This window comes from Fundulus heteroclitus, chromosome 16, assembly GCF_011125445.2.
Source record: "Fundulus heteroclitus isolate FHET01 chromosome 16, MU-UCD_Fhet_4.1, whole genome shotgun sequence".
Lineage (NCBI taxonomy): Eukaryota > Metazoa > Chordata > Actinopteri > Cyprinodontiformes > Fundulidae > Fundulus > Fundulus heteroclitus.
In genome coordinates, this window is record NC_046376.1 from 8,705,560 (window position 1) to 8,775,622 (window position 70,063).

The 70,063-nt window shown below is 42.6% G+C and overlaps 4 protein-coding genes and 1 long non-coding RNA gene across 8 annotated transcripts in view; 2 read left to right on the forward strand and 3 right to left on the reverse strand.

The window, feature by feature from the left end:
- The first annotated feature begins 7,713 nt into the window (after positions 1-7,713).
- On the forward strand, positions 7,714-10,504 carry gh1 (growth hormone 1). Its single transcript, XM_012872083.3, has 6 exons — positions 7,714-7,796; positions 7,932-8,065; positions 8,166-8,282; positions 9,939-10,082; positions 10,163-10,309; positions 10,404-10,504. The coding sequence occupies exons 1-6, from the start codon at positions 7,787-7,789 to the stop codon at positions 10,464-10,466; spliced, it is 615 nt and encodes a 204-aa protein (XP_012727537.1). The 5' UTR covers positions 7,714-7,786; the 3' UTR covers positions 10,467-10,504.
- On the reverse strand, positions 9,423-10,489 carry LOC110369117. The gene is made up of 4 exons (XR_002428720.2): positions 10,416-10,489; positions 10,156-10,287; positions 9,870-10,073; positions 9,423-9,543 (listed from the first exon to the last, which is right to left on the reverse strand). It is a non-coding gene; the product is annotated as an uncharacterized LOC110369117 (long non-coding RNA).
- A 1,660-nt stretch (positions 10,505-12,164) lies between the features above and the next one.
- cdc27 (cell division cycle 27) lies at positions 12,165-32,788 on the forward strand. Of its 3 annotated transcripts, none has more exons than XM_036147922.1 (20): positions 12,165-12,312; positions 19,367-19,442; positions 20,119-20,266; positions 20,349-20,474; positions 20,559-20,656; positions 21,242-21,387; positions 21,476-21,696; positions 21,777-21,876; positions 25,635-25,744; positions 25,833-25,932; positions 26,003-26,183; positions 27,162-27,334; positions 27,427-27,579; positions 27,689-27,769; positions 30,314-30,441; positions 30,538-30,655; positions 30,730-30,858; positions 30,977-31,051; positions 32,174-32,354; positions 32,395-32,788. In XM_036147922.1, exons 1-20 carry the CDS (start codon positions 12,286-12,288, stop codon positions 32,451-32,453), a joined length of 2,430 nt encoding a protein of 809 aa, XP_036003815.1. In that variant the 5' UTR covers positions 12,165-12,285; the 3' UTR covers positions 32,454-32,788. The 3 variants fall into 3 exon arrangements, with proteins under 3 accessions (XP_036003815.1, XP_036003814.1, XP_036003813.1); XM_036147921.1 differs by having other exon boundaries at positions 32,174-32,303; positions 32,415-32,788; XM_036147920.1 differs by having other exon boundaries at positions 32,174-32,788.
- A 3,532-nt stretch (positions 32,789-36,320) lies between these two features.
- maptb (microtubule-associated protein tau b) lies at positions 36,321-44,996 on the reverse strand. Of its 2 annotated transcripts, XM_036148500.1 has the most exons (12): positions 44,861-44,996; positions 43,744-43,815; positions 41,813-42,441; positions 41,434-41,608; positions 41,078-41,118; positions 39,896-39,953; positions 39,729-39,808; positions 38,329-38,478; positions 38,177-38,258; positions 37,841-37,950; positions 36,803-36,970; positions 36,321-36,729 (listed from the first exon to the last, which is right to left on the reverse strand). In XM_036148500.1, the coding sequence occupies exons 2-12, from the start codon at positions 43,808-43,810 to the stop codon at positions 36,697-36,699; spliced, it is 1,593 nt and encodes a 530-aa protein (XP_036004393.1). In that variant the 5' UTR covers positions 43,811-43,815; positions 44,861-44,996; the 3' UTR covers positions 36,321-36,696. The 2 variants fall into 2 exon arrangements, with proteins under 2 accessions (XP_036004393.1, XP_036004394.1); XM_036148501.1 differs by lacking the exons at positions 41,434-41,608; positions 41,813-42,441 and having other exon boundaries at positions 44,861-44,970.
- Positions 44,997-49,336: 4,340 nt separating this feature from the next.
- crhr1 (corticotropin releasing hormone receptor 1) overlaps positions 49,337-70,063 on the reverse strand; it is a 38,548-nt gene continuing 17,821 nt past the window's right edge. Inside the window, exons 5-14 of the mRNA XM_012872112.3 lie at positions 63,031-63,113; positions 56,439-56,545; positions 55,736-55,856; positions 55,124-55,277; positions 54,816-54,876; positions 54,221-54,293; positions 52,305-52,390; positions 51,975-52,113; positions 51,593-51,634; positions 49,337-51,271 (exon numbers count right to left, since the gene is read on the reverse strand). Of these exons, the coding sequence (XP_012727566.2) occupies positions 51,131-51,271; positions 51,593-51,634; positions 51,975-52,113; positions 52,305-52,390; positions 54,221-54,293; positions 54,816-54,876; positions 55,124-55,277; positions 55,736-55,856; positions 56,439-56,545; positions 63,031-63,113 (1,007 nt within the window). The 3' untranslated portion in view covers positions 49,337-51,130. The remainder of the gene's footprint in view (positions 51,272-51,592; positions 51,635-51,974; positions 52,114-52,304; positions 52,391-54,220; positions 54,294-54,815; positions 54,877-55,123; positions 55,278-55,735; positions 55,857-56,438; positions 56,546-63,030; positions 63,114-70,063) is intronic.

Genomic DNA, 70,063 nt, shown 5'->3' on the forward strand with positions numbered 1-70,063 from the left:
AATGATCTCGCTCAACAAACAGGAGTTATAAAAGCCATGATGTCAGCGCTCATCTGGAACCGAGAGCACACACAAAACCACACCCTAACAAACAAACTCACAAAAAGGCACACATGGAGAAAAACATGACACACAGGAAGGGGGATTGCCTTGCAGATAAATTGCCCCACATCCCCAAATTCTTTGCTCCGGAGGAGGGATTGCTGCAAAGTTGAGGCAGTTTGCTTGGATAATTTTCCACCAACTGGCTCAGTGAGCTGAATTTATCTGGTTGTAGAATTCAATTAAAATCCATTGAAATGTATTTCTATAGCGCCAATTCATGAAACATGTCATCTCAAGGCAATTTTCCAAAGTCAAATTCAATCAGATTATACAGATTGGTCAAAAAAATTCCTTTCTAAGGACAGTCGTCTGCATTGTTGATGGTTTTGCAGCAATCCCTCATACTGAGCATGGATGAAGCGACAGTGGATAACTTCGTCTGATTTGGAGTGCGTGTAACTGGATTGGGATTTTATATAATTGGATTGTAATGGATTAGGTTGAACATGTATGCATATATCTGTTGATTTTATAAAGTAATTTGATGCGACATTTGTTGTGAATTGGCAGAGGGGTATGTGGGTAAGGGGTTAGGGAGGGGCGCTATTTAGATCAGCTGAATCTAGCTTAATTGTTTAAGAACAGCTTTTAAGTTGATGTCGTTGAAGAAGCAGTTTAGAAATGTGTTTGTATTTTGAGTGAAAATGGGTTCTTTGTGTGGCACTACCGTTCTTAGTAGTTCTTCTATTTCAACAAAGTGTAAAAAGTGCAGCTACATGTCTAAGCTTGAGTTTTAGTTGAGTTGAGGTTCTAAAGGTCTTGCTCCCATTCTAAATCTCCAAGCTGCCTCAGCGTTTACTGTGGACAGATGATGCAGTCAACTTTCATGCTGCTCCCCCTTGACCATACAGGGACGTATGCAGGATCCTGAAATGACTGACCAGCCGCAGCAGGTGAGGCTGTGGAGCATTTCCTCCTGAACAAGAACCGTCAGCACACTGCAAAAACGGATCTAAAAACAAGTAAAATGTTTTTTAAAGTTAGTCTATTTGTCCTTGATTTGAGCCAGTAAATAAAATTATCTGTCAATGGAATGAGTATCTTTACCCCTAAAATAAGATAATTAGACATCCTGCACTTGAAATGAGATGATGGAGATGAATTGTTGCTATTTTAAGTGGAAAAATCTTATTATATTGGCAAATAGTCTTACTTACCTGCTCAAATCAAGGACAAATACATTAACTTCAAGAAAATGTTACCTATTTTTAGTTCCGTTTTTGCAGTGCACCGGCATCCCCCAGGGGTGTGTCCTCTCCCCTCTCCTCTTCTCTCTATTCTCTAATGACTGCAGACCCGTCTGTGAAACTCCTGAAGTTTGCAGACGACACCACCGTCATTTGTCTGATCCAGGATGGTGACGATTCTGCACACGGATAGGAGGGAGATCGGCAGGTCCACTGGTGAAGTTAGAACCACCTGGAGCTTAACCTGCTCAGGACAGTGGAGATGATGGTGGACTTCTAGACAAAAGCCCCCACACCCCCTTCCCTCGTAGGTGTAGGGTAGCTAACTTCTCTGCAGACCCCACTAATCCTGGACATAAACTGTTTAGACTTCCAGTTTAAACCAGCCGCCATACAGTTTCTTACCCCAGGCTGTTTCTCTGATGAACACTGACGTCCCAGATCGAATCTACATCAAATATTTGCACGACTTCAACCATGTGCTGCTTTCCAGTAGAACAACTCTATAGATATATATTTATAAAAAATGATTACCCCTTTCATGTATTTATATAGAAAATGTCTTCATCATGAGCAAAGTGGAACCAAATTAAGATTCCTTGCTCGTGTCAGGCATCAACTTGACGAGCAAAGCTAATCCTGATTCTGTTACCTCAGACCAGTAGATCAGTTTCTTCTCACCTTACCTGATATCAAATGTAAATTTAAGGGCTGCTTTTTTTTGTCTTGCAGCCCTTGAAATGGGGAATGACACACTGTTGTATCAATCATCATCAATCAATCAATCATTGACTCTTATTTTTGCCACATAATTTAACATAATATCAAAGAGCCTTTGATAATATGTGAAATGTTCTTTGACTTGATTAAAATTTTGTTTTATTCCCACCAGCCGCCATATTGGTACTCCCTATTTCCCTCCAGTAACTAGGGAATATGTGCGCTACAGCATCGAAAAACGAGGATTTTCTCATGTTCAGGGGGGGGCTTAAGACTTTTAAAATGTCAAATGCCATATAGTTTTATGTTATGTTCTAAAACTATCAAGTACTGAGAAAGTCATGTGCTGAAATATTTTGCATTTTATTCATTTAAATATATATATTTAACATTTATAAATATATAAATAACAATATACAAAAACATATATTTACATATGTGTATACATATACATATACACATACTTATATATACATATATATATACATATATATATATTTAATATGAATAACATGTAAAATATTTCAGTACCTAATTTCCTAGTAGTTGATAGTGTTAGTACATCCACTGACTGTAGAATTACCTGTGAAACGTTTTCACACAGCCAGAAAACTGCTTGTTGTTGCAACCAAATCCTATGGGATTCTGTGAGAGTAGGGAGTAGCAAGATGGCGGCCAGTGACTTCAGTTTTTCGGCAAAATCAGCACTCCAGTGTATTATATAGCTCAGTGGATACACCTGTCTGATGCCGGGTCATGTGACCCAGCTGGGTCATCACACCTGCCTGAGGACAGACAATGTGACCAATCTTGGTCATGTGATCATTATTTTGAACAAGTTTGGACCCGTAAATCTCTGTCCCAGCTTGATCCACACCAGGGGTGTCCAAAGTGTGGCCCCTGTACTGATTTTGTGCGGCCCTCCACCTGCATTGCAAAATATTTTGGCCAAACCAGCGCTGGTGGCTTTTTTGCAGATGGAAACTTTTTTTTTATTTTTAATTAGGGTAAATTTATTATAGACAAATGAAAATCTTCCAATTGAACGTTTAATTGAATGTTCGGTACAACACCAAACATTTGTCTTGTCTTAAAATTATCAAATTTTGTTGCGCAGGGTTAGTATTTTTGGTTATGTTATTTATTTTTATTCTTTTTTTTTTTGGCCCTCAAGCGCTTTCGATTTGACAATTTTGGCCCAATAGCCAAAAAGTTTGGACAGTGCTGGTCTACACTGACTGAGATTTGCGTAGAGCCGTAGACCATATTTCATCCACCCTAAAATATAGTAATATAGTAATATCATCTTTATTGTCATTGAAACATACATTACAACGAAATTTGTTCTATGCTTTTAACCCATCCCCTTGGGGAGCAGTGGGCTGCCATGTGCGGCGCCCGGGGAGGAATCTGGGGTTAAGGGTCTTGCTCAGGGACCCAGAGTGCAGGCAGTGGGGATCGAACCGGTACTTGCATCCTCCTCTGAGTGCAAGCGCGCTGCTCTAACCACTCGGCCAAGTGTTGGCCTTATAAAATAATCCTGAAGGTGAGAATAAACCCAATTTCCTGCGGTACAAAGTGCACAGCTGACCTGATGAAATAACCGGGCCTAAAGCTGTAGGACTTGGTTCCTTTGGGCGCATTAAAAGCAGATCATGGTTTTAGTGGCACAACATCCCCGTGTTTCTGCCAGGAGCTGACAGAAACGTGTTTGGGTCGGTCCAGTTAGACCCGTTTCTGCTTGATCCTCTCCATTTCCTGCGGCGCTGAATAAATTCAGAACCACGTGTGTTGTAACTCTGATCAACCGAACATCTGTGAATAAATTCACATCTATGAGGACAAAAACATCAAACATCCGAGATTAACGTTGTTATTTTTGACCTCATGTTTCCCCGATTTAATTCTGGAGCCCAGTGAGGCAGTCACTGTTTCCTGTTTTTAACCAATGACGATTCTCGGGTTTATTCGCAACTCAGGAGACATTTTAACATTTATATCTACATAGTATCAATGTTGTGGAGTTACAGGTTGTTATAGCATGGAAACACTGGGTTGATAGACTGATGATGAGGGTTTTATGTTATAAATAATATCAAACCGACGGCCAGGTGATGACCTGGCAGTTTAACATCAGAGTAAAGGTTTTTTCTGAATGCTAGATCTCGGCCCATCTCGGTCATTTATAGATGAGCTACAACACAGAGTACGTCTCAAACTCACGGCCCGCGGGCCGAATCCGGCCTGTCAAGGCAATTTGTCTGTCCTTCAAGAGCCAAAAAGGCATATCATGCATAAAGTACAGCATATATACTTTTAAAGTGTATAAAGTGGCTAAAACTGTGCTTCCTGTAGCGAATGTTCTTGCCACTGGATGCCAGTTTTCCCACAACACATTAAAACAACCCAGAAATTTCCAAAAAGAGAAAAAGTGATGCAGCATGACGGGAGTTTAAGGTGTAACTCACCACAATATAATTTTTTTTTGCAGATAAACTGTATAAACTGGACCTAAAGGTGCTACTTTTATGTTGCTGTGCATTTTCTTTATCTTTTTATGTGAACTGGAATGAAATTATGAAATCAAAAGTATTATCTATACACGTGCAACCGGCCCTTTTAATGACTTCATGATGTCACAGTGGCCCATTGGAGAAATGAATACGCCATATTCTAATTTTATTGAGGGATGAAGGAAATCACTTTGGTATAAATTACTAAGAAAAAAATAGAATCATGTGTCTTTCTTATTGTGCGTTGGTCTGTTTTTTGTTTGTTTTTTTGACATCTCTGGGTGTGAAACTGTGTGAAAACTCTCCATCACTTTTTATTTGCTTTGTACTGTAATTATTTAAAGGGAATATTCATTTCTGGGTGCCAATACATTCAGCATGAGGAGATGGAAACGGAAGGCTCCCTGATGATACAGATGATACAAAAATCTTTGATTTAATGAAGGGTTTGCAAAATTTAAACTGAGTCTTTAGTTGAAAAATAAAAACTAGAAATGAAAATGGGATAAAACCAAAACCTACACATTCAGGCGTAGAAAAACGAGTATAAAATTGTTCTGAAACCTAAAATTGTTCATCGCTTCAAATCTTTTCATATTTTACTTTACTTTATGATGACAAGAGATCTGTATAAACATGCAATTAAGTCTGGAGTTGAATAATTTGATGTCTGTTAGGATGTACGTGTGTAAATTACAGAGAACAGAAAGTTATGTAAGTCTGTATAGTCTGTTGCTATAAAAGACAGAGCCATTGAGCCACTGTGCAGCTCTTTGAATTTGTGTACTGTGTGATAACGGGTGTGTTTGGGATGAGTATCCCTTATTTTAAGGAAAACACAAACATTATTGTTATCCCCCATTAATTATCAAAGGTGTTGGTGTTATTCTAAAATACTAAATATTTTTACATGGACTTGGACTGCCCTTGAATGTTGCTCCTACATTATTTGGACCATTGCTGTTACAGCTGTTGTTATTTAGTTTGTTTACTTTAGATGTTCAGATCAGACCAGAATTTATTTGTATCATCTGACAATTATAAACTGAATATGGAGGATTACTTCGTCTCATACTACTGTATATCAATGCTGATGACGCAGGGCTTTATATTTCTGTGTCACAGTGAGAACATGGCCCACTACATTCACTGACCTCCATGATAAAAAAAAAAGTGTTTTTGGTTCAAAACTGGGAAGCTGAGAAACCAAAACTGAAGCAGACTCAGTTGGGTTTAAGAAGAAAAACTTTCTGTTCTGATGAAATCAGACCTGGTTTAAAAACATGTCTACAATAAAGGGACATAGAAAGCGTGGTGCATGCTTTTACTTTTAGTAGGTCAGATTGTCGCTTCATGCATGCTCAGTATGAAGGATTGCTGCAAAGCCATCAACAATGCAGACGAATGCTGCCTGGAGAGACTTGATGCAAGCGTTCACACTGAGCCTGGTTCTGGTTCTGCTGGAGGTTCTCCTCCCAGTTAAAGGGGAGTTTTCCTCTCCACTGTCGCTTCATGCATGCTCAGTATGAGGGATTGCTGCAAAGCCATCAACAATGCAGACGACTGTCCACTGTGGCTCTACGCTCTTTCAGGAGGAGTGAATGCTGCTTGGAGAGACTTGATGCAACCTGCTGGATTTCCTTAGAGAGGAAACTTTATGACCAGTCTGTATAATCTGGTTGAATTTGACTTTAGAAAGAGCCTTGAGATGACATGTTCCATGAATTGGCGCTATATAGATAAAATTGAATTGAATTGAATTAATATAAAGGCATCAACAGGTGGCTGTGGCTCATTCACAATGCTGCTTCCAGAGTCCTGACCAACACCAACTAAAAGAGTGTTTTAAATCTTGTTACAGCTCTTTAAAGTGCTGGTTGGTTTTGGGCCTAAATACATTTCAGAGACCCTGCTTGGGCCTAAACCATGTAGGCCCCTCTGGCCACCAGAGACCTCATCACTGTCACCGGCCGAAATAAGGTGAGGAACTATTTAGTTTCAACGCTCCTCAGCGCTGGAACCACCTGCCTAAAAACCTGAGACGTGAACAAACTGTTGGCTCTTTTAAATCAGGACTAAAAACATCATTTACAGCAGCTTCAATCGTTACTTTATCAGTTATACTCTGTTTTAGTTTATTATTATTATTATTTCATTAAATTTAGTCGTTTTATAGTAAGTAAGTAAGTACAGTAAGTAAAATTTATCTATATAGCACTTTTCTAAGATAAAAATCACAAAGTGCTTCACAGTAAAATACAAATACAAAACACAGTATACAGCAATACTTAAACAGCATAATAAAACAAAATAGAAAACATACAAACGAAACCATAAAACCACATGTCTAATTAAAAGCCTGCTTGAGTTTCATATGTGTGATTATGGCTCATGAGTCTATGCTTTTATATGCCTTAATGGTCTTTTTCATGTATCATTTTAATTTTTTTCTGTTCCCTCACTGCACAAAGGGAGCTAAAAGTAAGTAAAAGTAGAATTTTCTTGAAACGAGAGTATTTGTCCTTGATTTAAACAGGTAAGTAAGATTATCTGCCAATGGAATAAGATTTTTGCACTTAAAATAGGAACAACTCATCTCCATATTTTTTTTTCCATGTGCAGTAAATCTAATTACCTTATTTTATTGGGTAAAATTACTCATTCCATTGGTAAATAATCTTATTTACCTGCTCAAATCAAGGATGAACACAGTAATTTCAAGAAAATGTTATTTACTTTTAGTTCCCTTTTTGCAGTGTTGTTGTTGTTTTTACCCCATGAATGAATGTTGCTACACAAACAAGCGCTGCTTCTTCAGAGGTTTATGTTCTGTACCATAGGATATGGTCAGAAAACTTAAAAGAGTAAATGATCTTTTTGTTCCTGTGTCAGTTTTTTTTTTATTATGATTGAAGTTATAAGAGAACTTTACCATCTGGGAGAAAAGTTTGCCGGTTTGTTTTCCTGCCACGGTAAAGCTGCCGCTCTGAGCGATCGGGACATGATGTCTGCGGCAGAGTTTTTTCAGCGCCGACCCGGCGGCGTTTTAATGCTGCATGAGGATCACTGGAAGGTGTTCATGTTAATGAGACGAACGCGGGCCTGTTTGTTCGTTTCATGTTTCTGCTCATGAATTAAAGCATCAAACTTTCAGCTATAAAACATGAAAACTCTGAGCTGGAGCGTCACAACACCCAGCAGCTCAACTGAGATCAGATCAGATCATCCTGAACCAGAGCCAGAACTCATCCCACGGCAGCCATGGACAGAGGTAAGACCTGAAGATCTCAGGTGTTTCTGGTGGACTTTAAACGCGACATGTGTCAGGTTTACCACGAAAAATTCAGATGTTTGTTAGAGTGAGGCTGCTGATGCTCACCTGTAAGCGCTCACCTGTGTCTCCCAGCCATCCTCCTGCTGTCAGTCATGTGCCTGGGCATCTCCTGCCAGCCAATCACAGACAACCAGCGCCTGTTCTCCATCGCCGTCAGCCGAGTCCAGCACCTCCACCTGCTCGCTCAGAGGCTCTTCTCTGAATTTGTGAGTCTCGGGGAGCTCCTCAACCGTAGCTACGGTATCAGTGTTTAACCCGAGTACTGACCGTCACTTCTGTGTACTTCTGTGTACTTCTGCGTATCAGGAGAGTTCTCTGCAGACGGAGGAGCAGCGGCAGCTCAACAAGATCTTCCTGCAGGATTTCTGCAACTCGGATTACATCATCAGCCCCATCGACAAGCACGAGACTCAACGCAGCTCTGTCAGTACACACCACAGTACTACAGAGTACTACACACTACTACACAGTTCCACAGAGTCCGGCAGAGAGATAAACTGTCTTACACAGCAGAATCACGCAGTACTACACACTGCTATAGAGATTACACAGTTGACGGCTCTTCTTCTACTACTCTTTGTAGAGCTAACAGCAGTGTGACCAGGACTCTTGTTGGGCAACTTTTTCTAAAAATGCGTGAAATTGGACTACCTGCCGAGGACAGGTAGACCAAAATGGGGACGTCTGGTTATAGTGGCGGTTCTAGACCAAATTTACCAGGGGGGCCAAGGTGGGGTCAGTGTTTTTTCACAGGGGCACAGAACAAAAACATAAAAAAACAACAATAAAATGGCAATATTTAACTGTGGAATAATATTAAGTGAGCCACTTGTGGCTCTGGAACTGCAGGTTTCAGACCCCTGATCTAGCAGTTGAAAACTTTGCCCCCAGCTCAATACAGCTAAAGCTAAACGTGAAACATCTTAAGTTTTAAATTCTTTTTAAGTAGAGTAAAACTAAATAGGTAAAAAAATTATAATAATATTGGTCAAAGTGACCAATCAGTTATGGTTTCTTTGCCATTGCAAATAATTATGAGAAGTGTATTTAATATCATGTCTTTAGTACAGGGGCCATAACAGGGGCCAGGACCATTTCTATTGGGGCATGGGCCCCTGTTTGGGCCCTGTCTAGAACCGCCCCTGTCTGGTCACCCTATTCCACAGGAGAGGAGCCTGATAGCTAAAGGATCTGCCTCCCATTCTACTTTTAGAGACTCTAGGAACCACCAGCAGACCTGCAGTCTGAGAGCGAAGTGCTCTGTTAGGAACATACGGGGTAATCAGAGCTCTGATATATGATGGAGCTTGATTATTAAGGGCTTTTTGTTCACTCTGGATCTAACTGGGAGCCACTGAAGAGATTATAAAATTGGAGAATCACGATTGCTCTTCTTAAGTCTCATCAGAACTATTCTGACTCACTTGCTGCATTTTGGGATCAGCTGGAGGCTTTTCACAGATTTATTTGGTTATACTGAAAACAAAGAATTAGATTTGGTCTAGGTCTCTGGAACCCAAAACAGGAACAATAAGACAAAGACCAACAATGACGAGAAGCAATCAAATCAACTTTATTTAAAAGGCACTTTCAGAACATCAACATCGGACCATTGCTGCTGGACACGGACTAAGAATAAGGTTCTGAAGCTGGTGTCCTCATGTAGGTCCTTTGGTTCTAGGGTCTGGAGCAGAAAAGGGAACAAAAATTAGGTAAAATGTTCTTGACATGAGTGTTTTTGTCCTTGATGTGAACAGATAAATAAGATGATCCGCCAATAGAATGAGAATTCTTACCCCTAAAATAAGATAATTAGATATATTGGACTTGAGATGAGATGACAGAGGTGAGTTATTTCTTATTTTAAGTGCAAAAATCTCATTCCATTTGCAGATTATCTTATTCACATGCTAAAGTCAAGGATTAATACACACATTTCAAGTGAAATGTACTGACTTTTAGTTCCTGTTTTGCACTTTTTTGGTTCTAGGTTCTGAGGCAGCTGTTTACCCTGCTGTTAGTGGAGCGGTTCTAGGTCCTGAACCTTTTACTGATCTCGTTTGCACTGATTGGTTCTAGGTTCTGAAGCTGCTATCGATCTCCTATCGTTTGGTGGAATCCTGGGAGTTTCCGAGCCGTTCTCTGTCCGGAGGCTCTTCGCCGAGGAACCAGATCTCCCCCAAACTGTCAGAACTGAAGACGGGAATCCTGCTGCTGATCAGGGTAAGGAGACACAATGATCAGATTAAAATTGTTCCTCTAGGGGGCGTGTTACCTGTGAAACTGACCACCTGACCTTGCAGGCCAATCAGGATGCACCAGAGATCTTTACGGACACCTCCACCCTCCAGTTGGCGCCTTATGGAAACTACTACCAGAGTCTGGAAGCTGACGAGTCGCTGCGCAGAACCTACGAACTGCTGGCTTGCTTCAAAAAGGACATGCACAAGGTGAGGAAGGGGATGTGACGTCACGATGATGTCACAATGACCTAAAGATGATAGAGTGACGACAGCAAGGAGGAAATGATGTCTGTCTTTGCAGGTGGAGACTTACCTGACCGTGGCAAAGTGTCGACTCTCTCCAGAGGCAAACTGCACTCTGTAGCTCCGCCCCTCCCGTGTGTAGCCCCGCCCCTCCCGTCTGTAGCCCCGCCCCTTCTATTAGCGTAGATTCTGCTTGACGGTGTGCCGGTCCAGTCGAGATCAGGAGTTCTGACCTCAGTGTGATGAACGCTGCCAACAGGAAGTAATGTCAAAGCGGGTGTATGTAAAATAAAAGTGTTTTCTGTGTTGCATTGAACTCTTGTTGTTTTCTGAGAACCTGAGTGGATGTGTGGAAAATGGTCTTTATGGGGAAACTATGGAAACTTTCACATAGAACAAGTATTAATGCTCCTCATCTGGTTTAAACAGAACTCACTCCCTAAGTCCAGGTGAATTATTATTCTCTAGTTAGTAACTGAACCTTTTTACCCGCATTAAATCCAGAGCTACCATATTTCCAGTCTGAATCCGTCTATCTAAAAACCTAAACCATATCGTCTGGACAAAAAGGCCTCCAGTGTGATCTTAGAGTTGGAGCATCTCGTCTCCACATGCATCTGCATCTCCAACCTCTCAGAATGACCCACCCAGAGCAACATTAAAACCGAACTTTAAAACTACGCCGCATCAGCACCACATATCCGGCCTCTGTGTGCAGGGTAAAAATCCCAAAAGGCAACACATGTCCCAATCTAAGGACATTTAAGAACAAATGAGAATCAAGGTCATAGACATCAGTCTGGAAAGGGTTACAAATCAAAGTCTTTGGGACTTTGGAGAACCAGAGAACCACACAGAGTTCACAATTCAACTATTAGAAAGAAAGGTTGGGCAAAAATGGCCTTCAATGGGGGGGTTGGGGGGGTTCCAAGGCCAAACCCTCTGCTGAACACAAAGGCCCGTCTGTGAAGTGCCTCCTGTAGATTAAAGAGAATGCACCAAAAGAAGCTGCTCACACCTCAGAACAGGTGGAACAGTAAAAAAAAAAAAACAGTAAAAAGGAGGAATGTGGGGGGTAGATTAACAAGCAATTAAGAAAGCATTGCAGTTCCACTTTACATAGTTCATAACTGAATGATATAAATGTGAAAAGAACTGAAAAACATGATATATCCCCTTTAAAATCAACCACTGACAAAAAGTAAAAGACCCTGTGCGGACCCTGTCCTTCTGAAGCTGGTAAGAGACTCATCATCGTCTAAGCAAATGAGTCGTGTACCAACAGAGGATGAAAAGCTACTCAGAGAAGAAGAAGCCATCACTCATAAAAGAAACGTAAAAAGTTGAAGTTTGCAAATGCATTCAAGGAAAAAGGCCTTATCTTTTGGTGACATGTCCTCTCATCTGAAGATATTAAAACTGAAGCGTTTAGTCTTGAAGACTATTGTTACATTTGGAGGAAGAAGTGGTAAGTTTTCCAACTTGAGAACGCCATCTCAAGTGTGGAGTACTGGGGAGGCAAGGTCGTGTTGTGTGGGCTTGTATCTACCCAAAGGAAAAGGAAAATATATTAATTTCCTGATGAAAATCGGTAAGGAAAAGGACAAAGAAAAAATATATATATTTCTGCCTTTATTCTTAGTAATGTCAGTTCCTCACCATCAAAACCAGGGTGGGAGAGATTATTAAAAAGCCTGGATTGAGTAAACGGGAACAACCGCCAGGGGGCGACAACACAGATTTAAATCCCATGTTACCCTATTTTCCAGTAGGGGGCGCTTGAGACGCTAACTGCTTGTCTTCGGGACGCCTCGGAACTCTTCGGCTGTACTCGGCAGGTAACGGTCGGTGCATTCAAATGTTCGTCCGGAGCTCCTCCAGAGAGTGAAGTGAAGAAAGACACGGACAAACGGAGCCGATAGACGGCGTGTGGAAGCGGGATGACGGTGCTGCAGGAACCTGTCCAGGTAGGAACACCGTGTACCAGTGCTGTCATGACCCGGGAGGGCAGAGTTGTGGAGCCGGCCTCGGCGGCTGCTTCAGTCCGCGCTCGGAGAGCTTCTCCCCGCACCAGGCCGCGGCTTGGCCCGGAGCTTTCCTGGTTGTTTCGCCTGTTCGTGTCCACATAGTTCGGCTTCACCAGCGGTCCGGCAGCCTCCATTCCTGGGTTCAACCCGAACGGATGTTATAAGTCCCTTATCTGAGTGTTAACTGACCCAGAGGATACAGCCAGACTCTTTTAAAAAAAACATTCGGATAAAGATGTTCTTTGCGGCCAGGAAATAAATCCACGGACTAGTGTGGATCCTTTGATCTTTCCAGGCATGGATGGTTCTGTGTTTATATTCGGTGCCGATCTTAGTTGTGCTGTGGGTTTTTTTTTTCTTTTTCTTTTAAAATGTCAGGGATGTTCTGAACACATTGGTTCTGCGAAGGAAGCGTCAAACCGGCTGAGGTTGAACGTTTCTGTTCTGGACGCCTGAGACTCAGAAGCCACTTTTAAGTCCAGTTTTTACACCAGAATCACATTGTTTGGTTGAATGCTCCTTTGCCGAACCCGTCAGCAGACCGAGTTTCATTTATAAATACGATAATATTATTGATACCATTTGATTTATAGGCCTAATTTACATAATATGTCATATTTTAAACAGAGTTCTGAGCCACAGCCTGGCTAGCCCCGCGGGGCTAACCTTTAGCTTGCTGCTACCGGGTACTGGCGTCCCCCTGCCGGCTTCAGGTCGCAGGATACAGCCGAGAACCCTGCCACATGCCCGGTTCTGTTCCTCTGAGGCAGATCCCCCTGTTCCTTGGGTCCAGGCTGAGGCCAGATCCTCCGGACAGGACCGAATTAGCCCGCAGCTGGTTAGCCGCTGCGGCTAACGTCAGCTAGCCGACGCTGTTGACGCTCACCTGGAGAGGTGTGCAGGTGACAGGGCAGTCGTTCGTCTGAGTGTCCCTGCAGAACAGGCTGTTTATGGTGGACACACAAAGGAGAGTTTAATCAGAGTAGAACGAAAAGAGATCGGTGAAACCTGGGTTTTTGGTTGGGTCAAGGTCTGGAGAATCCCCCCTTTTGTTGTTTATAGTAAACAGACGAGACCACAGGAATTCAATAAAACTCTTTCTGGCCAGGGACAGGAGAAGCAGTTGAGCTCACTTCTGGTGTGGGTTTCAGCAGGTTGTTCTGTCCAGAAACCAGCTAATAATAAATCAGCGGCGTAACTGGGCTTACTTGGATTGATTGCGTTTATTTTAACAGAGCCACCACTGTCTGGGCTGACACCAGCAAGGAGGGGATCCTTTCATGGTGAACATGAGCCCGTTTAAGAACCTTCTGATGGAATGGGTTTGAATGCAGTTGCAGATCCAAAAATGGTTAAAAAAATAAATAAAACAAATGGACTTCAGAATAGAATTAATTTAAATTTTATTTATACAGCGCCAATTCATGAAACATGTCATCTCAAGGCACTTTCCAAAGTCAAATTCAATCATATTATACAAATTGGTCAGAAAGTTTCCTCTCTAAGGAAACCCAGCAGGTTGCATCAAGTCTCTCCAAGCAGCATTCACTCCTCCTGAAAGAGCGTAGAGCCACAGTGGACAGTCGTCTGCATTGTTGATGGCTTTGCAGCAATCCCTCATACTGAGCATGCTTGAAGCGACAGTGGAGAGGAAAACTCCCCTTTAACAGGGAGGAGAACCTCCAGCAGAACCAGAACCAGGCTCAGTGTGAACGCTCATCTGCCTCGACCCACTGGGGCTTAGAGAAGACAGAGCAGAGACACAGAAAGCACAGAAGCTCACGTTGACCCAGGAGTACTTTCTATGTTAGATGGTAATAGAGGATGATCTATCTTCACTGGATGATGTCACAGCTAACAGAACGCCAGACCAGGTGTACCTTCTCTAAAGAGAAAAATGACAGAGAACAAAAAGTTAAAAGTTGAAATAAAAACAAACAATGCAAATTGGAGAATAGTAGGAGAACTCGGCAGAGTGAGAAAAATAGACCCTGATGTCCTCCAGCAGCCTAAGCCTATAGCAACATAAGTATAGAGGTAGCTCAGGGTAACACAAGCCACTCTAACTAGATGCTTTGTCAAAAAGGAAAGTTTTAAGATTAGTCTTAAAAGTAGACGGGGTGTCTGCCTCACGGACCAAAACTGGGAGTTGGTTCCACAGGAGAGGAGCCTCTGATAATAAAAAGGTCTGCCTTTAAAGACTCTAGGAAGTCCAGCTTTATTTTTTAACCTTTTTTTTTTTTTTTTTTTTTGGATTAATCATGACCTGGATGACTGAGAATCTTCACCAACATGCAGTTGGGCTACAGGCCATCATGGTTTTATGTGCTGCTGTGGGTTCATCAGACCTGAAGGTTCTGCTGCTGTGTGGTTCAGAGATGAAACAAAAATGTATGATGGTGATTGTGTCTCAATGCTCCGGCCAGGTTATTGTTCAGGTTCTGTTGACTTATCCCGCTAGAGTCCACTTAATATCACAGAATATGACCAGCCATTGTCTGTCTCTGTTTTTAAGCCAGATCTGTCAGTTTAGAATGGTTTTGAACGTAACTTCATTAAATGTTAATTTTAATACATTTGGGATCTGTTTTTGATCCATTCTGGGGTCTATCAGGCAACAAAAATGTGTTTTCAAGAATAAAGAAGTCATCTTATTTCAGGGATGGACCCAGCAAGGTGGATTTTTGTTTCCAACAGACAGACTTTTGGTGATTTGCACCAATTAGAGCAAATGGTATTTTTTTTAGGACATCTGAAAATGACCATAGAGGTGTTTTAGTTGTTGAACGTGCTCCATTGAGCGTTAATGTCTATAATAAACAAGTTTAAACAGCGTGATCTACCTCATATTTTGTATCAGGCAAATGTTCTCCGTTTATTGTAAGTAATCAGGGCCGGCACGTGAAATAAACAGAAGCTTCCTTTTTCAGTCGCAACACATCAGAAGAACGCATTTATTGCATTTATCCCGCTGGATCCCGCGCTGCCGACACAAGCGACACTGATTCAGGGAGAATTCTGGGTAATTTCTAAACGTTTCTCTTTAATGAATGCCTCATGTTACCCCATCAGAACAGACGCCGCTGGGAGACGCTCAGCGCTCCCGACTTGGTGGGAATTTTTAAGTGCAGCCATCCTCAGAAACTAAGTTTTAAAAAAAAACGCAGAAACATTTACCAAGGCAGGTAAATTATGTTTACCTGCGTGTGAACCCAGGTGACTCTGAGCTGAAAGTAAAGGACTGATAACTCGGCTTAGGAGAAACGTTAAAGGCTGCTGCACACCTGGTTGCACCACGCTGACTCTCTGGACGTTTTAAACGTCATAGTTGGGCGCACTTATCGTCTTTTTCTTGTGACAAATTCCTACATTTCCCACCGCACACCCGTCAGTGTGTGGTGCAGAGAGGCTGCAGGAGTCGCAGCTGCCTCGGAGACGTCGCTAAACTGAGCTCTGCAGGTTCCTAATTTCTACCCTGTTCTGTGGAGCCAAGAGACAGAAATAGCTCAGGATACGATATGGGGCTATTTAGAAAGGCTAATTAAAAAAAAAAATTAACTGTGAACGTGCACAGATGTATAATAATTTAGATAACGCGTTCCCTGACCTTCTTGTGGGGGGGGGCACACACTCTGAACCAAAGTAGTCCGGACCGTACCTCTAGGTTTGACAGGAATATACGTGATTGTTGATGGAGAGGACCGATTGTTTCTAGTTCTTACAGGCCTGCAGCTCCATAGACATCATATACGTAGACGCGTCATAGGGCGCAGGTTTGCACTTCAACATCACCGCCATATTGTATGTGGCAGAAAAAAATTTGAGTTCTGTTATTGTGAACGTGAATCAGAGAAGAATACACACACACATATATATATATATATATATATATATATATATATATAAAGGATCAATTTGTTAAATATAAACATTGTGGTCTTCATTATTTCATAATACCATGTCACATGTGAACCTTTAGGAACAGGCTTTTTGGGGGAGTATTAAAGAGGTAAAATTAATAATATGAGAAAAAAAAAAGTCCTAGGTCAATAAAGAACAAAAAACAAACAAACAAGCGATAATGTTATGAGAAAAACGTCATATTATGAGAATTAACCGGGAACATTTCCAGAATAGTCACAGTTTGCAGAATTATTTCACTCCTGGAGTAATAGGGTCAGGTTAGATTATTTTAAATATTTTTATTCTTTAGGAGAATACATGCAGGAGAATGAAGCTAAAGGGATACAAAAATAAACTTGTAATATTACAAAAACAAAAATACTACCAATACAAAGTATATTCAGAGAATAAAGTCCCTCTGATACTGTTTAAGTGACTGAGTAACTGCAGATTTGCCACATTTAAGATGGCGGACGCTCTGACGCATCGCAGCATAGGAAGAACCCGCCTAATGACGCGTCTACTCTTTTATTATGACTATGTGCAGCTCCACACATCTACATTTTTAACCTCCTTTTTGTGAAAACATAATGTATTTACTGCTGTCAGGATGGAAGGACCATTTCAGCCGCTGTGACAAAAAGTGTTTCTGAACAGGATTACCAAGTATAGCTTCAACCAAGTGTCACTGTGAAACGATATTCATCAATATTAACGGTGATTGAGGCAGCCTGAGCCACTTTGTTTTGCGGTTACTATGATGACATGATTAAAGGTTATTTGGTTGCCTGATGGAACATTTTGTGGCGAGCTGGTTTGCGTTTAACTATGTGTGTGAATCACCATACAATGTTATATCCACGTTTTTGATGACGATGCAATGTTTGTCGACTTCACATTCTGCCACGATATTTCTGTTAAATTAAATTCTCAAGTTTGCGATTTATACAAAGCCATATCTGTCCATCTAACACAGTTACTCACATTGATATCAACTTACACAAAAAAATAAAAATAAAATTATGATTTGAAGAGGGCTGCGGGTAGCGATTATTTTAATAATCGATTAATCGGGCAGTTATTTTTCTGACGAATTGGACAAAACGATATTTTAAATCCACACCTATTTATTCTAAAATAAAACATTTGGACTTGCAGAGCAAATAAGCGCACAAAATCAATCAGTCGCATCTGATCAGACAGTAGTTTAGCTTCTCAGGAGTGTTGCCGGTGCGTTCCACTGTTACGTCTGAATCTGTGTGAGATTTGGTTCTTGATGAAACAGGTTGCTACTTAGGATTTCTGTCAGAATAATATTAAATAGTAAAACATTTAGCTTCAAATGCAAAACTTTATGTTGACCAGATTGGAAGTAATTATAATTTTTCTTCAAAGAGTCAAAAAGGGTGTTTAATACTTTTTCGTCTGACACTTTTTCGTCTTTGGTGTCCTCTAAAGATGCTTGTTTTTAGTTTCTCTAAAATTGTTTGTCTGCGTCTTATGTGGGTCTCACCAAAACTTCACTCTGGATACTTAAAGATTATTGATGTTAGTTTAGAGCCCTGCTCCTCTCTCCCTTCAGTGTCTTCACTCAGGCTTTGCCAACAAATGAAAACCTGAAGCTTAATCGGCAAATTATTCTTATCGATCGGAACCAAATTGCGTTCTGATTGATGGAGTTGGTTTATGCGGGTCCGTAATCTGATCAGCGCCAATCTAAACGCTGATTATGTCAGTCGGATCAGGACAAAGCGAACAGCTACATTGAAGGATGATCATTTCCACCCTCATCCTGTGATGTAGGAACTGCATTAGCATGTGTTGCTAAACCTGTAGCCTAGTTATTGAAAGCAATACCGCCTCAGTCACTCTCAGAACCTGAAGTGGGTCCATTCTATGCACTCAGCACCAACACACCTCTGCGTTTGTAGTTTTCACGCGTGGACAGAAGTAAAAAAAAGGTTGTTTTTTGTGAAAGTCGGACTTTCGGTGCTGTAATCACACGTCATGATTGAGTCCATATAAACGATGCATTAGGAATACTTTCTTTGCTTTTAATCCAAACACATTTCAATCCGATCAGGGTATTTAGTGTTTGTGTTCCCTTCATCCTCATCCATGACTCCGTGTTGTTTCAGGCGTTGCATCGTCATGTAAAATCATTTTTGCAAAGCTTATAAAGGACTTTTTCATGATAAGAACAGTTTACCTTACTTTTGCATTCTAGCCAATGATGTAGGTTAATATTACAGTTATTACTTCCAACCAATCACAACGCAGACCCAGGAACACTCCGTCATTAAACTCCGCCCCCTTCAGAGTTCAGCAAGCACCCGTTTTTTTTTTTTTACTTTTTTCAAAACTTTCTGTTTTGGTAAAAAGTTGGTTGAATAATATGGAGCTAAACCAGTGACAGCTTTGTAATGATATTGAAAAAATAAAACATTGTAAAATCAAACATTGTTAGAAAGTGAAAACCTTTGATGATATTCTCATTATATGCTGCAGCTTTTTCTATATCTATAGCACGAGTAGAGTGGCTTAATTGATTTCCAAACGAAATGCAAACTTTACTTTGAACCACAGGAGGATTTTGGACCTCTGGACAATGGTCTGGTTCTTTTTAGCCTCAGCCTAAGCTTGTAGCCCGTGTGAGGATCCGTTTGTTTGGTGGTTCTGGAGGCACTGACTCCAGCCTCGGTTCACTACTGATAAAGCTTGTTAAGAAAAGCACATTCAGGCTGTGGTTGTCCCAGTTTTTTCACACTTTTCCTCCCTATGAATGTGCTTTGGGTCCTGTGAACAACACGCTTCTGTAGCAAAGAAGTCTTGTATCTTACCTTGTGGAGGGAGTCAAGTTGTCTTCTGGTAGTCCAGTCAGCTGCATCATACAGCAACAAAAGGAACCGCTATACGACACAACTTTAAGTATTTATTAGGTGTTAATGTTTAGATTCTTAAACTACGTCTTTTTTTGTGACTGGTCTTCCATGTTGGTGAAACAAAGACGATTCACCTCTCAGTTGGACAAAAAAAGACTTATTCTGTTTTATCTGATGGGCGTTCTGGTTCTGGTTCTGTCTCCATTCAGGCTGCAGTGTGGCAGGCGCTCAACCACTATGCCTATGTGGATGCTGTGTTCCTTGCTGAGAGACTCTACGCTGAAGGTAAAACCCGTCTGTCTCTTTTTCTGGTTACCTGTCTGTCTGGTTACCCGTCTGTCTGGTTACTCGTCTGTCTGTCTGGTTACCCGTCTGTGTGTCTGTCTGGTTACCCGTCTGTGTCTCTGTCTGGTTACCCGTCTGTGTGTCTGTCTGGTTACCCGTCTGTGTGTCTGTCTGGTTACCTGTCTGTCTGTTTGGCTGGTTACTCGTCTGTCTGTTTGGCTGGTTACCAGTCTGTCTGGCTGGTTACCGGTCTGTCTGTTTGGCTGGCTGGTTACCTGTCTGTCTGTTTGGCTGGCTACCCGCCTGTCTGTTTGGCTGGCTACCCGTCTGTCTGTTTGGCTGGTTACCAGTCTGTCTGTTTGGCTGGTTACCAGTCTGTCTGTTTGGCTGGTTACCGGTCTGTCTGTCTGTCTGGTTACCCGTCTCTCTGTTTGGCTGGCTACCCGTCTGTCTGTCTGTTTGGCTGGCTACCCGTCTGTCTGTCTGTTTGGCTGGTTACCAGTCTGTCTGGCTGGCTGGTTACCTGTCTGTCTGTTTGGCTGGCTGGTTACCTGTCTGTCTGTTTGGCTGGCTAACCGTCTGTCTGTCTGTTTGGCTGGTTACCCGTCTGTCTATTTGGCTGGCTACCAGTCTGTCTGGTTACCCGTCTGTCTGATTACCCGTCTCTCTTTCTCAGTGCGTTCAGAGGAGGCCCTCTACCTGTTGGCTACGTGTTATTACCGCTCGGGGAAACCTTACAAAGCGTACCGACTGCTGAAGGCGCACACCTGCTCCACGCCGCAGGTTCGATTCCTGTTGGCCAAGTGCTGCGTGGAACTCAGCAAGTAAGACGGGCTTAGGTCGTGTTTTATAGTCCAACTAGAAAACAGGATCTGTCTCTCAACCCCCTCTACCTGTCTGTCTCAGGCTCGCTGAGGGAGAGCAGGTTCTGATTGGCGGGGTCCTGAACAAGCAGAAGAGTCAGGATGACATCATCACAGAGTTTGGAGACTCCGCCTCCTACACGCTGTCGTTACTGGGACACATTTACTGGTGAGCCGCCGGTTCCGCCGCCGCGTTTCTGCCCCCTGTGAGACGTTCCTGCTGCTTGATTCCTGTCCCGTGTTTTCTGCGCAGTAAGACGGACCGCGCTGCTAAAGGTGCCGAGTGCTTCCAGAGAAGTTTAACTCTCAACCCTTTCCTCTGGTCGCCGTTTCAGAACCTCTGTCACCTAGGTAAGGGAAACGCACCCCCACCCACACGCCGCGCGATCATGTGACTTCACACAGGGTGCTTGCGCAAGTCTTGAAAGTCTTAATAAGTATGGAATTTTGAAACGCTGTTTTCCAGACCTTGAAAAGTCTTGAATTTTGTTTTAAAGTCTTAATAAAGTATGGGGAAAAAAAATGTATGGTAGAATTTTACAGTATGCTCAAAGGCATTGTGAAATGAGAAATAGGAAGGTAGGCTATAAAACTATAATTTTACTAACTGGTCACGTACTGTATTAGCCTAATGGAATCAAATACTTGTTTGATGTGAAATTCATGTACTTGTGATTTTCATGTTTTCACGTTTTCATCAGTAAAAGCATAATTTACTGTGAATAATGCATTTGTTCATTGAATACTAGCCTATAAAAATTAACATTTCTAATAAACAGTTTGTACAATGTCAACCAATGAAGTAGGCAGTAGGCACACAAGTATACAAGTACATAAAGTTAAGGTCTTGGGGAAAAAAAATATCAGTTTTAAAAAATTTAAATTTGGAAAAAGAGCAAGCACCCTGTTCACAAAACGCTGTGGCCTTTATTCCAGGAGAGAAGCCCGATCCGGACCAGGTGTTCAGGTTGTCGGCTCTGCAGAACTCGTCTTTAGCCCCGCCCCCTCCGCACATAAGCCCCGCCCAGAACCCATCTCACCGCCTCGACACTGCACTGATGGAGACGCCGCAGGACACTCTGGTACGGGAACCCCCGCGGTGACGACCATGATGGGTAACCCTCACTGGAGTATCTGCAGCTTTTCCTCACGCCAGTTCCTCTCCTTCAGGAGTTGAATCGTCTGAACCTGGAGTCGTCGAGCGGAAAGCTGGCGTCTGATTTGTCGGTTTCATACATCGATTCCTCGCTCATCTCCCCGGACGCTGCCTCCCTGTTGGGCAACACCGTTTCCATGGCGTCGGCTGCCACGCTGCTCGCTAAACAGAACAAACCCAAGAGTGGGCGGAGTTTACTGGGCGGTCCTACAGCCCTCACCCCCCTGACGCCCAGGTGAGTGCGCTGACCCAGCTCGCTGCTCAGGTGTTGTTGGCTCCTCCCCTTTTTTTATCTCTGCTGTGCTTCCTCTGCAGCTTCGGCATCCTGCCCCTGGAGTCCAGCCCTAGTGATCCCACATATCTGCAGAACTACTCGGCTACAATGGAAACACAAACAACAGCTTCCAGCAAGAAGGTACGCACTCTTGTTTTCTCTTTCAATACCTGCATTAAAGCCTACGGAACCGTTTGGGTCCGGGCTTCTGGCTGGTCGTAAAGGCCGGATGTTTGGAGAAGAAGCGTGTTGTCTGGACAGTTTGTCTTCAGGCGTCGCTGCCGTGCAGCTCCGCTCACACGCGTCTAACGAAGGTGTCGGAGTGTTTCCAGACAATCTTTCACCTGCGGAGATGGTCGCATATAAAAGTTTGCTCTCGCCTCACACTTCAACGTTTGAACGTTTCAACCAGGCTACAAAGAGCAACTAGACCAGGGGTGTCAAACATATGGCCCTGTGGCTAAATGCATTATCATTATAAAAAAAGTGTCCTGTCTGGCAATGTGGCAATAAGATGCCACAAAGAGCTCATCAGATTTGACTTTCACAAGATAAAAGGAAGAGAATTATAAAACAATTATTGAAAAAAAAACATGTACTTTGTTTAATTGTAAATATGCAGTTCCTATATTGTCCACGAGGGGCGCTGTGTTTTAATTAGCAGATTAAGCTTCAGGTGTGGAAAAATTCAAATAATTTCTTAATTTTTATCTGTTTGATGTATTTTGTCATGCAGGACAGTGTTTTTAAGTTCCAATAAATGTGAATAAATGTTTTTCAACATTGTACAATCACTGTGATCAGTTCTTATGCATAATGCACAAGTAAATGTTTAACTGAGTAAAAGTATTGTTGAAATTGCACATACTTTTCCTAAAAACGCTGAGGTTATTCATAATATATTGTGTAAAAGTGAAATTAACTTAATATAAAAATCAACAACAAGTCCACATTTATTATTTCTATTTAATATTGCAATGAGTTTACTCGTGTGGCCCTCTTGAGATCAGATTAAGCTGAATGCGGCCCCTAAACCAAAATGAGTTTGACACCCCTGAACTACATGCATGTCCTCAGGTTTTGGGAGGCTGGGTTCCAGTCAGAGATGAAAACGAGAGCCGCAGATCAGGCTGAAAACTGGTCTGCCACACTTATGATCCGAATGACGATAATCTTAAGCCCTATTCGCCAGAATGAGTTTTACCAAGGGACCTCATGTAATAAACCGGTTACCCCTCTACGTCATCTTTTTCACACAGGGTAACCAAAGCCTGAGATTTGCAGAAATTTACGGACATCTCTGCTGCTTATTGCGCATATGAGCGACTGTGTAACAGCAGTGCAGCCAGCAGTCCACTTATAAACGTCTCTGGGCTCTTTTTTTTACTTACTGGTTACTTACTGGGCTGGTTTTCCGATAGGGACCCAGGGTTTTCTAAACACTCCAATGTAGCCTCCATTGTTTACCAAGACGCAAATAAAAATGTGTCCAGGAAACAAGAAAACTGCCTAATTCTGTCCCAATCACAGAGATGCCTGTTCACGTTGGATTAATGTACTGATGCTGCGATCAGTTTTTATGCTGCCGGTTACCAGTAAAGGCCGATCACATAGATTGGCTGTTCATTTTAATTGATAAGTACTATAGGCTATGCAACCTGGAAGAATGAGCCATAAAAATCACATTTATTTAGACAAAACATTTTTACCTACTTTTTCCAAGAGAAAAAATATATAAATAGTTTGCAGAGATAATAAAGTCAAAAAGAAAACAACAACAAAAAAAACTGCCACCACAAATGCATTTGCGTTTTCAATCTTTAAAGGTATACTATGCTAGCCTCGTGAGACCATCCTGATCTCGCGAGCTTTCAAGGTTTCACTCGCAGATCAGTCTGGCTACTCTCCGTTAAAGAAAATTTGGAGCCGTTCACCAAACGAACGTCCAATCAGCGATGGCTTTGAGGCGAGTTGAGGTGTGACGCAACGAGAAGATCGTCAGTTCAGTCTAAAGAACATGGCGGCTTCAGCCAATGAAACTAGCGTTAGCGCGGCTATCGAGCAAGTTTTATCGGAATTACAGAGTATTTCTTTGCTGAGCTAACGAGCCTTTACCTGCAGCAGCAAGAGTAGCTTGGCTTGTGGTTGTGTTTTCGTCGTCGCTCGTAACAGAGCGAGGACGAATCTGATTGGTTCATTTGGCCCGTCTATCACCAACATAGGCCAATCAGCTAACCAGTATTTTCGCCCCTTCCCAAAGTTACTTCAACGGAAGGTTTCCAGATGGATATGCGAAGCAAATCTATCTGGCAGAGTCAGGTAAATACTATGCAACCGGGGTTGATTTTCCAGTGAGGCTCCCCCCAGAGGGCGAAAGTAAAAGTGCACTGTCGTAAAGATGCTCAGCTGTTCTGGTTTCTCCGTCAAGCCAGGCGCGGTTGTTTTGAGCTTAGCAGACAGGCGAACGCAACGAAAAGTGGAAAAAACGGCAGTACAAACAATGACTAACACAGTGAAAGTATGAACATCAGGGTTTCCCGCAGCGCTATCTTGGCGAGGCGGCCGCTTCGGCAAACTTACGCTACCGCCTCGCCAACATTCAAAAAAATGAAAAAATAATAATAATAATTTTAAAAAAAATCGATATGCTTGCATGTTTATTTGACGTTAACACGCGGTTCTTTGTTGTTGCTTTCGCGCGTGCATATAGTGAATGGCAGGGCAAAAACACATGGAGTTCTCGCCGTAAAGCAAGACCGACTCTCGCGGTCTTACACGAGACTTCTGAGCCTGTGTGTGCGGGCAGAGGTCTCCTGCAATTGCAAGTACGGTATTTCCCCCACAGACCACCAGGGCGGCCGAGAAAACCTTTGTTCGACCTGAAATGACTCATTTAATCCTCCAAAACGGTATGGAACACATTAATTAACTGAAAAATGTTGCATAGTATGCCTTTAACAGATTGAAAACATTAGGGCTCTTAACAAGCCAAATAATCCAGAAATTAAAATAAATATCACAGCATTTTGCAAGTCAAAAAGAACCTTCAAAAACAAATGTTTGCATTGATCTAACGACATGATAAAATAGACGTCATGAGAGTACACAGTCTGGTGGAGCTCAGTCAGGGCTGTGAAACAGTGACTGCATCGTTCTCTAATTCTCTGCAATTAACCTCAAAAACTCACCCTGCTCCGCTAAGTGCTTGTTCTTTAAATGCCGTATTAAGTTTATGTGGAAGGACTTCAGCGTTCTTTCCCCGCGAGGTATTTTTTCTTTACAAATGTTGCAGGTCACAAACTTAACATCGCTTTCACAGACGGTGTAAACGTCCCACACGGCAGAAATGCTATATTTTTTGCTGCCTCGCTGTATGGAATAAAGGGCGTAGGTCCACTACGCTGCACACAAATCCTCTGAAGACTCCAAAGCAGGAGGGAAAAGTGATCGGCATTCACCGAACACATAATTTTCATGAAATTGGTAGATAATTATCGGTGGCCGATAATTAACACTAGATTAATATTATCACAGGACCTCAGAGCAAAATATAGTAGGTAATTGTTGGGGGAAGTTTGACTTTACAGATTACTGACATGGCGCATTCGCACGGGATTAAAAACGCAGACAATCTCCGTAATTATTACAAATCACATGTGGTCCCTTGGTAAAACTAATTTGGTGCGAATAGGGCTTAAAACTCTCAAAAAGTTACGATGGATGCAGTGGACTGAAAAATGTTGAGTCAGACCTGGAATCAGAAGCCATCAAACTGAGGCGCATGCATTAATCCTCCTCTGTAAATACCAGGAAACAAACGGCGTGTAATTGATGTCAGATTATTTCACTCCAGCTGTTTTTATCGTGCCGCCTGCATCTCGCCTCTGTCTCTCTGCCAGACCGTCTCCAGGATCAGTCAGTCCAAGTCCGTCTTCAGTCAGAGCGGGAACAGCAGAGATGTTCTTCCCATCCCCTTCAACCAATCACAGACCTCAGCACCTCACACCAGGTAGCTACGTCAGCCAATCACAGGGCTCCGGCAGCAGAATGTGACACCGTGTGTCTTTTAACGCCTGTCCATCTGTCTGTCCCCTCAGTGGTTCTCCTCAGGTTCTCAGCCCCAGTATGTCTGGTCCTCCTAACGTTCAGCCCAGACGAAGCTCCAGACTGTTTACCAGCGCCAGCTCCACTGCCAAGGTATCGCACTCTCACCGAGTTGCTTTGCTTGCCGGGCTCCGGTGCACTAATGCCGGTTCTGTTTCTGCAGGAGAACAGCAAGAAGCTAAAGATGAAGTTTCCCACGAAGATCCCCAACCGGAAAACCAAATGTAAATCTGCAAAGTCTGCAAACAGCAGCAACCTGAACGAGAGTCTGGACATCCTGAGACTGGACCCCAGTTCGAACCAGCCAGACACCAGGATCCCCCAGTACCAGCGGGCCGCTGCAGGTACCACCAGCTCCACTGCTGCTCGGGTTCTTTTGGGCCGATGGGGGAAACAAAGGGTTCCTTGGTGTTGTTGGTCAGGATCACCTGACCCAACTGCACCTGAACCACCAGACCTTCAGGTGTCAGTTTGGTGGTTCGGGTGAGCCTCAGAACCCCGGTGACGGGTCGGTTCTAGGGCTGAACGATTTTGGAAAATAATCTAATTGCGATGTTTTTTCTTAATGCGATTTTCTTTTTTTTTTTTCTTTTCTTTTTTCCCCAGTTTAATTTATCATGTCTTTTTAAACATATACAAACAACAAATCAATTTGTTTCCTCGCCATGTGGATTAGTTGCTAAAAGACCTGCAGCATCTAAACTCAGAGCAGAAATGATTGCGTTCTGCCTACAATATATTTCAACCAAAATTGCAATTTTGACTTTTCTCTGCGTTAACCACAAGCAACTAAAATGGCGTCTAAATAAAGACGTTTGTAAACAAGGACTATTCAAAACAAGAACTTTTAATGTTTCTATTAATCATAATATTATTCAAGAGAACAGCTTTTAGTTGATTTGGACATCAATCCTTGTTGAACATAATGTGCAACCAACAAACAAGTCTATGTATTAAACTGATTGACCTGTACTTAATGCTATGTATGATTATATAAACTCTAAAACAAGTAATAAAATTAGATTATCTCACTGCTGCAACTGTCTTCCCTTCGATGTGGAGGCAAACCCACTTTAAACATTTTACCAACACCTAATGGACGTGTCTAATTCACTAATTGTTACAAAGCCAAGAATTGCAGACTGCGATTTGGAAATTGTGTTGTTTTTTTTTAAATCGCGATTATATTGAAAATGCGATTAATTGTTCAGCCCTAGTCGGTTCTTCACCTTTTGGTTGTCTTTCAGAACAAAAACCAGGAATAAAAGAGAGTTGGACCCGAGCCAGAACCCGGGCTCTGACGGTGTCGTGTTTGTGTTCAGACAGTGTGATGGCGTTGCTGCGTGAACTGGGGCGGGGCTACCAGGCGCTGTGCTCCTACAGCTGCAGGGAGGCCATCAACATCCTGTCGTCTCTTCCTCCTCAGCACTACAACACGGGCTGGGTCCTCACGCACGTGGGCCGGGCCTACTTCGAGCTGGCAGAGTACATGCAGGTGAGTGCGCCTGACCCATGCCGGCGGTCGGGCCTCCGTTCGGCCCGTTGGGGGTTTAGTCGCCTGACCGTCGTGGCGGTTGTGTGTCGCAGGCGGAGCGGCTGTTCAGCGAGGTGCGCAGGATCGAGTCGTACCGAGTGGAAGGCATGGAGATTTACTCCACCACGCTTTGGCACCTGCAGAAGGACGTGGCCCTGTCGGCGCTGGCCAAAGACCTGACGGACATGGACAAGAACTGTCCTGAGGTGAGGCGCGCACCTGGCCGCTCAGGTGGGCTCAGGTGAGCTGGCTGCTCAGGTAACTCTGTCCCTCCCCCTCCCCCCCCCCCCCCCCCCCCCCCCCCCCCCCCCATAGGCCTGGTGTGTCGCAGGAAACTGTTTCAGCCTGCAGAGGGAGCATGACATCGCCATCAAGTTCTTCCAGAGAGCCATCCAGGTGAGCTGATGTTCAGGTGTTTTTTTTAGGCTGGAGGTCGTAGCTGGTCATACCTGGGAACACGTGTACGGTCCGTGAACGCCTCAGCTGTTTGGACTGGTGTCAGCGTCCATGTTTTAGAATGTGGCTTCGCCGCCACTGAGCTATATTATACACTGGAGTGCTAATAGCCGCTGTTAGAACGAGTCGCTTTGAAGCCACCAGCCGCCATATTGGTACTCCCTATTTTCCTCCAGTATCTAGGGAATATGTGCGCTGCAGCATCGAATAACGAGGATTTTCTCATGTTCAGGGGTGGCTTAAGACTTTTAAAATGTCAAATGCCATATACTTTTATGTTCTAAAACTATCAAGTACTGAGAAAGTCATGTGCTGAAATATTTTGCTTTTTATCTATTTAAATATATATATATATATATATATATATATATATATATATATATATATATATATATATATATATATATATATATATATATATATATATATAATTTTTTTTTATATGAATAACATGCAAAATATTTCAGCACCTAATTTCCTAGTAGTTGATAGTGTTAGTACATCCACTGACTGTAGAATTACCTGTGAAATGTTTTCACACAGCCAGAAAACTGCTTGTTATTGCAACCAAATCCTATGGGATTCTGGGAGAGTAGGGAGTAGCAAGATGGCGGCCAGTGACTTCAGTTTTTCGGCAAAATCAGCACTCCAGTGTATTATTTTTTTTTATATATATATATATATATATATATATATATATAGATATATATATATATATATATATATATATATATATATATATATATATATATATATATATATATATATATATATATATATATATATATATATATATATATATATATATAGCTCAGTGGGCGCCGCTCATTCAAGCTGATGTATCAGCGCGGCCGCCATCTTGGATGGGTCCCTCGTGCTTTTTTTATCTGTAAATTTTTACTAGATTTTCACAGTTTGGTTTGTTACAAACGGCAGAGATGCAGTTATGATACAGAACGGTGTCTCACATTAAAAATACGTGCCGAAAACCTCAGTTTTAAGCTCTTTAAGAAAGACAGACATATGGTATGGCATATTAATAATGTATAATTAATTACTTTTTATATTTTGATAAAGAGACAAGTTTGGCTAAATTTATGTCAACAGCAGTAAATACTCTTCATATTTTTCTGTGCTGTTCATGCACACGTACGTCCACTCAGTTTTTGTAATGCGTGAACGTGGGGGGTCTTTAAAATCTCCATTATCTTACTCTGTTTGCCACTAAGCCTGGAGCTTCAGCCCCTAGGAAAAAGAACCGGTCCAGGCCATCTGTAACTCCTTAGGTAGTGAAAAACAGAGACAGCAATGACATGAGCATTAAATGAAGGTTCTCGATTCTCAATTGGGTCTCTGCAATGTGCTCAACTAGTAAAAAAACATCTTCTGACCCAATCTCAGCCCAAAACGGTGGTCTGCACCACACTGGCTGTTCCTACCATAAGCTGCTCAAAACACAGGTATAGTTGCCTCCTCTTCGTTTACTCCCGTTAGCTCTTATGCTAGCGTAGAGTGAGGAGAGACCCATCCAATATGGCAGCTCCAGCACATAATGAGGCATCGACATAATATGTATGGCTCCAACAAAGTGAGCTCAGGTGGGAGGGGGGCTGGGAACATCTACCTGCAGCCCTGACCTGGCTGGGTGTGATCTGACACCAGAACCAGATCGAACAGTTTAAAGTTGGGCTGAACAATTAATCGCATTTTCAATATAATCGTGATTTAAAATAACGCAATTTCCAAATCGCAGAGGTCTGCAATTTTTGGCTATGTAACAATTAGTGAATTAGACACGTCCATTAGGTGTTGGTAAAATGTTTAAAGTGGGTTTGCCTCCACATGGAAGGGAAGACAGTTGCAGCAGTGAGATAATCTAATTTTATTACTTGTTTTAGAGTTTATATAATCATGCATAGCATTAAGTACAGGTCAATCAGTTTAATACATAGACTTGTTTGTTGGTTGCACTTTATGTTCAACAAGGATTGATGTCCAAATCAACTAAAAGCTGTTCTCTTGAATAATATTCTGATTAATAGAAACATTAAAAGTTCTTGTTTTAAATAGTCCTTGTTTACAAACATCTTTATTTAGACGCCATTTTTGTTGCTTGTGGTTAATGCAGAGAAAAGTCAAAATTGCAATTTTGATCGAAATATATTGTAGGCAGAACGCAATCATTTCTGTTCTGAGTTTAGATGCTGCGGGTCTTTTAGCAACTAATCCACATGGTGAGGAAACAAACTGATTTGTTGTTTGTATATGTTTTGAAACACATGATAAATTAAAATGGGAAAAAATCGCATTAAATCGCAATATTAAGAAAAAAATCGCAATTAGATTAGATCCAAAATCGTTAAGCTGCACAATTTTCCACGAAGGGTGGAAACACGAGAAAGAAGCTGCAGCTTGGACCTCTGCGCTCAGATGGTTCTGATCCACATGTCTCAACATCCCTGTCGCCTACCCGTCTGTCCTCAGGTGGACCCAGGTTTTGCGTACGCCTACACTCTGCTGGGTCACGAGTTCGTTCTGACCGAGGAGCTGGACCGAGCTCTGGCCTGCTTCAGGAACGCCATCAGAGTGAACAACCGACACTACAACGCCTGGTACGCTAACCGTGGAAGCGCACAGGAGGGGTGGGGGGGGACACACACACACACGGAGTGCACACCTGTTAACACCTGTTGTGTTCACGTCTCCAGGTACGGCCTCGGCATGATTTACTATAAACAGGAGAAGTTCAACTTGGCAGAGATCCACTTCAAGAAAGCGCTGAGCATCAACCCTCAGAGCTCCGTGCTGCTCTGCCACATCGGAGTGGTGCGTACGCGAGCTGCAGCTATCGGTCTGTGTGCAGCTCGGCGCTAACTCTCTCTCTCTCTCTCTGTGTTCAGGTGCAGCACGCTCTGAAGAAGTCCGACGCCGCCTTAGAGACCCTAAACCGAGCCATTGGCATCGACCCCAAGAACCCGCTCTGCAAGTTCCACAGAGCCTCCATCCTGTTTGCCAACGATAAGTACAAGGTAACCTAGACTCGATCAGCCGACGCAGAGATGGGTGATCGGACCCGATCAGAACCGATTTATACAGGCGAACCCGTCTAAATCGATGTGCGCCACTCAGAGCTGTCTCTCCCTGCAGGCCGCCCTTCAGGAGCTGGAGGAGTTGAAGCAGATCGTTCCCAAAGAGTCTTTGGTTTACTTCCTCATAGGAAAGGTAGGAGTTGGTTCTGTTCGGTCGGCTGCCTGCTCTGATCTGTCGGAGAATCGGACCACGAAGACCTTTGGTGGAACCGTCAGGGTTTGAATCCTGTTTCTGGGTCCCGTTCATCAGGAAGTTCTCTACAGCCGCGGTTCCGACCACTGATCTCGAGACCAAACGGCTTTCTGGACTCAAATCCAGAGCTGATCCAGCTCACAAAGAACTTGGTTCCTGCTAGGGTTGAACAATTAATCGCATTTTCAATATAATCGCGATTTAAAAAAATCGCAATTTCCAAATCGCAGAGTCTGCAATTTTTGGCTATGTAACAATCAGGGAATTAGACACGTCCATTAGGTGTCAGTAAAATGTTTAAAGTGGGTTTGCCTCCACATGGAAGGGAAGACAGTTGCAGCAGTGAGATAATCTAATTTTATTAGTTGTTTTAGAGTTTATATAATCATACATATTATTAGGTACAGGTCAATCAGTTTAATACATAGACTTGCTTGTTGGTTGGACTTTATGTTCAACAAGGATTGATGTCCAAATCAATTAAAAGCTGTTCTCTTGAATAATATTCTGATTTAACAGAAACATTAAAAATTCTTTTTTAAAATAGTCCTTGTTTACAAACATCTTTATTTAGACGCCATTTATGTTGCTTGTGGTTAATGCAGAGAAAAGTCAAAATTGCAATTTTGGTTGAAATATATTGTAGGCAGAATGCAATCATTTCTGCTCTGAGTTTAGATGCTGCGGGTCTTTTAGCAACTAATTTGCACAGCGAGGAAACAAGTTGATTTATTGTTTGTATATGTTTAAAAACACATGATAAATTAAACTGGGGAAAAAAATTGCATTAAATCGCAGTATTAAGGGAAAAAAATCGCAATTAGATTATTTTCCAAAATCGTTCAGCCCTAGTTCCTGCCTCTTCGATTATAGAACAAATGTCTCAGTTCTTGTATGCGCTTAACTCCTGGAGTCTCGGTTCAAAGCTTGATTCTGGATTTCTCTGCAGAGAAATTCAGCCCCTGTGCATCTGCTGAGCCAGGATCACGTATCGAAAGGTTCAGGGGTTGTGTTTCCAGCTGAATAGTTGTTTACCTGTATGGCCTTTCTTCTCCCCAACAGGTGTATAAGAAGCTAGGTCAGACCCACCTGGCTCTGATGAACTTCAGCTGGGCCATGGATCTGGACCCTAAAGGAGCCAACAATCAGATCAAAGAAGCCATCGATAAGCGATACCTGCCTGAGGACGAAGGTACGGCCTGCTCCACCCGTCTCCTTTTCTTACCTGTCTCTGCGCCACCTGTCTCTCACCTCTGGTGTCCAACCTGCCCCCCCCCCCCTGTTTCCCTCTGTGTCCCTGCAGTGGCGGAAGTGGACGACAGTCAGGACAGCAGCTTCATGACGGACGCCGACGACACGCAGCTCCACACGCCAGAGAGCGACGATGTTCTTTAGCCCCGCCTCCTCTGTTTGTCCTGCCTCCAGCTTGGGCTCGCCTCCTCCGAATGTCAGGAGAGGCGTTGCTAGGCAACATGCCGACAGACAGAATTTAAGTTTAGCTCCACCCAGTCCCCCCCCACCAACCCCCACTCCCTGTCCTCTGACTGGCTGAAACAGACTGCTGCTGACCTGAAGCCCCGCCCCCTTTAACCCCGTGACATCACAGCTGTTTTTTTTATGTTCTTTTTATCGTCCTGATGGAAATAAACCAATAAAACAAGTAAACACTGCTGACTACTTTCCGCCTTCTTTGTTCCACTTGCCAAGCAGGTGTGTGACAGCATCACCTGAACAGGTGTCCTGTTACAACACCTGACCATCAGAGGGAGCTGGTAAACACTCGGTCTGAACATTTAACACATTTACAACACTCGTTTTTATTTTATTTTTTTGTAAAATTCTGCCTTTACAGGGGACAAATGCAAAATCCCCCTTTTTTTTAAGCCCTAAATACATTTTAGTTGTGAACTTGGAGCCTTGAAGTAGAAAAGTTGCATGTAGTTTGTCCAGGAGCTGCGTAGATATTTTTATTTTCTGTTCAGGTCATATTTTTAAAGCTGTTTAGTTTTCTTTATTCCCTATTGTATGTTTTATGTTTTGTTTTTTAACAATTACGCCACAGTATTTGGTGTATCATGGACTTATGGCTGACTAATTTTGTGAATCCGACATTTTTCCCCCTCACCATAATTGCTAACACCATCCCCCAGAAGACTACAAAAATGGCTGAATTGGGTGCAGTAGAACATAGACATAATATAAGAGTAGACCCCGCATTGACTGTCGCTGTGCAGGAATTACGGCCGCCATCTTGGGGCGGTCGACCTGCTACCCTATCCTGCTGAATCAATGATGCCTCAGCAATGTGCGGCTTATTTTTGTTTAAATCGAGGGACTATTTACGTCAGGGATTGAGGGATAACTTTTCACAAGTAAGATAAAAAATATATTGTTTATATTTTTGATTAGAATGTGAGATTTCTAATATTAGATGGAGAGATACAGGTCTACACGTCCAAGACATTAGTGAATAAACAGCATATATATGTACACTGCAAAAATAGACCTAAACATAAGAAATTCTTTTTTGAAATGAAACTATTTTTCCTTGATTTGAGCAGGTAAATATGACTATTTGCCAATGGAATAAGATTTTTGCACTTAAAATAGGAACAATTCATCTCTGTCATCTTATTTCAAGTGCAGTATATCTAATTATCTTGTTTTAGGGGTAAAAATACTCATCCCATAGGCAAAAAATCTTATTGACCTGCTCAAATCAAGGGCAATTACATTCATTTCAAGAATATTTTATGTATTTTAGTTCTCTTTTTGCAGTGTAAATACATACATCCTGTCAGAACATTCTATTACTGTTAACCTAAGATTGTTTAAACACACTGGACCATTTCTTCTAATAGCTATGGGTTTAAAGTTTTAAGCAAAAAAAAAAAAAAAACAACTTCAAAATTACTTATTCAACGAGTTATAGTTGATTAAAATTGATTCTGCGCCTGGTCAACACTGAGCTGAGCTGTCGACCGCCCCAAGATGGCGCCCCCAAATCTCGTCAGCGCACATAGGCGAAAGCGGTCGATGTGGGGTCTACTCTTATATTATGTCTATGCAGTAGAATGCAGCCTGGAGGGGGTAAGGGCGTGAATTTATATAACTTACATTTAAAGAGACAGTACCAAGATGAGTTGCTCTAAGATGCACCTCAGAACAGCGGTAGAAGAGGAGCTCTGCAGCGACATTAAAGAGGAATTCAGACCAGAGTGTTGCATATGCACTTTATACAGACCACAACTGAGTGATTTAAATGTGAAACTAAAAGTCATTAAACATGTCTGTCCCCTTTAACAGCCAGCAACCACCACCAGAAGGCACTTTTCAAATAATCACCAACAGACAGTCTTGGGGCCAAGAGAAACTTTATTGTTCCAAAGCACTTTGACAGCTGACAGGCACAGACAGAGCGGCGGTTTGGCACCTGGTATCCAACGGCATTCTGGGTAATTTTAATGGTGGTGGGGGGGCTGAAAGCACAGTCACATTCAAAACTGAGGGGATGGTAACTGGTAGAGAAATGACATCGGTGAGAGACTGTGATTGGAGAGATTTTAATAACTTCAGAGTCACATGACCTGAGAGCGTGACCTGATTGGTGGGAGGATCCTCTGGAGCTCCTGAGATCTTGGGAGAATACGCTTTTCACAGATTCTGGACTTTTTTTTTTTTTTTCCCGGATCTGTTCAGATCAATGGATCAGGTTCAGAACACAGTCCCTGGTTTTCCTTAACTCAGCGAGTGCGATCATCAGGACCCTGTTCTGTAAATGGTTCATCTCTATTATGAAGCTGATTATGTGGGACAGTCTGATTGTCCCACCATTAATTATTATTACCAGAAATTATTCTGCTGAGGTGGAACTCAGCTGGGACTGGACGGTAGGTGGCACTGATTTAAAATCTGTCCCATTATTCACTGATTCACCCTAAAAACGGCAATAATTCCTCTCAGGCTCCATCCGAAAACCCTGAATAATACCTCTTAGCTCCTGTACCCAGCTCCTGTTCGGTGAGCCTTCATGGGGTCAACAGTAAGAACTCTATTGTGGGGAGGAAAGGGATTTCGGACAGCCTTTAGGAAGGAAACGCACATGGATGATGCGAGTTAAATCCGGGCCTACAGCCTTCTGAAAATGAACGACAAATTTGCGCTCTCTTCTCTCCGGACATTTGTCGTTGATTTCCGTGAGGGGCCTGTGCTGATATGTCCTGTCACGCAAAGCATCGTGGGATACGTTAAGGGTTCATTGTGCTGCACTGCAAAAAGGGAGCTAGACGTAAGTCAAATTTTCTTGAAATTAGTGTTTTTTCCCTTGATTTGAGCAGCTAAATAAGACTTTTTGACAATGGAATAAGATTTTTGCACTTAAAATAAGAACATTTCGTCCCCATCTTATTTCATCACAAAGGACACTTCTCATCCCGGACATTTTCTGTTTACACTGTTGCCTTCAGGCAGACGAAACAGAGAAATCAGAACAAGAACCAACCGTTTTAGAGACAGTTTTTACCCGACAGCAATAACAAAACTAAATGCAACCAAAAATAACCATTATCATGGATGATGTGTGTGAGAATGTGCTATTTTTTTTATTTATTAGTTGTTTTTATCAGTTATTTGTTATTTATTTCTTATATTGTGTGTAAATTGTGGGACAGAGATTTTATTTTTTTTTTTTTTTAAACATATGCACGGATCGATGGCACTTTTTTAAATTTCGTTGTTCTTGTGACAATGACAATAAAGTTTTCATTCATTCATTCATTCATCTTATTTCAAATGCAGGATATCTACTTATCTCATTTTAGGGGTAGAAATACTAATTCCATTAGCAAATAGTCTTATTTAGTTGCTCAAATCAAGGAAAAACATACTAATTTAAAAGCATTTTACTTCAAGTTCCCTTTTTGCAGAGCAGTAAGGGACATTGCGGGGTTCCAAGACAAAACTGGCCATGGTAGGGAGCATACAGGCTTCCTTACTAACTGCGATATTCGGATAGCATTGATCGTGGCGACCGCTGACTCGCTTCTGCTTCGGCTCTATAAGGTATTTCTCTCTGACTCTGCTGAAGGTCTACCTGTTCACCTGATTCCAGCATTCTGGTTTCCACACTGCTTCAACCGGTTACCTGGGGTCTGCATTATGATGCTCATGCTTCCAAATAGCACTTCGCTCCGAGTGACACTGGAGGCAGTAGCAGGAATACCTGAACAGGTGAATAAACCAGGTGAAGATGTTTCCAGGGGTAGATGCCGAATAACAGGAGGGGCACAGAGACCACCTGAACACCTGCAGCCATAAGGAGACCAGGGTCCTTCAGGGTTGGTTTCAGCTGCACTCAAAGGATTCTGAAGATACCTGAGGACTGGTTCCTGTTGTCGGATCACCTGCTGAGACTCACCTGGCTGACTAACTGGTTGGCTGCTGTTCACTCTGAATCGTAAAATCTCTCCAATCACAGTGTTTTTCTTTATGACATGAAGAGCAAGGTAGAAGTATTTTCTCTCTGCGGTCTGTTGGTTTTCTTGGTAACAAAGAGGGTGGGGTTTGCAGGCACAGAGCTGGTCCAATCACAGGCCTTGTTCGGCGAGGGACGCAGACACCTGACAGGAGAAGATTGGTTATTAATGCATGACCAGGTTTTTTTTTTTATTATTCTAAGAAAGTGAGGCTTACCTGGTCGGCCAGGGTATCGAGGGGCGGGGCTTCAGTAGCATTAAGGCTTCCATGGGAGGAAGTGTTGCTAAGGCGACGAGGGGAGGAGTCTTCTTGAATGACGATTTCAGCCCCGTGGTCAGTCCGAGCTTTGGCGTTCTCTTTGAACGTCAGCTTGTGGCTCTCAATCTGTAATTCAGAAACGTTTAGATGTGTTTTACTGGAACGGTGAGGAGTTTTTCCTGTTCAGATCACACATCTTTAGACCTCCGTGGTAACATGGCTGTACCTGTGACTGCCTGGTTCCACAGGAGAGGAGCCCGACAACCAAAAGATCCCATTCTAAAACTAGAGCTGGTCCAGGTTTTAGATTAAACAATATGTAAAGAGCGAAAAAGAGGTCTGGGTTCTTTGACTGTGGTCAGTGTCTGATCAGTGTCCCAATGCATCTCAGCAATCCAGTTAGAAAAAAGTAAAAGTTGAGTAGGTCCTCTGCACGGGTTCTTCTGTAATCAAAGATTTTATCTCTTCTCCAAGAGACTTCCTGAGGAAGAAGTGTCTAAAAACTGAAAAAGTCCTTTGGAGAAAAAAACAAAACGTTTAAATAAAGAACAACCTGTCCAGAGGACCTACTTAACCTTTTTTTTTTTTTTTTTTTACCAGTCTCAGATTTCTCCAAATGCAGACCAGTTGAAGTTACAAATATTAGTATAGTTCTAATAAAGTTTTGAACTCATCCTGCTCTGGTTCTGAATTTCAAAAACATTTAATAAATACATATTTAATAAAAAGAAAAAGATTAGAAACAACAAAAATAAGAACATTGAGAAGATGAGTGGCTTTCATGAGCATGTTAGCTTGTTGTAAGCATGATGTTAGCATGTTATTAACGTGATAGCATGTTGTTGGCATGATGTTAGCATGTTATTAGCATGTTGTTAGCATAATGTAAGCATGTTTTTTGCATGTTATTAGTGTGATGTTAACATGTTATTAGCACAATCGTAGCATGTTCTTAGCATGATATTAGCATGTTCTTAGCGTGATGTTAGCTTGTACCTTCTTCTTCCCTCCTCCTGGAACGTGGGTGACGTTTCCCAGAGAACCGACTTTGGACTGAACAGTTTTGAAATCCACCTTCTCAGACTTTATCTCCACCTTCCCTCCACCTGAGAAGCAGTACAGGTGCAGAGTTTCACACTCAGGTGCTGTCACTAACTGCACATGCTCAGATGTAACATTGTACTCATGATGTTGTTGATAAACAGAATCTCTAGCTGAGTTTGATGTTGACCCGTTTTGGAAAAAAAAAAACGCTTAAAGCTGTCTGAACAAATTTAACCCAAACATGATTTTTTTGGTCCTGACATCATGCCTTAGGTGCGACTGACTTACCTGGTTTGTGGTGGAGGTTATCCTTAGAGCCACACTTTGATGCCACGTTACCCAGCTCCAACTTCTTGTTGACGATGTGAACCTGCAGGTGGACAGGTGTGGGGGTCAGGGCTGAGGAGGGTACCAGACACACATGCACAGACAGGTGTTACCTTGCCCCCTCCAGGTGAGTGCTTCAGATTCTCCGTGGATCCCACTTTGGACTTCACGCTGCTGAGGTCAGGCATCGGGTGGGAGGTGGGAGGAGGTGTCCGGCCGCGGGCAGAACCAGGAGACCTGGGAGGGGTTCTGACCACAGCCACCTGCAGGACAGCACCAGTACAATCGGTTAACAGCCTCTTTGAAACCCTGGCAGGCGGATTCGACATGTAGCAGACCCGTCAGAGCTGAAGCTGTAAACAAACTCCTATAAAGATGCATGTCTGCTGCTGAAATGACCGACGTTTTCCTGGAGTACTGCTTCCCCTTGGATGCCCAAAGTGAACCAAAACTGGCACAGAGGCGCCGACGGGTTTGGCAGAGAAATAAGTAGAGAAAGTTAAATGGTTTATTTAGAAGGTTTACCTAATACAAATTTTACCGTGTTTGAAACACGTAAAGCTTACAGGGTAGCTCCCGTTAGCATTCTTTGAACCATGTCATTGCTGAAGTAATGTGTGTTTTTCTGGTTATAACAAACATTATCCCCACAAGGGTTTTATACACTGACGGGATATTGATGTTTGTGTTATCCGGTCCACTCATTACGACTAAAATAAAGCCGAAGCTTTTAAAGTTAGCGCCGAATGTCCGCTAGCCTAAATGCTATTAGCTTCCTGTAACTTTCCGTCTTCCCTGATGCACGACTACGATTTGTTTCAAATGTAAGGTTTGTATCGCTTTGCTCCACCGTCGTTCGATAGTGTTATGAGCATTATTACCGCATTAATATGGTATATTAATGCCGATTTAAAGATGTTTTTAGATTAGCCGATTTTAGCGACCGATCGCTACAGCGACCCGTAGCCTCCCGGAGGTATAATCACATTGATCAAATTGAGCGGTCTAGAAGTTTACCTATGTTTACTGAGAAAATCCTTCTTTAAAATGTTATTTCATCAAATAATGTTTTGTTTAACCCAGGATTTGCATTGTGAATGGGTTGAAAAGCATACCAAATGTTGTTCTGAATTAGTTTAGCTAATTTAACTCCATTCCATGTTCTTTAAGTTGAACTTTGGTTCTTTAATGGAGATCTACAGTGAACCAGGATTCACTGAATTATTCTGATGATGATGATGATCAACCACTTCATTTTGTCTTTTGTTTCTTATGCATGTATATAGTTCCTTAGCTTCTTTTTATCTTCATTTTGCTTAGTAGTTTAAGTTAAGTTTCACTAGCCTAATATTCACCGGACAATACCTAACAGAGATGTATTTATTAAACATTAAATAACTTTAAACAGTGTGTAATTGCACAACAAATGGATGTTCACTAACAGACATGTGAGTGGATGGACAGGTGTGCTCAGGTGTGTTGGGATCTCTCCGGCAGGTTCGGGTGCCCTTACCTTTTTCACATCTCTGTTGGGGGTGGATGATCTGCTGGCAGGGGAGCGACTTCCTGGACTGTTGACGCCGTCCACGGACTCTAACAGACAGGTGGCACACAGGTGAGTTTGCTGGTAGTGGTTCAACCGGCTTCATTGGTTACGGTGGTTTGGCTGCTGTGGCGTACCTGTACTCTTGGCTGAGATCATCTTTGCAGCTTTGCTGCCCCCTGCTGTCCTGGAGACCTGAAAACATCACACAGTTATTAACAGACAGAATTAATCTTCACAGTCTGAAGGTTTTATGCCCAGACTGCAGGTCCGGTCATCCTAACAGAACCAGACCTGGGTCTAGACCAGGGTGTCAAACATACGGCCCGCGGGCCGAATCCGGCCCGCCGAACAATTTAGTCCGGCCCTGTGGCTCAATGCATTATCATTATTATTATTAAAAAAAAAAAAAAAAACTAAAAAAAAAATTATTATTTTTTTTTTTCAGTGTCCTGTCTGGCAATGTGGCAATAACAATTGTTGTCTTAATGCCAAAAAGAGCTCATCAGATTTGATTTTCACAAGTGGAGCAGTACTACTTTTGCAATAGTGCTCCGCTTGATTTATGAATGTGAATAGTTTTATTATGATTCATGCGGGGAATATCTCAAATGATATGGACACTACAATGGGAAAGTAGGAGAGGAAAGGAAGAACAAGAAGAAGAAAAAACAAAAAGGTGAAAGAGGAGATAAAAGGAAGAGAATGATAAAACAATTATTGAAAAAAACATGTACTTTGTTTAATTGAAAATATGCAGTTCCTATATTGTCCACGATGGGCGCTGTGTTTTAATTAGCAGATTAAGCTTTAGTTGCGGAAAAATTTAAATCATTTCTTAATTTTTATCTGTTTGATGTATTTTGTCATGCAGGACAGTGTTTTTAAGTTCCAAAAAATGTGAATAAATGTTTTTCAACATTGTATAATCACTGTGATCAGTTCTTATGCATAATGCACAAGTAAATGTTTAACTGAGTAAAAGTATTGTTGAAATTGCACATACTTTTCTTAAAAAACGCTGAGGTTATTCATAATGTGTAAAAGTGAAATTCATTTAATATAAAAATCAACAACAAGACCCCATTTATTAGTTCTATTTAATCTTGCAATGAGTTTACTCGTATGGCCCTCTTGAGATCAGATTAAGCTGTATGCGGCCCCTCAACCAAGATGAGATTGACACCCCTGGTCTAGACCTTTAAGTGTTTTTAGCTGTACCACCACTGTGAAAATGGTTGAAAGCATCAAATAAAACTTTGAAAGGGTAACATGTCTCGCTTGCTGCATATAAACAATCCAGCTGGTCGGTAATTTACCTTCACGGCTTCATCAGGTGTCTCCTTCACAGCTGCTTTACCTGAAGAGGACAAAACACCGTCATCAGCAACAATCCACCTGTCCAATCAGGTTCTGATTGATGAATGAGGTTGTTTCCATGACAACCAGGAGGTGTAACAGGAAGTGATCAGTCTGTGTCACCTTCAGGGGAAGAGAGGGCCCAGAAATCTGACACAGAGGAGGATTAGGAGGTGCCAAGAAGGGGAAAGGGAGAACAGGAACCAAATGGAGAAAGCAGGAAGGGTGCAGCAGCAGGGAGCACAGCAGGGGGCGCTGTAACAGAAAAAGGAGTTGCAACAGCAAAGGGTGCAGCAGGGGGCGCTGTAGGACAGACCTTTGTTGAGGGGAGGAGGAGCGCCTGATCTTCGAAGAGGAGCAGAGGAGGAGTTTTTATTGTGTCTCTGAGCTGCACCTGCAGGGGGCGCTCTGGTTTTAGAGGGAAGTGCAGAAGGAGGAGGTGCAGGGAGCTCCAGGTCAGCTGAGGAAGGAGGTGCTGGAGTAGCTGGGTGGTTCCCCTCTGCAGGAGGTTCTGGGTCTAATGAGATTGTTGTTTTCTGATCAGGGATCTCTGTGGACTCCTCCTGGTTCTCCTCGGACGGGGGAGCTGGGTGGTTCCCCTCTGCAGGAGGTTCTGCGTCTGATGAGATGGTTGTTTTATTATCAGGGATCTCTGTGGACTCCTCCTGGTTCTCCTTGGACAGAGGAGCTGGGTGGTTCTCCTCTGCAGGAGGTTCTGGGTCTAATGAGATGGTTGTTTTCTGATCAGGGATCTCTGTGGACTCCTCCTGGTTCTCCTTGGACGGAGGAGCTGGGTGGTTCTCCTCTGCAGAAGGTTCTCGGTGGAAGGAGGTTCTTGTTTTATGATCGGGGAGCTCTGTGGAGTCCTCCTGGTTCTCCTCTCCTGACAGCACCACCTCACCTTCCAGCTGCTCCTCCTTTGCCTTGTCATCATCACCTCCTGGAGGAGATGCAGGGGAGGAACAGGGACTCTCCTTTCCTATCAGACCACCCTGTTCTTCTACGTTCTCCTCCTCCTTTCCTCTAACTTCTCCCATCTGTTGTGCAGGAGAAACGTTGGAGGAGGAAGGAGGCTGCTTGACCTCCTCATCCTCACTTTGGATCATTTCTCCCTCTTGCTCCTTCATCTCCTCTACCTGCTCACGTCTGTTTGGATTCTCCTCCTCACCAGCTCCTCTTAGCTCTCCCGAAGGAGGCGTAGGAGAGCAGCATGGTCTCTCCTCCTCTTGCTGTTTGCTCTCCCTCCTCTGTCCTCCTGCCTCCTCCTGCTGCTGCTCGCCGCCTCCGTTTGGGAGGTTCTCCAGAATCCTGACAGATTCCAGGTCTAACAGGAGAGGAGGAGACGAGAGGAGGAGACAACACGGGGTGAAAGACAACCAACAACATGACAGATGGGTGGAGTTGCTCAGCTACTTCAGTACGTCTGTAGGGGGCGCTCTCCTCCTGGAGGATCTAAACTTTTACACCGGGTCGATTTTAAATGTGACTCCTGCCCACTGAGCTATATTATACACTGGAGTGCTAATAGCCGCTGTTAGAACGAGTCGCTTTGAAGCCACCAGCCGCCATATTGGTACTCCCTATTATCCTCCAGTAACTAGTGAATATGTGTGCTACAGCATCGAATAACGAGGATTTTCTCATGTTCAGGGGGGGCTTAAAACTTTTAAAATGTCAAATGCCATATACTTTTATGTTATGTTCTAAAAATATCAAGTACTGAGAAAGTCATGTGCTGAAATATTTTGCATTTTATTCATTTAAATATATGTATATAACATTTATAAATATATAAATAACAATATACATAAACATATATTTACATATGTGTATACATACATATATACATATACATATACTTATATATACATATATATATTTAATATGAATAACATATAAAATATTCCAGCACCTAATTTCCTAGTAGTTGATAGTGTTAGTACATCCACTGATTGTAGAATTATCTATGAAACGTTTTCACACTGCCAGAAAACTGCTTGTTATTGCAAGCAAATCCTATGGGATTCTGTGAGAGTAGGGAGTAGCAAGATGGCGGCCAGTGACTTCAGTTTTTCGGCAAAATCAGCACTCCAGTGTATTATATAGCTCAGTGCTCCTGCCTCCTGTCAGTCAGGATGCTTCCCGTATCCAGGCTGCAGCCGGTTGTTGGACAAAGTTTAGAATAATGAGGTCGAAACACAAACGACGAAGACCGAGCCTGAAGGACGCACTTTAAGGAATCATATCTGCGCTGCAGGACATCTGAAGACGAGTTCACAGGAAAAAACGGAACCACTAGAACCCTGGAAACGGCGAGAAGTGGGAAAACCCAAGTTGTGGGGAGGTGCTGCAGCCTGATTCTGGATTCAAACGGGCTCACAGGAAGTAGAAGTCAAAGGAAGAACCACTGGTGTTTTCTTTCGGTGTCTGGGCCACTTACTGCTGGTTCTGATCCAGGTTCTGCCTAAATTCTAGCTGCAGAAGGTGGATCAGAACCGAAGGAACTCTGGTTTATTTTAAACGAACCCTGTTTGAACCACGGCGCTCAGGTACATCCTGATCAGGGTGAACTCAAACCTCCTGGTTCCCCTGATTGATCGTTTACACTGATAACAGGCTCACAAACCTCCCATCCTCCTTTGCTCCTCCCGGGCGCCGCCATCTTTGACAGGGACAGAGTCTCCATCCATCATCGCTCCTGCAGAGAACGACCAGAGGAGAAGAGGAGAACAGAAACTTTTAGGGAGTGTCTGTAATTCTTTATGAGCACATGAAGACCGGGTGAGCAGGAAGGCGTTTCATCAGAACCATCAGAACATTTTAAACCCAAACGAGGTGAACGGATCCTACACCTCTTCACAGAAGAACCTTTTACTGGTTCTAACGCTATCCTCATGTTCTGTTCCTTCCTTTTTTCTTATGTTTGGGTCTTTTTCTGCATCATGCACAGAGCAAAAGATCCAGCAGCTCTGCCCAGCAGAGTTCTGGTTCTGCGCCACCGACCTAAACATCTGGGCTTTAACTCAACGTTTACACAGAACCATCACGTAAGGTTCTGCTTGCTTGAAGGTGTTTAGACCCTGGGAGCAGCTCTAAGACCCAACTTCTAACCTCCGCGGGCTCAGTCAAGTTTTAGCAGATCTCAGCAACGATGTTCTGACTCGGTCCAGTTACTGTTCCTCATCACTTATTGCTCTTAATCCAAGAACTCTGAGGAACCATCCATTAACAAACCACCCTGAAGAACCATCTGCACCGTTGGATCTCTGGCTCAGGCGGAACCGGTCCATGAAGTATTGAACTGAATTTAAATCCAAATGTAGTTTCTCACCAGAAATATTTCTAACTGGACCGACCTGCTTTGTACTCTCTCACGGAACCAGAACCACCGAAAAATACAACAGAAAGCTCGTCGGATTTCAGAACTTAAAAACGGCTCAGGTTCCGAACCATCTCCCCGGACTCTGAGCCTGACCCGAACTCCAGGTAACAGCCACGTGGTTCTGTGAATCCGATCTGATCTTCCCACGGCCCGGTTCAGTCGGAACCAGTTCACATGCAGTACCGAGTCCGGACCCAAGTGAACGAATCCGAACCGAACCAGTCCGGAGCAGAGGAGGAGAACAGCTGGAGGGGTTTCTGGGCGGAGGAGGCCTCACTGAGCATGCTCACAATCCTCCTCCATCATGATGCAGCAGTCTAACACAAAGTCCGGTTCGGTTCGGTTTTTTTTTTTTTTTCACCTCCTCTGCACCTCAACACCTCCTCCTCCTGTCTGCGCCAGTTCGACCTCCTCCCTGCGGAGCGCAGAGCCGCGGGGCTGCAGAGGCTGCGGGGCCGAACATTTCTCCTCCGCCGCGGCCTGCGCAGCTCCGAACCTCCCAAAGGAGGAGGAGGAGGAGGAGGAGGAGGTTCGGGTGGAGGAGAAGGCGCTGCTGGGCAGGAGACGGATGGAGGAGAGAAGGAGGCGCGGGCCTTACCTCCTGCTGCTGCTGCTGCGGTCCGTCTGCTGCTCCACCCTGCTGCCGCTCTGAAGGAGGAGGGAGGGGTCGCTGTAACCGTGGCAACCCCGCAGCATCACCGGGGCACATGTCTGGGTACCATTACCAGGAAGTGACGTCATGTTTGCCTCTATTCCTTTTCCTCTGACATGTTTCTGTCCTGATCAGGTGTAAAGACATGTTCAGATCATGGTATAGTAACGAAAGTTGGGGGCAATACATTTGGTGTTAATATTTTAATTGTATTAGCTAAATGTTATTTACACAAATGCCGTTTCTTCAAATGTAAACCATTAATATGGAAATGGAAAAATTAGACAAAATCTCATGCAAAGTCTTTAGAATTTGTGAGGACTAAAAGTGCTGGCAAATTTCTTTCTTTTTAGGTAAATTCAATCTTCTTGTTTAATGCCCTGTTCTCGAACTATGCCTAATATAATGACGCGCCCCTTTATTATTGTTCCTTCTATTTTATTTATTTATTTTCTATCTTTTTTTATTCATCTATAGTAAAATACGCTTTATTTTGATGCAGGTCTGTATTGGTACCTTGTGTATTGTATAATGGTTAAATAACGTTTTGAGAAAAAAACATGTTCAGACCTGCAGGTGGTTCTAAACACTGGAGAACCACCAGTTGATTGGGGAACCACTTGGTGAAGCTTTGAATAAGAGGAGGAAAGGAGCACCTCCTGAAATCTTCTATCAACCAGAACATCAGGAATTAATATATATATATATATATATATATATATATATATATATATATATATATATATATATATATATATATATATATATATATATATTAGCAAACAGGAAATGTTTAATGTTCCTTCAAAAGTCTTTCACACCTTTCTGTTCTCTGTCGCTTTCTTTTGTCGAAAGCTCAGAGGCCATCGAGACATGATAATAATTACAAACATCAAAATTTAGATTTTAATGTCCATCATTTGAATACGCAATATTGTTTATTTTAGGGATAAACAGAATCTCTGACAGCTGTTATTTTTGGGTTAAAATCACATTCATACCCGTATGTGGAACCAGTATTTTTTCCTTCTTTACAGGTTCTGCTGTTGTTTGAAATCTCCAAACAATGCAGTTAATTTAGACTGAAGCATTTTGACTGTTTTAGAGTTTTATTTGTTTCCTGTTAGCTTCAGTTTTTACGGATTATTTGCGTTGTGGTGAGTCTGTGTGCTGGATGTTTTTGGACTGAGTTTCAACAGGTCTGTAATGTGTTTTTTTTTTTGTTTTTGTTTAAGAATAAACGTAGAACTTTGTTTTGTTCACATATAAAAAATTTTTTGTTTAAGCCATCATGATGGTCATGCAGTCAGGATTGTTTATCTGCCAATTAGAAATAAAATTTGGATTTGGACCTTTGTACCTTATAATCCACAAAGTCATGGTGCATCTGGTGAATCTTTGAGTTACATTTTCCTTTAAATTTTATTTTATTTTATTTTTTTTAATCCAGGCCGCAAGCATCATTTAATGGCATTTGCACCTCGGGACTGCTCTGGCATGTGTTGTGACAGCGGCCGTTCAGCATCGCCACCTCCAGTGAGCCTGAACTAAATTCTGCACATCACCAGTAGGTGGTGCTGTAAGCAAACTTTGACATTGTATCCAAAAAATTAAAAGTCAACAGTCACTGTTCAGAGAAAGATTCAATGCAGCTTGAAATTCATGAGTTAGGGTGAAAAAGCGAGACGAGTCCTTTCCTGTTCAAAGCTTATAACTAGAGTGGCTCATGTTACCCTGAGCTATCTCTGTAGTTATGCTGCTATAGGCTAAGGCTGCTGGAGGACATCAGGGTCTATTTCTCTTACTCTGCTGAGTTCTCCTACTGTTCTCCAATTTGCATTGCTTGTTGTTATTTCATTTTTTATCTTTTTGTTCTGTCATTTTTTCTCTTCATAAGGTACACCTGGTCTGGTGTTCTGTTAGCTGTGACATCATCCAGGGGAGACAGATCATCCATTATTACCATATAACATAGAAAGTACTCCTGGGTCAATGTGAGCTTCTGTGCTTTCTGTGTCTCTGCTCTGTCTTCTCTAAGCCCCAGTGGGTCGAGGCAGATGAGCGTTCACACTGAGCCTGGTTCTGGTTCTGCTGGAGGTTCTCCTCCCTGTTAAAGGGGAGTTTTCCTCTCCACTGTCGCTTCATGCATGCTCAGTATGAGGGATTGCTGCAAAGCCATCAACAATGCAGACGACTGTCCACTGTGGCTCTACGCTCTTTCAGGAGGAGTGAATGCTGCTTGGAGAGACTTGATGCAACCTGCTGGGTTTCCTTAGAGAGGAAACTTTCTCACCAACCTGGAGGATCTGATGGAGTCTGACTTTAGAAAGAGCCTTCAGATGACATGCTGTGAATTGGCACTACATACATAAAATTTAATTGAACTGAATTGAATTAGGTGGGCGGGGCTAAAGTGATGTCGGAAAATGTTTACTGTGAATGGGCTGAGGTCTGTGATGACCAGTGTTCGTGTGTTTCCGTCATGTAATGACGTCGGAGTTAAAGGCTGTCTGAAATCAGCACGGCAGTCCAAAGCTCCTTCTCTCCTCATGATAGAGTTCTGATCACACCAAGTTTGGTGTAGTTTTGATGCTCTGTGTGAAAGTTAGTGTTTTAAACTTTGTGGCAGGAAGGCAAAGTCTGAGGGCTCGCCTCACCCCCTAGACATGCTCTGAACTCACCATTTTGATGACTTTTTAATCTCCCTTATGGAAATACTGACCAAATTTGCAGGCAACACCTCAAAATCCATAAGAAGAGTTTGTTAAAGTTAAAATGTCATAAAAAAAACAGAAATTACCCTGTCACCCAAATTGGCAAACTTCCTGTTTTTTTTTAAGCGTTCTACAACACTAAATCTTTTATCAAATCTCTTAAAGGTGCATGGCCACGTTATTTGACTTTTTATTTATTAATACGTCAGTGGCTTAATCAGGTTGCATGCAAAGTTTTTTATGAAAGATTATCACATCCTGCTGGCGTATAGTTGGCGTATTATTTTAGTGTTTTATGCCTTGTTTTTGCTCAATTTGTTAGTAAATAAAGTATTTTGTGTTTATTTTTAATAACAGAGCAAGTACGTCACTGCCCATGCGCAGCAGGGGATAAAACAAGGCTAACAGCTATTAGCATCTCCCAACAAAACAATGAAGAATGGTCCAAGATCCAGTGCAAAAAAAAAACGCAAAAAAATATCTGATTCCAAGAAGGAGAAGCCTGGTATTTCTCTGGGAATACAATATAAATGTTGGTGTTCACTGAAGCAGACGCTAAAGCTGCCGAGGCTCAGATGTGACCATAGGGTTGACTGACGTGAGTAAATGTTCTGATGTGAGGCTCTTAAAGTTGCTGTAGATGATTTTATTTAACTAATAACGGTTGGTCTTCGATCACGCCGAACTGCCGCTTTACTGCGAGACATTGCAGATTGTCAGGCTCGGTTCAGCGTTATTTAATTTTGATTCATTAAATAAGCACACTGGCATTATGAGAGTTCTGCGATACTGCCACTAGATGGCGCCACATCTGTTTTTTTTATCTGCTAATCGTGCCTGTTTTATCTGCTATTTTTTTATTCACAAAGAAAAAACACCAAAACATTATCAGGATTGAGGCTTGGCGTATATAACTTTATTTTATCATGAACAAACTGTTTTTGGTCTTTTTTATAAGCATATTACGTGGCTATATAAGTTTAAGTTTTATGTTACACCACTTGGCCGGGCGGAGTTTAGAGGGTGCTGTTGAACCATTTGGCCACACCCTATATTGTTATTAAATTTCGTCCTGGTTTGTGGAGTATCATAGATGCTTGGACCATCCAAAAGCCACTTGAGTTCGGGGAGAATAATGAGAATCTTTTGAAGTCCAAAATGGTTTTTACAGCACTTGACCACCAGGTGTCAGTGTGTCCCCAAAGAAGAGAGCAGCTGTCATCTGGGCCCATTTTCCCTGATAACTGTTTCTTTCCTGCACAGGATCGTGAAGGAGCAACTGTGAAACAATAAGTGTAATCTTTTGTGTTTTCATACCATAGTTCTAATTTTTTTTAGCAATTTTAATTTAATCAATGAAGCCCCAAACAGAGCTGCTCCTGCCGTTAACTCTGAGCACTCAGTTACTTTCTGTCCAGTGGAAAACTTGCTGATAATTGCTGCAGTTTCAGCGGAACAAATCAAACACCGCTTTCAAACATCACCACAAGGAGTTTAATCCAACATTAACAACACAAACCTTATAGAGTAAATGCAGCAGCTTTTAATCAGTCAGTCGTTAGCTTGAGAATCACTCATACGATTAGGCACAGGAACCAAGTTCAGGGGAAAGGAGGAAGAGGAGCAGGTTCATCCTGAGTTTCTTTCTAAACACCTACAACCTACTGACTACTTTAAGATTATTATCGGTCTTCCCAGGGCCGACCAGAACTGGCCCGGTTATTTATTGAATAGTAGACTCGGCTGAGCCCAAACGTGCAAAAATATACAGTTTATAAGAACAAATGTGACGTAAAGAGGGTCGATGAACAAAGTGTAAAAACCACAATGATCACAGAATCGGGTAAAGCTTTGGGTGGTCACATCAAAACACAAAATATTACTGTATTATTACAGTAATACTGCTGTAATGACACCAACACTAATGGAATACCATTACTTAAATATCAATATTACTGTAATATACTCCAACATTACAGTAATAATACTGTAAAAAACAATATGAGAACAAATCTGACGTAAACAATGTTGAATAAAGTGCAAAAATCAAGTTAATGGTCACATGGTTACACTGTAATAATGCAGCAACATTACAGTAAAAACACTAATATTAGTGTTTGATGACACTGTAATAATGCTCTCCACAGGATGTGATGAAGGATTAACGGCACCAGAAGCTTCACATTTGATCTCAGGTTATTTCTGGAGGATGTTTTGGGATCTCTGTCACAGGAAACATGGGGTGACATCACATCCTGCAGGACCTGATGGACCAATAGGGACACAAGCAGATAGGAAACCTGAGAGAGGACTTGAATTAAAAAAAAAAAACTCTCTGTACCAGAACCTCCCTGAAGTTTCGGTTCTGGACTCAGTAAATGCCCTGACCCAGAACCTTCCCACAGATGCTACCAGTTTTGTCCAAATTCTGAAACTCTATTTAGCTTTAGATCTGCTGACCGTCACAGTTACTGATGTACTTCTGGGGCTGCGCTGCTGAATGTCACGGTGACCCGATTCCAGAGGAGGCTGAAGGTACCGGGATCAATCACAGGTTCACACGAGTCTGGTCGGAGTTCTTCACGTCTCCAGGAAGCAGCGAAGAACTGGATCTTATCAGCAGGACAAAAGACCCGGTGAGCAGGAAGAGGAGGAGACCTGCTGCTGAAGAACCTTCTGGGCGTTCTTCCAGTTTTCACATTTAATCCCAAACAGTTTCTTGTCTATTTACAGGTTGATAAATCTGCATAACATCTCCGGATGTCGTCGTGTTCCTTGTTTCCGCGTTTGACCCTCAAAGAGATCGCAGACGCAGCCTTCTTCTCAGCAGAAACCCGTTTGTTGAGTTCAAGCTTCTGTCAGAGCCTGTTAGAACCTTTAGGAGAAATTTGTGCTTTGATGCAGCAGAACAAAACCAAGTCGTTACGACCCAAGGCAACACAAACCACAGAACCACAATTTACACGTTCAGCAGCGCCCCCTGCTGGCAGACAGGAGAAGAAAGCTGGTGATCAATATTATAAGCATAGACGGAACGGATCAATAAATACATATTGATAAATAATAGCATAGCTGCCCTGTGTGTCATATGACCATTTAAAAGCAGCTGATTGGTCAGCACATGAAACAGTCTGGACCGACCGATCTCGTTCTGATTGGCCTCGTAAAAGTGTGTCCTGCACTGTGATTGGCTGCTCTAATCCAGTCCAAGTGTGGAGTTCTGATTGCTTGGGGTGGTCCACGTCGGGTGGCTGTGATTGGACGATCAGAGGTTGGAGGACTGCTTGATGCTGTGGAAGGATACTCTGCTGGGAGAGGTGGGCAGTGATGTGGCGCGGACCGTCCTGCTGCGGATGGAGTGGCGATCGTGCCAGCGTAACCAGCGCTTCTTCACCGTGGAGCGCACCTGTATGCAGATGGACAAACGCGGACAGGTAAATCCCATAAACAGGCTCAGACTGCAGATTCTGAGGAACCCCAGATAACCAAAGCCTCAGAGTTAGATGTAAACTAAACTCATGTGACACAGCTTTAGCTTCTCAACTCCGAGGACTTAACTGGAATATTTATCTATTAATCTAAAACAAATTCAGGTTCTCTTTGGGTTTGTTGCTTTCGTGGGTTTTGTTCAGCTTTATTTCCACCTTCAGCGTTTCTCTCTGGATCGTGTGTCTTATTTGTGTCGGAGTCTGAGAGATTGTGCAGGTGTGAAGTAGTCTTTAATTACCTCACTGTTGAGGAAACAGTAGAAGACGGAGACGAAGAAACCCTGCAGAGACAGAAAGAGGGACAGAGTCAGCTCTACGGTTTGATTCCCAGAACCCAGGATGAGATCATCCTAACAAATCCTGACACTCCAGAAAGAAACGATCACAGCCGACGTGTGTGATGCCATGCTCTGACCCTGACCTGAAGCCTCCTTCCTGCTCTCTACTACAGTTACTCCACACCGGATTCCTCATTAAAACTTTGAACCAATCTGCTGGAATTTGGTTGGAGAACGTCCAGATGTTGGCGCATCATGACTACAACAAGGACTAAAGCTTGTCTCCTGGTGGGTGTTTGGCTCCAGCATCAGATTCCAGAGTGGTTGAGGAAGCTCAGCGAACCTGAAAAGACTCCAGGATGGAGTTGAAGTAGATGAAGACGATCTGAGCCACTTCGTCTTCTCCTCCTGGATTCACAAAGAACAGCATGTAGGTGATTCCCAGCAGAGGCAGCAGCACCAGCGTGGCTTTTACCGCCTTCCTGCAGGACACAGGAGAGAGCAACTGCATTCACTGGAAACCTTCTTGCTTCACAGGTAACATTCAGCTGGACTCCATCAAAAATATTCAGCTTGTTTCTCCTGCAGCTGGAGTGAATTTAACCATTTTAAATGAGCCACAAGCTCTCAGGGGCCGTTGACAAAGGTCAGCAGTACAAAGGTGTGATCGTACCTGTACTGGATGGTCTCTGATGTGGTCGACGCCCTCAGTTTGGTCATCAGAATACGAACGATGTTGAACAAGAAGACAAAGTTAATCTGAGGAGTCAAAAGAAGTTCTTTGGTTAGTCTTGGGTTTTGGCTGGGAGGCTGCAGGCAAGGGGCAGGTTCAGAGACTGCCTGGGTTAGACTGGGGTTACTAAGAATGCATAGCTGCAACTAAAGGAAGACTTGTTGCATTAAAGGTGGACTTGTTACAATAAATGTTGACTTGTATTAAAAGTGAACTTGTTGCATTAAATGTGGACTTGTTGCATTAAAGATGCACTTGTTGCATTAAAAGTGGACTTGTTGCATTAAAGGGGGACTTGTTCCATTAAAGGTGCACTTGTTGCATTAAATGTTGACTGGTTGCATTAAAGTTGGACTTATTGCATTAAAGGTGAACTTGATGCATTAAAGGTGGACTTGTTGCATTAAAGGTGGACTTATTGCATTAAAGGTGAATTTGTTGCATTAAATGTCGACTTGTATTAAAGGTGGACTTGTTGCATAAAAGGTGGACTTGTTGCATTAAATGTTGACTGGTTGCATTAAAGTTGGACTTATTGCATTAAAGGTGAACTTGATGCATTAAAGGTGGACTTGTTGCATTAAAGGTGGACTTATTGCATTAAAGGTGAATTTGTTGCATTAAATTTCGACTTGTATTAAAGGGGAACTTGTTGCATTAAAGGTGGACTCGTTGCATTAAATATTGACTTGTTGCATTAAAGGTGCACTTGTTGCATTAAAAGTGGACATGTATTAAAGGGGGACTTGTATTAAAAGGGGGACTTGTTGCATTAAAGGTGCACTTGTTGCATTAAAGGCGCACTTGTTGCATTAAAAGTGGACTTGTTGCATTAAAGGTGGACTTGATGCATTAAAGGTGAACTTGATGCATTAAAGGTGGACTTGATGCATCAAAGGTGGACTTGTTGCATTAAAAGTGGACTTGTTGCATTAAAGGTGGACTTGATGCATCAAAGGTGGACTTGTTGCATTAAAAGTGGATTTGTTGCATTAAAAGTGCACTTGTTGCATTAAAAGTGGACATGTATTAAAGGGGGACTTGTATTAAAAGGGGGACTTGTTGCATTAAAGGTGCACTTGTTGCATTAAAGGTGCACTTGTTGCATTAAAAGTGGACTTGTTGCATTAAAGGTGGACTTGTTGCATTAAAGGTGGACTTGTTGCATTAAATGTTGACTGGTTGCATTAAAGTTGGACTTATTGCATTAAAGGTGAACTTGATGCATCAAAGGTGGACTTGTTGCATTAAAAGTGGACTTGTTGCATTAAAGGTGGACTTGTTGCATTAAAGTTGGACTTGTTGCATTAAATGTTGACTGGTTGCATTAAAGGTGGACTTGTTGCATTAAAGGTGGACTTGTTGCATTAAATGTTGACTTGTTGCATTAAAGGTGGTCTTGTTGCATTAAAGGTGGACTTGTTGCATTAAATGTTGACTTGTTGCATTAAAGGTGGTCTTGTTGCATTAAGTATTGACTTGTTGCATTAAAGGTGCACTTGTTGCATTAAATATTGACTTGTTGCATTAAAGGTGGACTTGTTGCATTAAATATTGACTTGTTGCATTAAAGGTGGACTTGTTGCATTAAATATTGACTTGTTGCATTAACGGTGGACTTGTATTAAAGGTGGACTTGTATTAAAAGTGAACTTGTCGCATTAAAGGTGCACTTGTTGCATTAAAGGTGGACTTGTTGCATTAAATGTTGACTGGTTGCATTAAAGGTGGACTTGTTGCATTAAACGTGGACTTGTTGCTTGGGTTTAAGGCAGATTTTTAAGCTTAAAAGTGAACAGCAGGGGCTACAGGTTGGTTGGGGTTCCGGGCTTAAGGTGAATTGGCTTTGTTCTTACCAGCAGGACCAGGATCATTGGACCTTGGTATATGTAGTCCGTAAAAACACCTGCTTTCTTCCCAAACCAGCACCTGGAATTCAAATAACAGGAACCAATCAGATGATGGCGTGGTTCTTAAGACGGTGACATCATTACCGAGGAAATCATGATCTCTGAATGTAGTTCCTTTGTGTTGGCTGCATCAAATCCAAAACTCCTCTCGGTCTGACCCGTACGGGTTTATTGACACTGCACTGCAAAAACTGATCTAAAAATAAGTAAAATGTTCTTAAAGTTAGTGTATTTATCCTTAATTTGAGCAGGTAAATAAGATTATCTGCCAATGAAATTAGTATTTTGACCCCTAAAATAACTTAATTAGACATCCTGCACTTGAAATAAGATGGTTGAAATGAATTGTTCCTATTTTAAGTGCAAAATTCTTATTCCATTGGCAAATCAAGGACAAATACACACACATTTTAAGAACATTTTACTTATTTCTAGTTCCCTTTTTGCAGTGTGGTAGGAACCCAGCTGCTGTCATGTGACTGCAGACAGGTGCAGGTGTGGTGAATCCACCTGAGGAGAGCACACTTCCTGTGTTACTCACTTCTCGTTGTCGTAGTACAGCTTCCCAAAAGCCCACGCCACGATGATGGGAAACGGAATACCTGAAGGCAGACAGACAGGTGAGCCGAGGAGGCAGACAGGTGGACAAATAGGTGTAGGGCCAGACAGGTGTAGAGACAGGTAAACTGTTATACTGGAGGACAGACAGACAAGCAGACAGATGAGTGGACAAGTATAACCTCACCGATAGGTGAACAGTCAGGCAGGCAGGCACTAAGACAGACAGGTAATCAGACAAATCCGTGGATATGCAGCTAGACAGGTAAACAGGCAGGCAGGTAAACCGACCCCAGCCGATACAGATGAACATCCACTTTCTGAGTTTATCGGTGGAGTAGGTGAGGACCACGGCGGTGTGCAGGTAGCATCCTTCACCAAACATCCAGAAGAAGTTGGTCACATGGAAGTAGTTGTAGGCAGCAGTCACCAACCTGCACCACACCTGAGGAGGAGAAGGAGGAGGAGGAGGAGGAGGAGGAGGAGGTGCTGTTAGCTAACGGTGAGGTTCAAGTTCTCTTCCAGTCAAACTTAACATGACATTAAAGGGAGAGTTTGCTCTGCTTAAAGCCAAGATGTGTGAAGTCTCAGTGATCAGTTGGTGTTTTACCCCAAACTGATCGGTTTGGAGAATCAGGACGAGTCCCTGGCATGTTTAATGAACCCAAAACCAGCTTTAACTTTAACTTTCCTTTAACTTTAGGAGCCTTTTTCTGCCTGAATGACTCATAATCCTGAAAAAGACCCAAGAACTGGATCAAGGGTTCTGAATGGTACTGCAGGGGAAGCATTGATCTTTCTCAGGTCCACACTGGTCAGTACAATGCAGTGGGACCTGTAAGATGATCGGGACAGGTCTCTGGTCAGAATTATAAGGAAGAAGTCAGTAAACGGGGCTGTCACCTGGTTGCTCTCAGTAACCGAGGGGTTCATGGTTAACTGCACGATGAACCAGGTGGCGTTCCTCAGGATGAAGGCTGAGATCAGATTCCAGTGGATGATGTTCCTCAGACAGCGGATGCTCCTGGAACAAACACACACACATTGGTCCATTTAGATTTCAGGAGAGCTCTCTGCAGGATCCTACCACAGCACTTCAGTTAGGCTCAGGTCTGGGCTTTGACTAGGCCACTGCAACACTTTGAACCATTCTGTTGTAGATTAGCTGCTGTTTTTCGGGGACCATTGTTCTGTTGATGAACCGGTTGGGACGAAGTTTCTGCTGTTGGACGGATGGACCCACATTTGAAGCCAACAGAACCAGTCTTCAACCACCTAGCTTGACCGTGGATGGCAGGTGCTGATATGCTGAGTTTGCTTTTCTCCAAAATGAATCATCTCAAACCCCGAAACCTGTCTGAGGCTGTCAGCTAGGGTTTACTTCTGAATGGGCGCAGGTCACATGACCGAGCAACCACCAACCAATCAGAAATCTACATTTGTGTCTTTAAAAAACAACCTGAATATCCATTTAGTGATGGAAAAGTGGACAAGACAGGTGAGCAGGAGGACAGGTGAGCAGGAGATTGATGGATAAGGTACTTTATTGATGTATTTATCAGGGTAAGGTGAGCAGGACAGGTGAGCAGGAGGACAGGTGTCTTACCTGAGTCTCATGAAGAGCATGAAGGCGAGCAGCAGAGCTCCCAGAGAGATGCAGTGACCCAGGTAATTGATGATCACGGCCACATGATAATGGACTTTGGTCTTCCTCTGAAAACACATAGAAACCATGAAAGTCTTTAACGGATCAAACATCAGAACATCTTCCTGAACCGCCTGCTGCTCTGAGATCAGAAGCCCTGAGAGCCGGTAACGGTCCTCTGGAGCAGAATCAGAAAGACGAGGCTTATTGAGGACAAACATCTGAAGTTCACCTGGGTCTTCTGGTTCTGTTGAGGTCCTATATAAGCCGGATCAGACTGGGCCAAACTTTCAGTCAGACTGGACTGAGACCAGAACTCAGATCACAGGGACTTTGGTCCAGTAACAGGGACTCTGTGATCAGCTGTTTGAATCTCTAATTTAATTCTGATGTTTAAAATATTCTTATTTAATCAGTTGTTTGACTGACATGTCATAAATAAAACAGTTTTCTTAATTAAACAATTACTTTGGTCTCTTTAAGTAAATTAAACTGATTTACCCATGAAGTTCCGTCACTGAGAGGCTGTCGGAGCTCGTTAACACTGATTGGATAAGAAGCTGACTGACAGGGTGTGACTGAAACTCATTTCTTCATTGAATTATGGAGTAATTAGAGCCGAGCTCAATTGGTTTCGAACATTTTCTGACTTGTTATTTTTGATTAATGTTTTAAAGTGTAAATTATCACATATAGTTGAGCTGCATTTAGCTGCTCCATAGAGTATATTAACATGGTGGAGCTCGGTGGAACTACATCCATCTGGCGAGAGTCAGGTTAAGAGTACACAGAGTCCCAGCTGAAAAGAGTTCCCGGGTTGTCCTGTTGGTCTAGCACAGGGGTGTCAAACTCATTTTGGTTTAGGGGCCGCATTCAGCTTAATCTGATCTCAAGAGGGCCACACGAGTAAACTCATTGCAAGATTAAATAGAACTAATAAAAGTGGACTTTTTGTTGATTTTTATATTAAATGAATTTCACTTTTACACAATATATTATGAATAACCTCAGCGTTTTTAAGAAAAGTATGTGCAATTTCAACAATACTTTTACTCAGTTAAACATTTACTTAAGTGCATTGTGCATAAGAACTGATCACAGTGATTGTACAATGTTGAAAAACATTTATTCACATTTTTTGGAACTTAAAAACACTGTCCTGCATGACAAAATACATCAAACAGATAAAAATTAAGAAATGATTTAGTATCAATTTTCCACATCTGAAGCTCAGTGCTACCATCTGCTGATTAAAACACGGCGCCCCTCCTGGACAATATAGGAACTGCAGATTTTCAATTAAACGAAGTACATGTTTTTTTCAATAATTGTTTTATCATTCTCTTCCTTTTATCTCCTCTTTCTTTCACCTTTTCTTTTTTTCTTCTTGTTCTTCCTTTCCTCTCTTACTTTCCCATTGTAGTGTCCATATCATTTGAGATATTCCCCGCATGAATCATAATTAAACTATTCACATTCATAAATCAAGCGGAGCACCATGGCAAAAGCAGTACTGCTCCACTTGTGAAAGTCAAATCTGATGAGCTCTTTTTGGCATTAAGACAACAATTCTTATTGGCACATTGCCAGACAGGACACTGGAAAAAAAAGTAAAAAAAATATCTTTTTTTTAAAAATAATGATAATGCATTTAGCCACCGGGCCGGAATAACTTGTTCGGCTGGCCGGAACCGGCCCGCGGGTCGTATGTTTGACACCCCTGTTCTAGCATCTATCTCTGAAAGGAGTCCAAGGTTCCAGTCCAGGATGGGGGGGAAGCATTTTTTATTTTTTTTCCATTTTATCCAGGATATCCGGTAGAACAGGGGTCACCAACATGGTGCCTGCAGGCATTAAGTAGTCCTGGAGGACCACACCTACGAGCCTGTTCTAAAAAAAAAAAAGCACAATCCATCGGTGAGCTGCATATAAAACTTTATTCCATTCCGTTGCTCACTGCAAAAACGGAAATAAAAATAAGTAAAATTTTCTTAAAATTGGTTTATCTGTCCTTGGTTTGAGCAGGTAAATAAGATGATCTGCCAGTAGAATAAGATTTTTGCACTTAAAATAGGAACAATTCATCTCCATCATCTTATTTCAAGTGCAGGACATCCAATTATCTTAATTTAGGGGTTAAAATACTCATTCCATTGGCAGATGGTTTTATTTACCTGCTCAAATCAAGGACAAAAAAACTATGTTTGAGAACACTTTGCTTATTTTTAGATCCATCTTTGCAGTGGTCTTCCTGTTTATTCACATTTGCATTTATATAGATTTAAAAATTACAACATCTATGACAAAGCATGAAAAATTTGTTTGTTTTACATTAATTTAAGATGAACTCTGGTAGCCCTTAGTATGTCACAACACCAGTGAAGTAGCTCTCGGTTTCAAAAAGGTCGGTGACTATTTTGTATCCTGGATACACATTCATAGAGCTGAATGCCATCACAGTCCTCTGCTCTACATATTTAAATTGTCCATTTATGACATCGCTTTTTCTCCAACCAACAACAAGAAGTCTCTTGTTATGGAGGTGAATATCTGCCTCTATGTGTGTCTGAAGATAGATATCAGGTTAAAGTCATATCCATTTCTGTTCCCCAATCCATTTGTCCACTTTTGCTTGTTGTCCGTGCCAGTTCCTCGTGATGAAACAGGACGCTGGAGCAACTCCCAGAAACAAGCTCCCATTTCAACAGACAGACCCTGCCTGAATATGACTGAATTACACCTTCAAGGCTCCCAAACAGGGAAGCAAACCTATTAAATGGGCTATTTGTGATCACTGCAAAAAGGGAACTAAAAGTAAGTACAATTTTCTTGAAATTAGTATATTTTTCCTTGATTTGAATGGCTAAATAACACAATTTGCCAATGGAATGAGTATTTCTACCCCTAAAATAAGATAATTAGATATCCTGCACTTGCAATAAGATGATGGAGATGAATTGTTCTTATTTTAAATGCAAAAATATTATTCCATTGGCAAATAGTCTTATTTACCTCCTCAAATCAAGGAAAAACAAACAAATTTCAAGAAAAATTTACTTACTTTGAGTTCCCTTTTTGCAGTGAGACAAAGTGGTTCTGACGCCACCAACACCCGGGGGCCGTCCAACGCTGCCGGCAGCTTTGACTGTGTTTGCTTTTGAGGGAACCGATTAGCGTTTTGGGCGAGTCAGACCCGGTCCCAGGTGATCTGAGGACCATGAGTGGAAAAAAGTGTGAGGGGAAGTTCTGGTTTCAGCCTTTCTGACGCAGAAACTGAGCAGCAACAGCCCTGCAGCTCAGGGTAGAGTCGATATCAGCGGATCAGCGCTCAGCAAATACAGATCAGGAGACTTTAGCAACAGATCAAGTGTGTGGCCCTGTAACCATCATGTCTCTGTGAGGTCTTTCCATCTTATTAACCGCAGAGCAGCGATTGGCTGACAGCCAGCTCTGCCGTCCAATCAGAGGGCAGCAGGAAAAAGGAAACAGATTGCCTCAGTGGGACAGAGAGACGATGCATAACCCAACGGACACACCGTAGCCGGTCCTCGTCTCTCTGCGAGGACACACAGCAGGGCAGCAACCTGTGGACGACCCACACCTGGAGTCACCTGTTCACAGGAGTCCACATCAGTCCGGATCAGAAACCCTTAAGGACACATTTAGACGGTCCCACAGGGAGGGACGGACGTGTGTTCACACACACACTAACACACACAGAGAGACACCACAGAGTGAGGGTCCAGATGGTTCCCTCGCTCACGCTGATGTTTGGATCCGAGCCGTGCGCTCACACTCGTCTCTGATTGGTTCAGGCCGCTTCTCTCCCTCTGCGGGCTCCTGGCTCCGTGCGTGTGTCCAGGAGCGGTTCTGTGTGTCGGTTCAGATCTGCTGGACAGTATTTGTCTCAGCAGGACAAAGACCTTCTGAGGCGTTTGGTGATTTACAGGAACAGAACCCGTTTCAGTCTGCCACTCTGACCCGGGTTCTTGTCGGGGCTGCAGGTTCTGGGAAACCTGTCCGTCAAACCGGACCTCCTAATCCCGTCTGAACGCTCCACCTGACCTGCAAGCGTAACGACTGGATCACTGACCCCAGCAGAGGTCAGAACGGCCCCTGGTTCTCGTTCTGGTTCTGGACCCATCCACTCCGTTTCACAGGCTTGAGTCCATGCAGCCTCATTTTCATCAGCATCATCCTCATCAGCATCATCTTCAGCATCATCATCTTCATCAGCATAATCTCCATCTTCATCATCTTTATTATATATCATCTTCATCAGCATCATCTTTATCAGCATCATCTTCAGCATCATCATCTTCATCAGCATAATCTCCATCTTCATCATCTTTATTATATATCATCTTCATCAGCATCATCTTTATTAGCATCATCTCCATCAGCATCATCTTTATTAGCATCATCTCCATCAGCATCATCTCCATCTTCATCATCTTTATTAGTAATATCATCTCCATCAGCCTCATGTTCATCTTCTTCGTCTCCATTAGCATCATCTTCATCATTTTTATCAGCATCAGCTTCATCAGCATCATCTTCATCATCTTTATCAGCATCAGCTTCATCAGCATCATCTTTATCAACACCAGCTTCATCAGCATCATCTTCATCATCTTTATCAGGTATCATCTTCATCAGCTTCATTTTCATTAGCATCATCTTCATCAGCATCATCACCATCTTCTTCAGCATCATCTCCATCAGCATCATCTTCATCATCTTTATCAGGTATCATCTTCATCAGCATCATTTTCATTAGCGTCATCTTCATCAGCATTATCACCATCTTCATCATCTTCTTCAGCATCGTCTCCATCAGCATCATCTTCATCAGCCTCATCTTAATCAGCACCATCTTCTTCAGCATCATCTTCATCAGCATCATCACCATCTTCATCATCTTTATCAGCATCGTCTCCATCAGCATCATCTTCATCAGCCTCATCTTCATCAGCACCATCTTCTTCAGCATCATCTTCATCAGCATTATCACCATCTTCATCATCTTCTTCAGCATCGTCTCCATCAGCATCATCTTCATCAGCCTCATCTTCATCAGCACCATCTTCTTCAGCATCATCTTCATCAGCATCATCACCATCTTCATCATCTTCTTCAGCATCGTCTCCATCAGCATCATCTTCATCAGCCTCATCTTCATCAGCACCATCTTCTTCAGCATCATCTCCATCAGCATCATCTTCATCAGCCTCATCTTCATCAGCCTCATCAATGGGCTTCAGGTATTGTGTTGTTACAGATTTACCGCCTGTTTATGCCCAACTCAAATCACCAGATCATCTCATGTGAGACGTCAAAAGTTCTCATTTTCCTCTAAAGGTTCCTGTTACTGGACATGTGTTGTTGCAGCAGCAGGTTGTGGACCCAAAATGTGGAGTTCTGAGGAAACGACTTCTTGCTCATCACCAGGATGTCAACGCATTCCCCAACAAGTCCCCGTGGTGACGCTCCGCTCCATCAAGAAAGCCTGAATATGCTGTTTACTCTGCAGATTTATTGAAATGTCACTGTGCTTGCTTGCTATGATGTTAGTCAGCAGTATATGGAATATATGCAGCAGACCGCTGGAGGTCAAAGGTCTACCATCCATCACAGGACAGCAGAAACTGGTCTAAAGGTTTATCAGCTAAGCGACACGGTGGCATGGTGTCAAAAACCTGAAGAACAATAGCAGCCGAGCAGGGGCTCTAAGTTTCATAAGGTGAGAACGGCATTTCTAAGCCACTGTTTAGAGTTCAAGTTCAGCTCGAAATCAAAAGATCCAATAGAAATACAATAAATACAACACTCTGTGGTGACTGGTCAGTTGTGTGATTGGTCAGTTCTATGATTGGTCAGTTCTGTGATTGGTCAGTTGTGTGATTGGTCAGTCCTATGATTGGTTAGTTGTGTGATTGGTCAGTTCTATGATTGGTCAGTTGTGTGATTGGTCAGTCCTATGATTGGTTAGTTGTGTGATTGGTCAGTTCTATGATTGGTCAGTTGTGTGACTGGTCAGTTCTATGATTGGTCAGTTCTGTGATTGGTCAGTTGTGTGATTGGTCAGTTCTATGATTGGTCAGTTGTGTGACTGGTCAGTTCTATGATTGGTCAGTTGTGTGATTGGTCAGTTTTGTGATTGGTTAGTTGTATGACTGGTCAGTTCTATTATTGGTCAGTTCTGTGATTGGTTAGTTGTATGACTGGTCAGTTCTATGATTGGTCAGTTCTGTGATTGGTTAGTTCTGTGATTGGTCAGTTCTGTGATTGGTCAGTTGTGTGATTGGTCAGTCCTATGATTGGTTATTTGTGTGACTGGTCAGTTCTATGATTGGTCAGTTCTATGATTGGTCAGTTCTGTGATTGGTTAGTTGTATGACTGGTCAGTTCTGTGATTGGTCAGTTCTGTGACTGGTCAGTTCTATGATTGGTCAGTTCTGTGATTGGTTAGTTGTGTGATTGGTCAGTTGTGTGATTGGTCAGTGTGGGTTTTAGTCACTGTGTGATTGGTGTTTGTATTGATCCGTCTCACCAGGATGATGATCTCAGTGCACTGGCTGTAGTTCCCTCGAGGAGCCCAGGTTCCGTTGGATTGGCACTCTCTGTAAACCCGGTCTGAACAAACAGAAAATGATGCATTTAGTCCTCTTTCTGAACCTGTAGTGATACAAGTTCTCACCAGTAGCTGGCAGTAAGGCCCTGTCCCCTCAGAATAAAGTGGGCAGTTCTCTGCTCCGTCTGAAACCAACATGTTCACTGAACCTTTCCCTCTGTGGGTCTTTGTTGCTGATGGATCAGGACCTTTGGGTCAGACCAAAGATTCAGTGACAGAAAATATGAATTATTTGATGAAGAACACACATTATTCCTCGGTTCCACAGGAGGAGGTTGATCAGGTGAGGAACCAACAAAGTAAATAGTTAACTACATATGAGTGCACAGTCCACTCCTGCTGTTGGGTCTTGATTAAAGGTTCTAGTTCTGGATTTTTGCTTCACATTTGGTTCTCTGGGTGGAACGGTATGTTCTTCATTCCAGATTGGGACCTGTATTACTGTGGTTGTTTTATTTGGAGACTCCTGGGTTCGGTTCTGGGTTCTAGCTTCTGCTCTCGGTTCTGTTCTGCGTTGTTGTTTTCTGGCGTGCTCCGTCTCATGTATTAGTGGGACACTGTACTCTGCTGGCTACCGAGTTCTGTTCTAGGTTACGATCTGGGTTGTTGTTCCATGTTCTGTGTTTGTGAAGTTTAATTTTTTTTTTTTTTTTGTTCCCGGTGTTCTCACACATCGGTTCCTCACACTCACAGAAACACAGTTTGGTGTTAAACTCCCACACAATGCACCGATGAATCAACACAGCCGTCTGTGTGCAGCTTCTGTAACCACGGCAACCCCTGAACGGTTCCCGACTGGTACCGCCCCGGTCCAACCCAGTAAGCCGGATGAGAGGGGGTGGGTGGGGGGGGGGGGGTATCAGCTGCCTGAATCAATAACCTGCAGACTGATTGACAGCTGAGCCAGCAACCAATCGGAGAACAGGCGGTCGATGACATCAGAGCGGCGAGTTTGAAGGGAGTAGATGAAGGTGATGAAGATGAGGATGGAGGGAGAGAGAAGGGGCCCAGCTGGGTTTGCTAACACACATGTGCGTGCACAAACACACAGATGAGTCATTCTTTAAAGTCAGATCAAGAAATAAACCACTAATTAGACGGGATATTCATGGCCACCCACTCGTTAACACACTCATTAACAAACACACACACCAACACGGTCATGGTAACACACCGAACCGCGGCGAGCCTCCCTGCGGCGCTGATCTTTGAGCTGCCGGCTGGCAGGAAGCGAGGATCTGGAACCTCCTCCGTCTAAGATGTTGGTCAGTGAAAACCGCAGGGCGGCCCGTGACCCGGCAAAAAAAAAAAAAAAAAGACTCTTCCTCGCCTGGTCTCAGTCAGGATGAAGAGCTTCTGAAGAACCTCCTACAGATGGACTCAGGTTCTGATTAGAAGTGGATCAGTGTGACTCTGGCAGCAGGAATGCCAAGCTGCATCTCAAACTGAATTATTCAAAGTTTAAATAATTTTCTATCTACACCCAGTAAGACCTCAGAATCAGGAGGAGGAACATGGCTCGGGTTCTGGGTCCACGCGGCTCCTCTCTATATCCAACCAGCTCTCTGTGTGAATTATTGACTGGATAAAGGTTTAGGATGATGTCCCTGATGTGGGTTCTTCAGAACTCGTAGTTTTTGTTAATACAGGTCATTCAGTCCCTCTAAAACTGGAGTCAGAACCTGCTTACACTGCAAAAACGGGTCTAAAAATAAGTAAAATGTTCTTAAAGTTTGTGTATTTATCCTTTATTTGGGCAGGTAAATAAGATTATCTGCCAATGGAATGAGTATTTTTACCCCTAAAATAAGATAATTAGACATCCTGCACTTGAAATAAGATGATGGAGATGAATTGTTCTTATTTTAAGTGCAAAAAATCTTATTCCATTGGCAAATATGCTCAAATCAAGGACAAATACACTCATTTTAAGAACATTTTACTTATTTCCAGTTCTGTTTTTTGCAGTGCATTGCCTGACGTACGCCCAGCTATGAACTGGACTCCAAGGTGTAATCAGGTCCTTCAGTTCTGGTCCTCGCAGATTCTGCGTTCCTACAGGCGACACTGAATCGGACCTCCGGCTGAATGTGAAGCAGCTGGAATGAAGAAGAGCCACTTCTGGTCCAAGGTAGAAGTTCTCGATTAGGAGGTCCAACAGATCCGGACGTTACCTGCAGCTGCGTGCTCAACAGGTGCGCTCACATGGTCACGGTGCTCAGTGATGTGCCCCACAGGGTCAGAACCTGAACGGACCTGGGCTCCGTCTGCAGCGGCGTGAACAATAGCCGACTGTCCTGGTCTTGGTTCTGATCCCGAAGCGTGGGCAGAGACGGAAAAGCAGCAGAGCATGAGAACAAGCAGCTCTTTGCTCAGAACCAGGAGTAGCACCAGGCTGTTGGCTGCTGTAGAACACATTCTGGGTTATATTAGCCGTTTCCGCCTGGGATCCAGGGATGAAGAGGCTCTGGGCCAGCATGCAGCAGCGGTTCTGTTTCCATCCAGGACTGTGGAGGCCTCCCTTACGGTTAATCCTAACGTTTTCACTCAGTTGGGTCCTAATCGTCCTGATGTTGTTTCTACACCACAGGGGCGGAGGGGAGGGGGGGGGGATTAGAAGTTCGCCTGCACTGCAAAAATGGAACTAGAAATAAGTAAAATGTTCTTAAAATGTGTCCTTGATTTTAGCAGGTAAATAAGATGATTTGCAAATGGAATAAGAATTTCTCACTTAAAATAGGAACAATTCATTTCAATCATCTTATTTCAAGTGCAGGATGTCTAACTGTTATTTTACACTGCAAAAATGGAATTAAAATAAGTAAAATGTTCTTATTTGTGTTTTTGTCCTTGATTTGAGCAGGTAAATAAGATGATCTGCCAATGGAATAAGACTTTTGCACTTAAAATTCATCTCCATAATCTTATTTCAAGTGCAAGATGTCTATTTAGCTTATCTTTAGGGGTCAAAATATTCATTCCATTGGCAGATAATCTTATTTACCTGCTCAAATCTAGGACAAAAACACAAATTTTAAGAACATTTTACTAATTTGTAGATCAATTTTTGCAGTGTAGGGGTCAAAATACTCATTCCATTGGCAGATAATCTTATTTACCTGCTCAAATCAAGGATAAATACACTAACTTTAAGAACATTTTACTTATTTTTAGATCCGTTTTTGCAGTGTGAAGTCCTCCCCATCGGTTCCCCTAAAAGCGACGTGGCTGTGGATCAAACCGCTGGACTACCGGGCCGTTTTCTGATGATCGGATTGTTGGGAGTCAGTCGTTCACATCGGATTTCTTCATTCACTTTGTCTATTTCTATTTCTATTTCCTGACTCTTCGCCTGGAGTTTTAACGTTTGCAGCCCTTGTGGCTGAGAAATCTGTAGCTGTGACACTGAGAGGTAAACTTTGGCAGAATATTAAAATATGAGTTATGTATGCAGAGAGATTCAGCCAGTGGTCGCACCAGGGACCGCTGCAGTCTCCTCATATACGGATTTAATCTGCAGCATTCTCTGCACTTCATCCAGAGCCGGAGGTAAAGCTATTTCTTTCAGTCTTTCTGCATCATTTCTCCAAGGGGTGTCCAAACTTTTTGCACCAAGGGCCAAACTCGGCCAATTAAAACACCTGGGGGCCTTTTATTTCCAATAAAAATGTAAAATAAATTTACTGTGAAACATTTTTATTTTGTATTTGCTCAGCAATAAATAAAATATGAAATATTTGATTGAAACAAAGTAGAAAATATTAAATTATTGTAGTTCCAAAAAATGCTCTCAAAAGTTTGCCTAAAAGAGAGAAAAGTGCTTCTGTTCCCTAACTTTATGGGTAGAATTTTGTCAATTTTATTGGAAAAGAAATGCTTTTTATTCAACTCAAGTTCTTCAAAAAAACTATTTTACCAAGTCAAACGAATGGTTTGACTGTTCTTGAGTAAATATTGGGTGGATATTTGCAGCTCTACTTTTTATATTGACATGAAATAAAAACAACACAGCTGATAAAAGAAAAAATCTCCATTTAACAGGAGAGATATTTTTCATTAAATCCCTCAGCTTTCAAAAGTTACTAAAGGTGTCCATCTGCCTCTGTTCCTTTTGCTGGAAGGCCAGTTTCTTACCATTGCTGAACTGTGGCAGGGGGCCACAGTAAATTATTTCAAGGGCCACAAATGGCCCCTGGGCCGCACTTTGGACACCTAATGCACCTCTTTCCCACCGTATGGAGAAGCTGCCTACCATGTGCCAGAGCAGGCGACTTCTGCACTGCAAAAACGGATCTAAAAATAAGTAAAATGTTCTTAAAATTAGTGTATTTATCCTTGATTTGAGCAGGTAAATAAGACTATTTGCCAATGGAATGAGTATTTTGACCCCTAAAATAAGATAATTATTTATCCTGCACTTGAAATAAGATGATGAAGATGAATTGTTCCTATTTTAAGTGCAAACATCTTATTCCATTGGCAAATCATCTTATTTATCTGCTCAAATCAAGTAAAATACATTCATTTTAAAGAATATTTTACTTATTTCTAGTTCCGTTTTTGCAGTGTGGGGGCTGTTTCTTACATGCATAACTGACTAATTAAATCAAAATTGCACCTGGCATCAAAGTAGACAGGTTGATGTGATGGATTTGATTTATTAATTTGGTAAATTAATCACAAAAGAAGGAAACACAGTGCAACCATTTACCAGAAAAGCAATAGGCTCAAGCCGAGGCTTATATTTGCCAATAAAGTAGACATGTTACATAAAAATAATCTGTGACCTTCAGTCTTTTGGTTTATATGAATGTGTCTTTGCAAGTTTTTCTCCTGGAACTGCAAAGATTTAACAATACTGAAAAGAGTAGTAACCTTGCAGCATCAAGGAGCTGCAAAGAGTTGATTTCTAAAGAGAATATTATGCAGAAAAACCAGAAAGGCAGAACTTGTCCTGGGCAACTATTTGCATTGCCTGTTGGTTGTTTAATACAATTTATTTTAGCGTAGATGGATAATTTGCCTCTCAGTTGTACATTTTTATTATCATTTATCAAAAACAAATGAAAGCCCACAGTGGCTTGAGAATATCATTAGTGACCTTCACCAGAGCAATTCTACTAAAATAAAATAATGTCATTCTTCCATAAAGGATATTAACGTAAACTATACTGTGTTTTGCTAACGAGGAAGTGATACTCAAATGAGGGCTGAATTATCCCCTAATTGTTGGTTTTGTCCTAATCAATGAGGTTAATGTTAAGTTTGGCATTTTGTACGTAACCATATTTCTTGCCCTTAACCAGAAATAACCCCAAACCTTTAGAAAATGTTGCAACAGTCTATAAAATGGTATTAAGGTTGAAATTTTTGCGTGCCGCCAAGCCTTGTGAGGACTGAGTTAAACCACTGCTGGGGAAATGTGTTTATAATGACGCTTTTATGGCAATCTTACAAAGAGCATTTTCTGTCTCTAACGACAGGTGCAGCAGAAAATAAAGACGCCGCAGATTGTTAGCGGAATGATTCATCCTCATTCTTTAACTGATTCATTCAGAGGTTAAAGAAAAGCAGTGAGTGAAGCTAAAACTGGATCAAGCTGGGAAATTATTTTGTCCAATCTTTAAGTAATTATCTCAGAATAAAAAAAAAAAAAAACACTTCTGAAGCAAGAAAGGCGTTTCTGGAGTTAGACACATTCCTTTATGTTTTTGATCTCCTCTTGTAAACACTTGGAGAACATCTCAAACTCTTTTGGACGTCGTTCAACACCTTCGCTTAGTCGATCTATCTCTGCCGATCCCAGATAGTCCAGGATGGCGGCAACCACAACAACAACAGCAGCAGGACTCGAACCCAGAAACACCGGGGTAAACCTGCTGGAGCATGTCTCAGACAGATGGTGTGCCCACAATGACCCCGACTTCCCAACATTCAACTGGTCCATGTTCAGCTCCAGGAGAACAACTCGGACAACCTCGTGGTCAGAGGCAAGTTCCAGCGCAACATTAAGAGGACTAAACATCCTGTTTCTCTGACACAGGGCTCACTCCTGCCGTCCTGCACCCAGAATTCAGGAAGAGTGACCACGAGTCAGTCTGAATACAAACAAAAACTAACTGAGGACCGTTCAATAACAAAAGAAAATGAAACACTGGTCTGACCCGGCTCAGCTGAGTTTACAGATGTACCTTCATAATCATGTTAGCAGACCGGATCATCCATACCACCTCCACCCAAACATTCCCAACTACAAACCGATCTGTGCGTCGACAGATCTGTTCATGAGGCGGTAAACAACTAACCTGACCCTAGCCAGATGACTTTCGCTCCGTCTAGCTCCACTCATCCATCTGGAACATCTCCATAGGAATGTCGTTTCAGAAGGCTGGACCTTATTAAAAATCCTTGCATATGATTGGATTTGCCACTTGTCTGTCATCTTTATCGACGTGCTATTTCAACCACTCACACCGAAGCTAACCCGTGACGCTGTGAGAGCAACGCAGGAAAACACAAAACTTTTTTTTTGTTTATGTGTTTGCAGCTCTAGTGGCACGCGTTTTATTAACAGTGAGCTGACAGGAAGAGGGGGGAAGACAGGCGGCAAAGCACCGTGGGTCAGAGTCGATCCCCGGGCCGACCGCGTTGAGGACTAAAGGCCTCCTAATTTGGTTCACGCTAACCGCTCCGCCGCGGACGCGCCCTGGAAAACAAAACTTGCCAAATCCGGTCGGGAGAAGGGCGAAAACATGGTTTCCATCAACAAAAGCCTTCAGAGACGTTCTCTGATGTTCTTTTAATGAAACAATATTAGGTAGATTGGACAACACGGAAGAAATAGCAGCATCAATGTTAACGCTTGCTTCCTCGATGCGAGCCGCCATTGTTTGTTTTTTTTCCACGGTCGCTTCTCCACTACGTCACATCTATGAAACTCCAGCCCTCACTG

Bases quoted from the DNA above. Each gene is read 5' to 3' on its own strand.
- gh1 (XM_012872083.3), top strand. The intron at 8,066-8,165 runs GTGAGTCTCGGG...TCTGCGTATCAG, and splicing joins AGAGGCTCTTCTCTGAATTT to GAGAGTTCTCTGCAGACGGA. The intron at 10,310-10,403 runs GTGAGGAAGGGG...CTGTCTTTGCAG, and splicing joins TCAAAAAGGACATGCACAAG to GTGGAGACTTACCTGACCGT.
- cdc27 (XM_036147920.1), top strand. From the start codon at position 12,286: ATGACGGTGCTGCAGGAACCTGTCCAG. The intron at 12,313-19,366 runs GTAGGAACACCG...GTCTCCATTCAG, and splicing joins TGCTGCAGGAACCTGTCCAG to GCTGCAGTGTGGCAGGCGCT. The intron at 30,656-30,729 runs GTGCGTACGCGA...CTCTGTGTTCAG, and splicing joins TGCTCTGCCACATCGGAGTG to GTGCAGCACGCTCTGAAGAA.
- maptb (XM_036148500.1), bottom strand. From the start codon at position 43,810: ATGATGGATGGAGACTCTGTCCCTGTCAAAGATGGCGGCGCCCGGGAG. The intron at 37,951-38,176 runs GTAAGTCAGTCG...ACTGCTTCTCAG, and splicing joins TAACCTCCACCACAAACCAG to GTGGAGGGAAGGTGGAGATA. The intron at 36,971-37,840 runs GTACAAGCTAAC...TCTGAATTACAG, and splicing joins CAGGAGGAGGGAAGAAGAAG to ATTGAGAGCCACAAGCTGAC.